Source organism: Glycine soja, chromosome 19 (genome assembly GCF_004193775.1).
Source record: "Glycine soja cultivar W05 chromosome 19, ASM419377v2, whole genome shotgun sequence".
NCBI classification, from domain to species: Eukaryota; Viridiplantae; Streptophyta; class Magnoliopsida; order Fabales; family Fabaceae; genus Glycine; species Glycine soja.
Window position 1 is genome coordinate 15,758,299 of NC_041020.1, and position 72,089 is coordinate 15,830,387.

General features: G+C 39.0%; 3 protein-coding genes across 3 annotated transcripts; all 3 read right to left on the reverse strand.

The window, feature by feature from the left end:
- Nucleotides 1-24,788: 24,788 nt before the first annotated feature.
- On the reverse strand, nt 24,789-25,996 carry LOC114399098. Its single transcript, XM_028361204.1, has 2 exons — nt 25,604-25,996; nt 24,789-25,513 (listed from the first exon to the last, which is right to left on the reverse strand). The coding sequence occupies exons 1-2, from the start codon at nt 25,871-25,873 to the stop codon at nt 24,848-24,850; spliced, it is 936 nt and encodes a 311-aa protein (XP_028217005.1). The 5' UTR covers nt 25,874-25,996; the 3' UTR covers nt 24,789-24,847.
- A 3,145-nt stretch (nt 25,997-29,141) lies between these two features.
- Nucleotides 29,142-32,590, reverse strand: LOC114398212 (protein phosphatase 2C 51-like). The gene is made up of 3 exons (XM_028360384.1): nt 31,675-32,590; nt 30,636-30,741; nt 29,142-29,603 (listed from the first exon to the last, which is right to left on the reverse strand). Exons 1-3 carry the CDS (start codon nt 32,389-32,391, stop codon nt 29,293-29,295), a joined length of 1,134 nt encoding a protein of 377 aa, XP_028216185.1. The 5' UTR covers nt 32,392-32,590; the 3' UTR covers nt 29,142-29,292.
- Nucleotides 32,591-43,474: 10,884 nt separating this feature from the next.
- LOC114398626 lies at nt 43,475-56,618 on the reverse strand (the record flags this gene model as incomplete). The annotated part of the gene is made up of 2 exons (XM_028360800.1): nt 43,475-43,591; nt 55,416-56,618. Coding segments are annotated over 2 exons (1,320 nt in total), but the record flags the coding sequence as incomplete, so codon positions are not given.
- Nucleotides 56,619-72,089: the final 15,471 nt, after the last annotated feature.

Consider the following 72,089-nt stretch of genomic DNA (forward strand, 5'->3'; position numbering starts at 1 on the left):
TAGGCCTAACTCACAAAAAAAAAAGTCCCCAGTGGAGTCGCCAACTGTCGCAACATGCCCTTTTACCTTTTGTTTTCAAACCCCCAACAAGAAAGCACCATAACTTAGGAACCAACATGAGTCTTCATTCTTCATTTAGTGTTAATGGTGAGGGTTCTACTCCTAAGGACCCCTTGTATAAGATATTAGATGAGTTGAGATCCCTTAAGTTGTGGAAAGAAAAACAAGAGAGAAAAGAAAAAGGTAAAAAAAGAGTGGAAGAAATAAGTCAAGATGAAAGAGAGGAAGAAAGAAGAAAAATAATGAAAGAAATGAAAAGAGAAAAACATGCCTCCTATAGTTGTCATGACTCTTGCAAAAGTTTAAGTGAAGAACTTAGCGACTATTATAGAGGGCGCCATAGTTCACATACTAAACATCACTCTCAAAGAAGAGAAAAGGAAAGAAGGCCTCAAGAGGTTAACATTAGCCTCCCATATTTCCATGGAAAAGATAATGTTGAGGCCTACTTAGATTGGGAAATGAAGATTGAACAACTCTTTTCTTGCCATCATATTAGCGAAGAGAGAAAAGTTTCATTGGCTACCCTTAGCTTTCAAGGGTATGCCCTTTATTGGTGGAATTCCCTTGTTAGGGAACGAAGGATTCATGGGGATCCACCAGTAGAGTATTGGAATGATCTTAAGAGTACCCTTAGGAAGAGACACATTCCCTCCTACTATGAAAGGGAGCTTATGGAGTATGAGTGTTGAAGAATATAGACAACAAATGGAACTACTCCTTTTAAGAGCTGGACTTAGGGAGGAGGAAAGAACAAGCATAACTAGGTTCCTTAGTGGGCTTAATATGGAAGTGAGGGACAAGGTTGAACTCCTTCCATATAGGGACCTAGATGAGCTAGTCCAACTTTGTATAAGAGTGGAGCAACAACTTAAAAGAAAGCCTTCTTCAAAATCTTATGGCTCTCACTCTTATTAAGCCTTCTTCAATAACTTGGTGATATTGTTGTTCATTTTAACATTCTTGATGCCATGAAACATCCATCTGTGGATCATTCTATTTTTCATGATGAGATAATTGATCAGATTGTTGATGATTATATGTTTGATTTTGATTCTGTTCTTCATGGTAGGAAACATCCATTTTTATCTTATCTGCATACTTGTCATTTCTTATGCATTGAATCTGAATCTGAGTTTGAATTTGATCTTGTATCTGATTTTTATGCTGAGAATGAATCTGAATTTGAGTCTGGGTCTGATTTTCTGGGTGTTGTACCTCTTGATGTTGATTTTTTAGAGTCAGAATGCACTAACCATGTTGCAGGAAGTACATATACTTCTGACTAGCTTTATGAGGTACAGGCTGAGGAACCTTCTTCTTCTCCTACCCTGGTTCCTCCTACTGTTCAGCCACCACCCACACCAGAGTTGAAGCCCTTACCAGCAACCCTCAAATATGCTTACTTGGAGGACAAGGAAAAATTTCCAGTGATCATCTTTGCCTCCCTTGCTACTGAGCAAGAGGAGAAGTTGTTGCTAGTTCTCAAGAAGCACAAGAAAGCCATTGGATGGACTTTAGCATACATTCCTGGTATTAGTCCATCTACCTGCATGCATAGGATACTTTTACAAGATGGAGCTAAGCCAGTGAGGCAGCCACAACGACGACTCAACCCCGTCATTCTGGATGTGGTGAAAAAGGAGGTGACCAAGCTCTTACAAGCTGGAATCATCTACCCCATTTCTGACAGCCAGTGGGTGAGTCCAGCCCAAGTGGTTCCTAAGAAGACAGGCCTCACAGTAATTAAGAATGAAAGGGATGAGCTTATCCCCACAAGGGTGCAGAACAGCTGGCGAGTCTGCATTGATTATAGGAGGCTAAACCAGGTAACCAGAAAAGATCTTTTTCCCCTACCATTCATTGATCAAATGCTTGAGTGCTTGGCAGGTAAGTCTAATTATTGTTTTCTTGATGGTTTTTCTAAGTTTTTACAAATTCATATTGCTCCTGAGGATCAAGAAAAGACCACATTCACCAGTCCCTTTGGCACTTTTGCCTATAGGAGGATGCCCTTTGGCCTATGCAACGCCCTTGGCACCTTCCAGCGGTGTATGCTTAGCATTTTCAATGACTTTTTAGAGAGTTGCATAGAGGTGTTTATGGATGATTTTACTGTTTATGGATCCTCTTTTGATACATGTTTGGATAGTCTGGATAGAGTTCTTAGTAGATGCATTGAAACTAACCTTGAGCTGAATTTTGAAAAATGTCACTTCATGGTAGAACAAGGTATAGTTTTAGGGCATATCATTTCCAGTAGGGGCATAAAGGTAGACCCTGCAAAAATAGTTGTTATTTCACAATTGCCTTACCCCTCTTGCATGCGAGAGGTTCGTTCTTTTCTTGGTCATGCAGGGTTTTATAGGTGCTTTATCAAAGATGTTAGCAAAGTGACCCTTCCACTATCCAATTTGCTGCAAAAGGAGGTGGAGTTTGATTTTGATGACCGATGCAAAGAGGCTTTTGATTGCCTCAAGCGTGCGGTGACTACCACCCCTATCATTCAGGCACCTAATTGGACAGCCCCTTTTGAGCTAATGTGTGATGCATCCAATTACGCATTGGGGGTTGTCATTGCTCAAAAGATTGATAAGCTGCCTCAGGTGATCTACTACGCTTCCAGAACTTTGGATGCTGCTCAAGCAAATTACACTACCACAGAGAAAGAGCTATTAGCAATAGTTTTTGCTCTTGAGAAATTTCGTTCATATTTACTTGGTACTCGTGTTATTGTTTATACTGACCATGCAACTCTAAAGTACCTGTTGAAGAAGGCTGAATCAAAGCCTAGATTGATCAGGTGGATGCTTTGGCTCCAAGAGTTTGATTTGGAGATCCGTGATCGGAGTGGTGCACAGAACCTCGTGGCTGACCACCTGAGTAGGATTGAGTGTGCATCTGAGGACTCACCCATTTGGGATGATTTTCCGAATGACCATTTGTACATTCTGTATAGTATTTCTGATTCCTTCCTCACTCCTTGGTTTGCTAATATTGTGAATTATTTGGTTGCTTTTGTTTTTCCTCCCTTAGCATCTAAAGCTCAAAATGATAAAATTAAGAGCAATGCTAAGCATTATATTTGGGATGACCCCTATTTGTGAAAGTTGTGCAGTGACCAGGTTATTAGAAGATGCATTCCAGACCATGAGATTGACTCAGTCCTGCAATTCTGTCATTCTTCCGCACTAGGTGGCCATCTTGACATGTGGAGGACAGCTCGCAAGGTGCTTGACTGCGGTTTCTATTGGCCCACCATCTTCAAGGATGCGTGGAGAATCTGTAGCACTTGTGAGCCTTGTCAGAGAGCAGGTGGCGCACTTTCATGGAGACAACAAATGCCTCAACAACCCATGTTATTTTGTGAGGTGTTTGATGTCTGGGGTATAGATTTTATGGGGCCTTTCCCTGTCTCTTTTGGTTTTGTTTATATTCTCCTTGCTATTGATTATGTTTCAAAATGGGTGGAAGCCAAACCAACCAGAACTAACGATGCTAAGGTTGTTGTGGATTTTGTTAGATCTGATATGTTTTGCAAGTTTGGAGTCCCTAGAGCCATCGTTAGTGATCAAGGCACCCATTTTTGTAACAAATCCATGTATGCCTTGCTCAAAAAGTATGCGGTCGTGCATAAAATTTCCACACCTTACCACCCCCAAACTAATGGGCAGGCTGAGATTTCAAACAGGGAGATAAAAAGGATCTTAGAGAAGATTGTGCAGCCAAACAGAAAGGATTGGAGCACCAGGCTGGATGATGGTCTTTGGGCGCATAGGACTGCCTACAAAGCACCCATAGGAATGTCTCCTTATTGGCTTGTCTTTGGCAAGGCATGTCATCTTCTTGTAGAGATAGAGCACAAAGCCTACTGGGCTGTAAAGACCTGCAACTTCTCTATTGATAAGGCTGGAGAGGAAAGGAAGTTGCAACTAAGTGAGCTAGATGAGATCCGTTTAGAAGCCTATGAGAATTCCAAATTCTACAAGGAGAAGACCAAGAAGTTCCATGATAGTTTGATCGCTAAGAAGGACTTCATGGTGGGACAGGAAGTTTTATTGTATAACTCTAGGCTCGGACTCATGAGTGGTAAGTTGAGGTCAAAGTGCATTGGTCCTTTTGTGGTGACTAATGTTTTTCCTTATGGTACAGTTGAGATCAAAAGTGAATCCACAGATAAGAGCTTCAAGGTCAATGGACACAGGCTGAAACCATTCCTCACAAATCCCTCCTTAGTGGATGTAGTGGTGGAGGAGACCTCCTTACTTCACCCTACTTCTCTTCTGCCATGACTTAGGGAGTTTTCTTTTTCTATCTCCTTCTTTACTTTCATTGCACTTGTCCAAATTTATTGATTTTTTTATTGCTCTTGATCTTATGATTATGCTACATTGAGGACAATGTGTTGTTTAAGTGTGAGGGGGGGAGACTGTTCTTTTTTTTTGTTCTTTATTTGGGGTTTTCTAGTTTAATTTTGTTAGGTTTTCTAGGTTAATTTTGTTATTTTGGTTTTATGTTTTGTGTACAACATTGCATGTTTCTCTTTGAATTTTGGGTTATGTACAGGTAATGGGTAATTGTTTTTGAAATAGGAGTTTCTTGGCATTTCGTGAATTGAAATCCTTGTTTTTCTCTACATGTCAAGTTAGTTTTGAATGTTCGAATTGAAAGTGATAGATTTACCCTTGGTGAGAATTTGAGCCATCATCATCTATTTTTTTCGGTGTGTTTTGCCCCATTGATTGCTTGCACAATAGCCTTGGCTTGACTCTTGTTGATACTTCTTGCTTCACATGCATGTTGGGAGATGATTTAGGCATTTTTTTCCTATAAGCCTCTAGCCAAATGAGCCTACCTTGAATTAATTCCCTTGATAGCCCCTTCGATCCTATGTTCCCCTTTCTTTGTTTTGAAGCTCATTACAAGCCTTAAGTGAAAAACCATGATCTCACCCTACCCTTAAGGAATTTTGGAGCTTTGGAATTGTTTTGGGAATAAGTGTGGGGGGGGGGGGGGGGGGGGTATGCTTCATTGGATGATATGTTTTTGTTGGCCATGCTAGATGATGTATTTTGGCCATGCTTGATGTATATACATATATTGCCTAATTTTTGCATTATTTTTCAATTGCTTTCAATTGCTACTGTTCACGTTAAAAAAACGGAAAAAAAAAATAGAAAAAGAATGAAGTTGAATACATGAGGTCTTGGTTTGAAGACTTGGATTGGTTTGAGGACTTGGTTGACTTTGTTTTGGGTTTACTTTTTATGCTTAATTTTTAATTTTGGTTTTGGGGTTTACTACTTTTTCTTAGTTCTCACTTATTCCCCATTGCTCCTCTATTCCTTTGGGTTTTAGCTACTTATCCCATACTTTCCTCTACCTTGTCCTTGGCCCCATTACAACCTTAAAAGACCATTTGATCCTTATATGCATGTGTTTGTGATGTGGTTGTCAATTTTAGAGTCTTGCCAAGTTTATGTGGTGTTTGTTTTCATGGGTGCTATGAGAGTAAACAGTAGCCTAGACACTTGAGAGATAGAGTGCATATCTTATAAGGCTTTATCACTTTTCATTCTTGAGCTGATTGACTATCTTGCCATGTTTGAGATGCTTGGATGATTTTCATGACTGCCTTGATTCTTTAACTCTCTACGTGTTGGATGTTGCCCATTCCTTTCATTCCTTGAGATTCATTGAGAAATATGTAATTGTTTTTGTGTTTGTTTGTTTCTCTTTAATGTCTCTGGATTTGTTCCTTGCTTTGCTTTTTGATTTTGCCCAGGAGTGCAAAAGGCTAAGTGTGGGGGGATTTGATGTGTCATTATATTCTCCTATTTCTTAATCCTTTTTGTCAGCATTTTAATTACTGATTAGCCTTAATTGTCAAATTAATTATGCAGTTTTATCATTTGGGCCTACTTGACTAATTTTGTGTTTTTAATTTAATTTCAAGAGAATTATAAGCAATTTGGCTTGAATACGGAATTGGACTTGGACTTGAAGAGAGCAGACAATTTTATTTTATCAAATCTTATCTTATCCAGATTTTATTCCATCCAATCTTATCTTATCTTGTCTAGATTTTATTCCATCCAATCTTATCTTATCTTGTCCAGATTTTATTTTATTTATGGGCTTGGACTTAAAACAGATTTGTAAGCTTTGGGGCTGAGGACCTATATAACAGCACTAGGGTTTTAGTTTAGGGAGTTTTTTGGAGAAGAGAATAATTCTAGGGTTTTGGCAATTCCAGCTTTTATTACTGTTCATGCACACTGTTCACTTAGAATAAAATTTTTTTTTCTACAATTTTGTTTCTGCTTCAATCTACAATTTCATTTTCTGCTGATTAATGGAAGGCTAAGTCTCCAGCGTTGTTTTCTCTTGAGGATCAAGCACAGCTCTCTTTGAGGTTTTGTTATTACTATTGAATTCTGATAAGTTTTTCCTCTTCACCAATTACTCTGTATTTGTTGCTATTAATCCATCCATGCTTAAGGATCAGTTTCGTTCATGATTAACTGGTGTATGTGTTGCTTAATCACATAATGACAACCTTATGTTAATTTTCCCTTAGTAATTTAATTTAGGGTTGGATTAAGTGGTTGAACTGATTAAGGATAAATTTCCGTAACCTAGGATAAGAGACTTGCTTGTGAATCAAGGAGAAACAACATGTTTTAATTCTATTATTTTCTTATTCAAATTTGCTTGCTATTTAATTTACAAAAACAAACAACCTCCCCCAATTCTTTACTGTTTTATCACTATTTGTTATGAACGTTTGGTTGACCATTGCTCGTTGGGAGACGACCTAGGATCACTTCCTAGATACTGCATTTTTTAATGTTTATTTGATTCGGGTACGGCCTTGATCAAATGCATCTACTAAGAACTCTATCCAAATTATCCAAACATGCATCAAAAGAGGATCCATAAACAGTAAAATCATCCATAAACACCTCTATGCAACTCTCTAAAAAGTCACTGGAAATGCTAAGCATACACCGCTGGAAGGTGCTAGGGGCATTGCATAGGCCAAAGGGCATCCTCCTATAGGCAACAGTGCCAAATTTGATTGAGGCCGTACCCAAATCAAATAAACATTAAAAATGCAGTATCTAGGAGTGAGTGTTTTGTTGGGAACCTTAAATATGGTCATCCAAACACTCTTTGGATTCGCCTAGTTTACATTTCTTGCTTACTTTCATAGCTTATTTCCTTTACCTTCCATTGTCAAACCGCCTAGATAGCTTACCTTTTACCAATTAGTTTTTACCTTATCTTTCACACCTCCTTTAGTGTTTATTTTGGCTAGTTTCAACCATAGTTTCTTTTACCTTTTGTTATCAAACCCCCAACAAGAAAGAACCATAACTTAGGAACCAACATGAGTCTTCATTCTTCATCTAGTGTTAATGGTGAGGGTTCTACTCCTAAGGACCCCTTGTATAAAATATTAGATGAGTTGAGATCCCTTAATTTGTGGAAAGAAAAACAAGAGAGAAAATAAAAAGGTAAAAGAAGAAGAAAGAACTTAGCAAGAGAAAATAAGAGAGGAAGAAAGAAGAAAAATAATGAAAGAAATGAAAAGAGAAAAACATGCCTCCTATAGTAGTCATGACTCTTGCAAGAGTTTAAGTGAAGAACTTAGCAACTATTATAGAGGGTGCCATAGTTCACATACTAAACATCACTCCCAGAGAAGAGAAAAGGATAGAAGGCCTCAAGAGGTTAACATTAGCCTCCCATATTTTCATGGAAAAGATAATGTTGAGGCCTACTTAGATTAGGAAATGAAGGTTGAACAACTCTTTTCTTGCCATCATATTAGCGAAGAGAGAAAAGTTCCATTGGCTACCCTTAGCTTTCAAGGGTATGCCCTCTATTGGTGGACTTCCCTTGTTAGGGAATGAAGGATTCAAGGGGATCCTCCAGTAGAGTATTGGAATGATCTTAAGAGTGCCCTTAGGAAGAGGCACATTCCCTCCTACTATGAAAGGGAGCTTATGGACAAGCTCCAAAGGCTTAGAAAAGGGAGTATGAGTGTTGAAGATTATAGACAACAAATGGAACTACTCTTTTTAAGAGCTGGACTGAGGGAGGAGGAAAGAACAAGCATAGCTAGGTTCCTTAGTGGGCTTAATATGGAAGTGAGGGACAAGGTTGAACTCCTTCCATATAGGGACCTAGATGAGCTAGTCCAACTTTGTATAAGAGTAGAGCAACAAATTAAAAGAAAGCCTTCTTCAAAATCTTATGGCTCTCACTCTTATCCAAGGAAGGACCAAGCCCATGGAATTTTGGGGGCTGCACCTTTAAAACCCAAGGAAGATAAGGGTAAGACCATAGAGAAATACACCCCTAAGACTAGTTCCCAAGAAAGGACTAGCAACATTAAGTGCTTCAAATGTCATGGGAGAGGTCACATTGCCTCTCAATGCCCCACAAAGAAAACCATGATCATGAGGGGTCAAGACATTTATAGTAGTCAAGAGGAGACTACTTCTTTCCCTTCCTCTAGTGGAAGTGAAGATGAAGTAAGGGGTGAAGAGTCTAGTGAGGAAGTCTACCCCCATGAAGAAGGTGACCTCTTAATGGTTAGCAGGCTCCTTGGAGGTCAATCTTGTGATCTATCTCAATCCCAAAGAGAGAACATCTCTCATACAAGATGCAAAATTTTAGATAAAATATTTTCTCTCATTGTGGATAGTGGATCTTGTTGCAATTGTTGTAGCACAAGATTAGTTTCCAAGTTGAACCTCACTATCATTCCCCACCCAAAACCTTATAAACTTCAATGGCTCAATAAGCAAGGGGAAATGATAGTTAACCAACAAGTGAAGGTACCTTTCTTTATTGGGATATATAAGGATGAAGTTAATTATGATATAGTTCCCATGGAGGCAGGGCATATTCTTTTTGGAAGGCCATGGCAATTTGATAGGAAGATCATTTGCAATGGCCTAACTAATGAGATTACCCCCACCCATCTTGGCACTAAATTTGTGTTACATCCTCAAACACCTTCACAGGTGGCCAAGGATCAACTAACTATGAAAGATAAGAGGGATGAGGAAGAAAAACTAGAAAACCAAAAGAAAAAGAAGGATAGTAAGGTCTTTTCTTCAAAGGCCAAGGGGAAGGAAAAAAAGGAAAAAGATTCCTCCAAGAAGATTGTTAAGAAGGAAAATCATTTTGCAACAAAATGTGATATCAAAAGAGCACTCCTTCTTAAACAATCTTTCTACCTTCTCCTATCAAGGGAAACATCCCTTAGCACTGCCATACCTCTTGAGCTTGAGGTTATTCCTCAAAGTAAAGGAGTTGTTGGATGAGGGTTTGGTTCGTAAAAACTTAAATCCTTGTGCTTTGTTGGTGCCCAAAATAAGTATTATGAGGCACCAAATCCCTATGATAGGTGGTATGATGAATGTGTTGAGTGGTGCAACACTCTTTTGTAAAATCACTCATGCACCCAACATCTTCATGATTTGTGTACATAGGGACTCATTAGGTAGGTTTGTTCTTATTTTTTGTTTCAATGCAAACCTAGGGGCTCATGTGGGACACCTTAGGTTTGTCGTAATTTTTTGTAGGAATAATCAACATGAAAATAAAGAAAAAGGTATATTTTATTCCATTACTTTCCTTAAATTTTTAAATAGTGATCAAGGGCTTCCCATGGACCCTAAGAGAATAAAGGTCATTCCTAAGTGGCCTACTCCACCAAGTATAAGGGAAATTTTGGGCTTCAATATCTTAACAAACTTTTACAAAAGGTTTGTCCCATATTTTTCTATACTTATAGCACCACTCATTGAGTTGGTGAGGAACAATATTCTCTCATGGGAAGATGGCCAGGAAAGGGGTTTTCAGTCCTTACCATACTCTAACATACCCAACATCACTAATACATATGTTTTTATTCTTTTTACAGGTGTTGAGGAAAGAATCCATGAGTTTCAAGAACCTCTGGATTTGAGGTCAAATCCTTTTCAAGGGAGAGGGAATGATGCAATCCTACCCCCCAAGGGCATTGGATAGAAGACTCCAAGAAGATTGGACCAAAAATGCAAGAGAAGGCCCTAGGGTTCTCATGAGCCTTAGGGTAGATTTTGGGCCCATGGGCTAAGTATGAGCCCACTTATCTTTGTACATATTAGACTAAGGTTTCATTAATTTTGGGCCTTGTATTTAGGGCTCCATAATGTAGGTAGGGTACCCTAGAAATGTAGGATTTTCCTGCCCTTGTATTTTAGGGCACCAAGACTAGTTTTTGTATTAGGGGTAGTTTTGTAATTTCACATGCATTAAGTGAATATTTGATGTGTGTGTTGAGAAATAAATTTAATTGAATTGGGAGAAGCCCAATCCAATTAAATTTTAGAGGGGGAGGTGAGCATTTACTTGCTACACCCCATTGCCACATCATATAGTCACACTTTGTGCATGTCCTTCATGCTTTACATGCCTCAAGACACCTAAGCACACTTAGTGGAGAATCTTGGACTTGATCTTGGATTAGTGGGCTAAACCATATCTGAAATTCACTAATCATAATTAGTGAAATTTTGGCTCCACAAATTCAATTTCAAATTCAAGTGAAATTTGAATAGAAATTCAAATTTCCCTCCAATTTTGTGTGAATCTTAGGCTATAAATAGAGGCTATGTATATGCATTTTTTGAACTTTGATCATTTGAAAATTAAACTTCAGATTTCAGAGCTCTTTTGGAGCACAAAATTTCATGCTCTTCTCTTCCTCTCCCTTCATTCATCTCCTTCTTCCTCCAAGCTCTTATCCATGGCCTCCTGTGGTGGTGAGCTTCTTCTAGACTCATCTTCTCCTTGAAGTGGCTTGTCCTCTGTCTCTTCCTTCTCCATTCCACTGCCATTCATCTTCCAAGAAGCAAAGGAATCCATTGATGAAGAAGATCCTAGGCCTACAAGCTCCAATGGAGCTTACATCACATTGCTTGGGATGATAATGATTCATCTGAAGATTCTGAAAAAGAAGAAATCAAAGACTAAAGCAAAAGAGTAGAATGTCTCCTAAGATATCTTCTTGACAACATTATCAGTTATATCTCAAAAGAGGTAACATCTGAACTATCTCAAAGTTTGATTATTGCATTCAGTTAAGTTTTATTATTGTGGCTAATTGAAGATAATTCCAAAATTGTCTGATTATGGAATTATTCTAGATCACATACCCATTAAGTGTGACAATACCAGTGCCATTAATCTATCCAAAAACCCAGTACTACATTCTAGAACAAAGCATATAGAGATTAGGCATCACTTTTTAAGGGATCATGTTCTTAAAGGCGATTGTGTTTCAGAATTTGTAGATACTAAAAATCAACTTGTTGACATCTTCACCAAACCTCTCCCAAAGGAAACATTCTTTGTCATTAGAAGAGAACTTGGTCTTTTAAATGCTAGTGACCTAGATAAATAGGTGTTTATTATGTTTTTGTTTTGTTGCTATGTTTGTTAGCATATGATATATGTTTTGTATGTTTCAAAATTATTTATGTATGATTTTATTTTTTTTTACGCACTTTGGCTTTTTGATGTTGCCAAAAGGGGAGAGAAAAATGGGTATTTTAGAAATCAAGATACTATATTTACTAAGTTTTTTTAAAAAAAATTAAGCATGAATTCAAAAAGAAAGGGGGAGAAAGAGATGAGTGAACGATAGAACAAAACTTGCATGTATTCTCTTGATTTTCGGTTTGTCATCATCAAAAAGGATGAGATTGTGGAAGCAAAGCTTCCAAACTTATTTTGATGATGCCAAAGACTCAAGACAAGGATCAAGACTCAAGACAAGGATCAAGATTCAAGCAAGCTTCAAGAATCAAAGAGTCATTCAATCAAGATTCAAGTAAAGATTCAAGAGAAGACTCAAGATATGCAAGAACTTCAAGAAAAGCATCAAGATAAGTATAAAAATATTTTTTTAAATAAAAGATTGAATAGCACAATTTGTCCAAAAGAAATTTTCAAAGAAAAATCTTTTACCAGAGTTTTTACTCTCTGGTAATTGATTACCATAAGGCAGTAATCGATTACCACAAGCCCAAACAGTTTTATAACTGTTTTACAAAGTAGTAATCAATTACCATGGGCATGTAATTGATTACCAATGTTTTTGAACATTGGATTTCAAATTTCAAGAGTCACAACTTGTGATATAACATTTTCAAACTTGTGTAATCAATTACACAACATTTGTAATTGATTACCAGTGTTTCTAAACATTGGTTTTCAAATCTAAACATGAAGAGTCACATCTGTTGATATGTAATCGATTACACTATAATGGTAATCGATTACCAATGACTAGTTTTGAAATAAATTGCCAAGAGTCACGATTTTTAAAGTGACTAGTTTTTGAAGAATTTGCCAAGAGTCACAACTTTTAAAGTGACTGGTTTTCAAAGAGAGTCACAACTTTTAAGTAACTAGTTTTCAAGAGAGTCACAACTTTTAAAAGTGACCAGTTTTGAAGAAATTTCCAAAAGTCACAACTTTTAACATGTTTTCTTCAAGAGCCATCAAATGGCTATAAATATATGACCTTGGCACGAATTTCATAAGATACTGATTACTGAATCATTCTCAACATCTTTCTAAAAGTTTTTGTTCAATACTTGCTTTGTCAAGAAAATTTCATTGGGCAAAAACTTGTGCTATTCTATTTTCTTCCTCTCCTCCATTCTTACAAAAAGCTTTTCAAGAGACCTACTCTTGGTGATTGTTTTTCAAGAGAAGGTTTTCTTGGTTAAACACTGGACTAAAAAGACTAACCGCTTTTGGGTTCATTGCAAGAAGCGGATTTGCTTAGGCACGGGTTGTGGCCGAACCAGGATAAATCTGGTTTTGGATTCTCTCTTCCCTTATCTCTTTTACTTTTTGTTGTCTTTACATTTTCGCAAGTTATTTTCCTTCATTTATTATTTCAGTAACTTGTTAACAAAGAAATAATTGAATCTAGGGAATAATTAAGAAAAGGAAAATTTCAATTCGGAATAGTCAACGAAATCTTAATTCAACCCCCCCCCCCCTTTTCTTAATATTTCTGATTGTCCAACACATTAGAGCATTGTAAGCTTTTGAGTTAAGCAAAAATCTTAGTGTTTGCTCTTCCGTCCACCAACTTCTAAGGATCTCGTTTAGCTCGTCATCAAATGGAATATGATTTCCATTTTCTACAATGTCCCACGTGTAATGTGCATGGATTCAAAATGTGCAATCATCCTTTCATTCCAGTGGTCATGTTTGATCCCTTTGAACAATGGAGGTTTGTTGGTGGAATATCCTTCTTCCATTTCTTTGTTTAACTTGATATTTTCCTCTATATTGTTAAATACTCAACCCAAGAAGCCAAACTTTGATACCAACTAAAACATCAAAGACCACACTAGAGGGGGGTTGAATAGTGTTAGACAACTATAGTAATTTTCCGCTAAAAGAAAGTTTTTTCTTATCAAAAAAATTAAAATATAAACACTGATTGTGTCATCTAATAATTAAAAAAAAAATTAGTGAAAACAAAAGATTGTCATCTAAAGAAAGGTAGATAAGAGTTTTCACAAAAGTTTTTTAAATAAACACTTGATAATTAGGTGTATTAAAGTAAGCTTAAAGAGAATACTAATCAAATAGTTGAGAACATCGGCCACCTAGTTTACTTCTCTTATAGTGTGTTTGGATGAAGCAATTTAGCAAGGGAATTCATTTTTAAGGAATTTAAAATGGTTCATGAAAAAATAGCTTGATTAGGGCTATTTTATAGCCAATGTTGGCTAGGGTTTTTTGTCCGACATTGATTAGGGCTATTTTTTAGCAATCTTAGACTAGGGATTTTTCGACCAACATTGACCAATGATGTTTTTCAGCCGAGGTCGGATAGGTTCTATTGGTCGACATCAACCAAACTATTTTTTAGCCGATGTTGGGTAGGTTTTTTTGTCAACGTCTGCTAGGGATTTTAAGGTCGATGCTGGTTAGTAAGGGCTATTTATCGACTGAAAAATCCCCAGAAGACATCGACCAAAAAAATCCCAAGCCAATGTTGGCTAAAAATAGCCTTAGTCAATGTAGTTCGAAAAGACCTTAGACGGTGTTGGCCAAACAAACCCTAGGTGACGTTGGTAAAAAACATAGCCAACATCAGCAGAAAAATAGACTCAACCAACGCTAGCTGAAAAATAGCCTCAGCTAACGTCCGCTGACAAATAAATATTCCCGGCATACTTTGACAAAATAAATCCTATTTGATGTCAACCAAAAAATAACCTTGGTTGATGTCAGTTGAAAAACATCACTAGTTGTGGTCAGGCAAAACAACCTGATGGAAGCTTGCTTGTGGGGCTTCTATGGAGGCTGGATCTTTGAGCTTCAATGAGGTCCTTCAATGGTGATTTTCCACCATGTAGATGCAGTGGAAGACAAAGGAGAAGAGGTGAGAGGATGCATCATCCACTAGGTAATAAGCCATGGAAGAAGGAGCTTCACCACCAAGATGAGTCTTGGATAAGAAGCTTGGAGAGGATGCTTCAATGGAGGAAAAGAAAGAGGGAGAGAAAGAGAGAGGGGGGAGCACGAAATTCAAGGAAGAAAAAGGGAGAGAAGTTGAACTTTGAGTTGTGTCTCACAAGACTCTCATTCATCAAAGTTACAACAAGTGTTACACATGCTTCTATTTATAGACTAGGTAGCTTCCTTGAGAAGCTTTCTTGAAAAAACTTCCTTGAGAAGCTTCTTTGAGAAAACTTCCTTGAGAAGCTAGAGCTTAGCTACACACACCCATCTAAAAACTAAGCTCACCTCCTTGAGAAGCTTCCTTGAGAAGCTAGAGCTTAGCTACACACACCCATCTAAAAACTAAACTCACCTCCTTGACAAAATACATGAAAATACAAAAAAAAAAAAAGTCCCTACTACAAAGACTACTCAAAATGCCCTGAAATACAAGGCTAAAATCCTATACTACTAGAATGGCCAAAATACAAGGGCCAAAAGAAGGAAAAACCTATTCTAATATTTACAAAAAAGAGTGGATCCAACCTTGACCCATGGGCTCAAAAATCTACCCTAAGGTTCATGAGAATCCTAGGGCATTTTTTAGTAGATCTAGCCCAATCCTCTTGTAGTTTTCTATCCAATACCCTTGGGGGGTAGGATTGCATCATCCCCTCCACCTTGGAAAGGATTTGACCTCAAATCCCGAGGTTCTTCATATTCTGGGCTACTTCCCTCGACACCTGTAAAAAGAATAAAAACATATGTATTAGTGGTGTTGGGTATGTTAGAGTAGGGTAAGGTCTGAAAACCCCATTCATGGACATCTTCCCATGAGGGAACATTGTTCCTCACCAACTCAATGAGTGGTGCTACAAGTATAGAAAAATATGGGACAAACCTTTTGTAAAAGTTTGTTAAGTCATGGAAGCCCCAAATTTTTCTTATACTTGGTGGAGTGGGCCACTCAGGAATGACCTTTATTCTCTTAGGGTTCATGGGAACCCCTTGATCACTATTTGAAAAATTAAGAAAAGTAACGCAATAAAACATACCTTTTTCTGTATTTTCATATTGATTATTCCTACCAAAAAGTATAACAAACCTAAGGTGTCCCATATGAGTACCTAAGTTTGTATTGAAACTAAAAATAAGAACAAACCTACCTAGTGGGTCCCTATGTACACACACCATGAAGATGTTAGGTGTACGAGTAATTTTACAAAAGAGGGTTGCACCACTCAAAATATTCATCATACCACCTATTTTAGGGACTTGGTGTAACACCCTGATATATATCTATATATTATTAGTAATTATGTTTGATGTTTGATTATATTCGTTGTGTTATTTTTATCCGTAATTATTTTCAAGGAGGTTAATTTAGTTAATAGAGGGGTGTGGGTAGATAAGGATCTAGCTTCTCAAAGAAGCCTCTTGAGAAAACTTCTCAAAGAAGCCACGAGGAAGCTTTTTGAGGAAGCCTCTTAATGAAGCTTGTTGAGGAAGCTACATGAAGCTGCCTCGGTAAAAACACTGTGCAGCCTTCGTTAACCGTTGGATTGTCTTTAAATTTTGTTTGCAGCTTCACAAGACACTTGTCCACGATCTGACCGTTGGGATCTTGGAGAAGATGTCTGGAGTATGCACGAAGCTTCCGTTCCCAAGAGCATTTCTCATTTAAGCATTTCAGCCTTTGCTTTCGTGTAGCTTAGGAAAAATGCCATTTCTTCTCCTTTCTTTCTTCCAAAGTCATTTCTAAAGTCCCAAGCACTTTCTCCATCACCCACAGGCACCATTAGCCACCACAAACCGTCGTTGTTCTCCGTTGAAACCCCACACCGAGAGGAACCCTTCAACCGAAACGGAATCTTCCAACTTGCCTTGTGGTTTCGGTAGAGAACGAAACCCTAGTCTGACCTTTCATTTTCCTTCGAGGTAACCATGGTTCTACGCTTGTTTCTTGTTAGTTTCAGCTTGTCTTTGCATCTTTTCTGACTTTGGAACCGTCATTGCATGTCTTATGCTTCCTTTGAAAAACCCTAGAGAAAGAGACTTTGTAAACGTTATCATTTCATGAAATGCATGTTATTTCCGTAACCTACACTGAACCCCGGTCAAACTGGCATGGTCAGAATTTCCAAATGATATCCCTTTGTAAAACCTGAAATGCTCTCAGCTCTTTCATGACGTAACGTGGGTGTTTGACCCAGAGCATTGTTGTTAGCTTTGTTTTCTGAAATTCATATTAAGTCTCCTTTGCTTTGGTATGGTAGAGGCTTGCATGGAATCGACGAGCAAGGACGAAAAGGAATCTTCAAGTGACGCGACGAGGAACCCACGGGGTAGCTCACAATAGGTGAGGGGAGTTTATTATAAAATTTATCGTTTTAACACCATAGTTAGGGTCAGGGAACCTAGCTATGAGGATATATGTCTGTCCCTGTTGCATGCTGATTTTTTTTCTTTCAAGAAAATTATGTTTTTAACTAATGGGATGCGATAAAATTGCTATTGATATGCATGCTGGTTTTTTTCAGGAGAAATTATGTTTTGACGAATGGGATGCGATATATATATGTATTGTGATGAATGATATTGTTGTGTTTGTTTGATTTGTGTTGTTTGAAGACCTGTGACTATGAATGCATGAAAGAAATATATATATATATATATATATATATATATATATATATATATATATGCAAAATGCGATTTGTTGTTAATGTCGCTATTGAGGATTTTAATTGATATGTGATGAGGATGATAATTATGATGATATTGATTTGAGATGACGTTGTTAATAAAGACCATGTCAATATGAATTTTTGTTACTATTGATGAATATGTGAATATAAAATGAGGTTGTTGTTGTTGTTGATAACGTCATTGAGACGAAATGATATTTATGTTGACAATGACATGGAAATGGAATGTTGATTGATGTTGGAAATGCATTGGCATGTGCATGTTGTGTATGTTCGTGGGGGGCACTGTGCACTGACCTTCCAGGGTCTTTGGCATTAGCTTTTGGCCACGTTCATACGTTGGATGTTGTGTATGTTCGTGGGGGGCACTGTGCACAGACCTTCCAGGGTCTTTGGCACTAGCTTTTGGCCACGTTCATACGTTGGATGTTGTGTATGTTCATCAGGGGCACTGTACATTGACCTTCCAGGGTCTTTGGCACTAGCTTTGGCCACGTTCATACGTCATATGGAGTGTATGTCATGGGGGGTAGAGTGCACTGACCTTGTCGGATGGCCCAGACATGGGTAACTAGCGTGGTTAGAGAATCTAAGCATTTTTGAAGGGATGCTTAGGCGCTTTAATTGGTCCATGGTCTTTGGCACTTACTTTTGGCCATGATCATAGCTCATACGACACAAGAAATAGAGTAATTGTGGCCAAGTGTACTTTGTACTAGGGGGCTGTCACCTGGTAGGGAACACCTTTGGGCTCCCAAGCTGATCACCTATGGGAGGGAGGCTGTTACATGCACAATCGGGTGGTCTAGACAAACTTAGCACAGTTCCCTAAGTGAGAGTGTCGTGTGGACACACTTAGGATATTTCCTGAGATTTGGTTGTTTTGGTACGTACCACATTGCATCTGAGTGTTGAGTCAGGTTCATGCATCATTTTGTGCAGTCTTGATTGGGTCCATGGATGGATGATGAGTAATTGTTGGATGTGGATGATGAATATTTGTTGGATATGAGTGTTGAATAATGATTGTTGTGTATGCTCATCATGTTTGCCTATGTTCCTTGCTAATTATGGTTATTTGGAATTGGTATTGGTTCTTTTTATAATGAACTCACCCTTGCAATTTTGTATCGTGTGGTTGATACATGTGATGATCACGAACCTTATTCGTGGGAGCAGAATGACAGTGGCAGGGTGCAGGGAGTAAGATTCTGGTGAGGAGCCGCCGAGTCGACATGATGAAGTTGGCGTTGTTTTGGGAGAGAGTTGTGTTTTGCAATCAACTCCTCCGTAGTTGGTTTTTAAATTTTATTTTGTTTAGTTAAAGATGTAAAACTGAGATTTTAATTATATCTATGAACATATTTAATTTTCGTTATGTGTATGACGTGTACCAAATTATTGTTTCTATATAATTATGCATATTCACTTAAGTAATGGCGTGTTGTTGGATGAATTTATGTTGTGACAAAATCACTTCTATTTTCATAAGAAAATTAAGGGAGTTATTTTTATAAAAATTAAAATTATCGGGTATTAGAGTGTTGATATCGTAGCGACGAGGCGGGTCATTACACTTGGTGCCTAATAATACCTATTTTGGGCACCAACAAAGCACAAGGATTTAAGCTCTTGTGAACCAAACCCTCATCTAACAACTTCTTTACTTGAGGAATAAACTCAAGCCCAAGAGGTGTGGCAATGCTAGCAAGTGTCTTTTTACAAAAGAGAAAATGTGGAGGTTGTCTAAGAGGGAAAGTTTCTTTAATGTTTGTCTTTATTATAAAACGAGTTTCCTTCTTAGCTAACCTCTTGGAGGAGACACTTACCTCCTTACACTTCTCTTTAACCACTAATGGTTGTCCATCTTCTTGGGGGTAGATTTCTTCACTAGATTCTTCCCCTTTCGCTTCTTCACTTTCACTAGAGGAAGGTGAAGTAGTAGCCTCATCTTTACTACTATAAATGTCTTGGCCCCTCATAATCATGGTTTTTGTGGTGGGGCATTGAGAAGTAATGTGTCCTCTTCCAAGACATTTAAAGCATTTTATAGAGCTAGTTTTCTCTTGCATACTAGCCTTAGGGGCTTGCTTTTCTATTGTCTTCCCCTTATCATCTTTGGGCTTAGAAGGTGTCACCCCAAAGATGCCTTGACCTTGGTCTTTCTTTGGATAAGAGTGAGAGCCATAAGATTTTGAAGTAGACTTCTTTTTAAGTTGTTGCTCTACCCTTATTTCCCAATCTAAGTTAGCCTCTACATTTTCCTTCCCATGGAAGTATGGGAGGTTAATGTTAGCCTCTTGAGGCTTTCTTTCCTTTTCTCTTCTATGGGAATGAGGTCTAAGATGTGACCTATGTCTTTCTTCGTAATAGTCACGAAGTTCTTCACTTAGGCTCTTGCAAGAGTTATGACTATTATAGGAGGCATGTTTTTTCTCTTTTCATTTCTTTCATTATTTTTCTTCTTTCTTCCTCTCTTATTTTCTTTCTTTCATCTTGACTTATTTCTTCCACTTTTTTTCCTTTTTCTTTTCTCTCTTGTTTTTCTTTCCATAACTTGAGGGAACTCAACTCATCAAAGATTCTAGATAAAAGGTCTTTATGACTAGTACTATCGCCATTAACACTAGATGAATGATGACTCATGTTGGTTCCTAAGTTGTGGTTCTTTCTTGTTGGAGGTTTGAAAAGAAAAGGTAAAAGAAACTATGGTTGAAACTAGCCAAAATAAACACTAAAAGAGGTGTGAAAGATAAGGTAAAAAACTAACTGGTAAAAGGAAAGCTATCTAGGCGGTTTGACAATGAATGGTAAAGGAAATAAGCTATGAAAGTAAGCAAGAAATGTAAACTAGGCGAATCTTAAGAGTGTTTGGATGACCACATTCAAGGTTCCCAACAAAACACTCACTATCCTAAGGAAAAATTGCCTAAAATTATTACACACAAATGAAAGTTTGGTAACCTATTGGAGGCTCCCAACACACTTCCAATGAAAGGCCTTTTTGTTACAAAACTTGAAAGCAATGAAGGTATTGCAAATTACAAAATTACAAAACGGTCCTCAATTTTGGTGGTTGTTATCTCTTTGGTGATTCACTCAATTTGGAGTGCTTCTTAGTCCAATAGCTCTTAAGGTGGTTGGCCCCTTTCTTCTTGACTCAAATTCTTCAAGGGATGGCACCAATCCTCCTTCCAATTCCCTATATGGCAACCTACAAACAAGGAAACAAAGAGACAAGCAATAACCAAGACCAAAAAAAAATGAAATGAAAGCTCAACCAATGGAGTTTTAACAAGACAATTTTTCAAGGATTACTCAACAATTAAAGCAATGAAAAGGACATAGAAACAAGCTAGGACTCAAAGAGAAACTTAGAATGACTCTAGAGTAGAGTAAAAAGACTATAAAAAAAAAGACTCAACAAAGCCCTAGCTTTGGCACTTGTTTCCACAGTAATTTTCAATTGAAATTTTGGAACTAAGATTGGTATAACATAGACACCAATTATAGAATAAATTTTGAGCCAAAACAACAAGCACACTTCCCTTTCACTTTTTTTTTCCTGGATACTGATTTTTATGCCAACTTGTGTGATTTTTAGTATTTTTTCCTTTTATCCAAATCATTTGGTTCTTTTTTTATAACTTTTTTTCCAGATTTCTAGCAAATTAAGTAAAAATTCAGTTCAAAATTCGAAGTAACCAATTCTCAGTAATTTTTACAAGTTTGTATGTCCAAGCTGCCAGCACCAGCGATTTTTTTTTTAAGCATGCTATATTGATTGCCTTGGGCTTACTTTCAACCTTCCTATGTATGTTGAACTCACTAGGATTGTTTACCACAGTTTTAGGAGTTCAATATTCACTTAGGATCAACATTTCAACCAGCAATTCAATCACCAAAACTTAAATTCACAATAGACACAATCATAAGGAAACCTAAAAGTTCAAGAAAAGGTTCACAATCAAAGACTCTCTAAGAATTTTGCATGAACATGTTAAGGACTAATTAACATGAAAGATTTGACTCCAATCAAATAATAGGCTAAAATAACTTCATACACTCATGAACAAATGAGTTAGACAAAGAAACAAGAAAATAAAATTCAGCACAACATAAGAAATCTTATGTGACAAGTTTCATGACTAGACATGACTTCTATGACAAAACTATAATAGGTGAACAAGTCACTCTAGATTTTTGAGGTTTTCCTCTACTTTAATATTTTTGTAAGAATTTTATGGTTTAGGTTTCAGCCACAAAAAATAACAAGACAAAACTCAAAGGAACCTAAACTCAACACAATTCATGGATCAAGAACAAGAACAAGAAATTTGAACCATAGAAAATCAAATCTAGCTTCTATAGCAAGTTTAATCGGTGGAAACTCTAAAGAATCATGTTAAAAACATTTAGCACAAGACATGTGAGGAGATACATGGAGAAAAATGAAGAAACAACAATAGAAGAGAAGGTAAAGCAAAAAATTAATGGAGGTTTAAGGATCACCTACTTGAAGATCTTGTGCTCTGATTACCACTTGATAGAAGCTTGCTTGTGGGGCTTCTATGGAGGCTGGATCTTTGAGCTTCAATGGTGATTTTCCACCATGGAGATGCAACGGTAGACAAAGGAGAAGAGGTGAGAGGAGGCGTCATCCACTAGGGAATAAGCCATGGAAGAAGGAGCTTCACCACCAAGATGAGCCTTGGATAAGAAGCTTGGAGAGGATGCTTCAATGGAGAAAAAGAAAGAGGGAGAGAAAGAGAGAGGGGGGAGCACGAAATTCAAGGAAGAAAAAGGGAGAGAAGTTGAACTTTGAGTTGTGTCTCACAAGACTCTCATTCATCAAAGTTACAACAAGTGTTACACATACTTCTATTTATAGACTAGGTAGCTTCCTTAAGAAGCTTTCTTGAAAAAACTTCCTAGAGAAGCTTCTTTGAGAAAACTTCCTTGAGAAGCTAGAGCTTAGCTACACACACCCATCTGAAAACTAAGCTCACCTCCTTGAGAAGCTTCCTTGAGAAGCTAAAGCTTAGCTACACACACCCATCTAAAAACTAAGCTCACCTCCTTGACAAAATACATGAAAATACAAAAAAAAAAAGTCCCTACTACAAAGACTACACAAAATGTCCTGAAATACAAGGCTAAAATCCTATACGACTAGAATGACCAAAATACAAGGCCCAAAAGAAGGAAAAACCTATTCTAATATTTACAAAAAAGAGTGGATTCAACCTTGACCCATGGGCTCAAAAATCTACCCTAAGGTTCATGAGAACCCTAGGGCATTCTTTAGTAGCTCTAGCCCAATCCTCTTGTAGTCTTCTATCCAATACCCTTGGGGGGTAGGATTGCATCATCTAAGAAAACTTCCTTGAGAAGCTAGAGCTTAGCTACACACACCCATCTAAAAACTAAGCCCACCTCCTTGAGAAGCTTCCTAGAGAAGCTAGAGCTTAGCTACACACACATCTAAAAACTAAGCTCACCTCCTTGAAAAAATACATGAAAATACAAAAAAAAGTCCCTACTACAAAGACTACTCAAAATGCCCTGAAATACAAGGCTAAAATCCTATACTACTAGAATGGCCAAAATACAAGGCCCAGAAAAACCTATTCTAATATTTACAAAAAAGAGTGGATCCAACCTTGATCCATGGGCTCAAAAATCTACCCTAAGGTTCATGAGAACCCTAGGACATTCTTTAGTAGCTCTAGCCCAATCCTCTTATAGCCTTCTATCCAATACCCTTGGGGGTTAGGATTGCATCACAACCTTAGTTAAAATTATCAATATTTTGTATTTCTAAATTATTAAAAGTTGAAAATTATTTTTTAATTAATATTTTTAAATTAGATTGTGTTTGTTTTCTATAAAGTTTTATATTGAAATTTCATCTATTTAAAATATAAAATTAAAATTTTGCATATGGAAAAAATTGAATTGACTTATCCAAACAACGAATTTAAAATTAAAAAAAATTGAATTGATTTATTCAAACAAAGTATTTGAAAAATGAAAAAAATTAAAATCAAAACAATTCAAATTCCAAACATTTGAAATTTCCTGAAATTTTAAAATTTTTGATCCAAACACAAGTTTAGTGTATGACTCAAGTGAAGGCTCCCTCCTCAGCGCTAATAAACAAAATACTTTTGAGAGGAGTATAACACGGATGAGACTTGCAGCACCCTTGCTTAAGCAACCTCATGGCTACCTCAAAATTCAATTCAACAACGAAATTCCTGAAACCTTTGCTTCACTCAATGCGCATTCCCAATAGAATAACCAAAGCTCTGCGTGAATGACATTACACACATCCAAATTGGAGGCATAAGAGAACAAAACCCTCCATCGTGGTTCCGAAAAACGCCACCCGCAGTAGCACAATTATCATGATCCATAACAGACCCATCATAATTCAACTTCCGGCAAAATCACCAAATAGGGTCCCTTTTAGAAATTTATTACCAAATAGGGTCCCTTTTGTAATTATTTACCTAGGGGCTCTCTTTTTTTATTACAAAGTGGTACCCCTGAAAGCGCTTCCAGTGACACAGCGACACGTGGCACTGCACGATTGGAAGCGTTGCGCACGAGGGCGCCTTGGTTCTCGCCCCTGACACGAGCGCCTCTGCACGCGCCCAGGGACCTGGCGCCCCTGCTGCAGGCGCGACTACTAGCGCAGGGCAGCCAGGCGCCTACCCCCCCCCCCCCCCCAACCTCTTCCCACACCCCCCAGTCTCTTCTTCTCACACCCCCCAGCCTCTTCTCACACCCCTTAGTCTCTTCTTCTCACACCCCCCCAGCCTCTTCCCACACCCCCCCCCCACCCCAAAATTTCAATAACATTATTTTTTATAGACTCTAAATTGTATATTTTTTAATTTGTTTGTTATTTGTTTATCCAAAATTTTAATTTTTTTTTCATTTTTATTATTAGTATTATTTTTTATTTTCTTATATTCCCACACCCCTCCCCCACCCCAAAATTTCAATAACATTATTTTTTATAGACTCTAAATTGTATATTTTTTAATTTGTTTATTATTTGTTTATCAAAAATTTTATTTTTTTCATTTTTATTATTAGTATTATTTGTTATTTTTTTATATTTTATTATTCTCTCTTTTTGAAGTATATATAAGTACATTTTCAATAAAATACATTTTCACCTAAAATACATTTTGAAATCCTAAAATGTTTTAAAATGCTTTTTGATTTGGCCATTAAATTACGTTAGAGATCACTTTTGTTTTATGTTTGCATTATAGGCCACCAACTTTTTTGTAACTTAATAATTTAATATTTGGTTATAATTATGTGTCATTGACATTATCGTTATTTATTTTTATTTATTTTCAAAGCATTGCAGAATAAGATTGAAACGTTAAAGTGGAAATAATATGAAATTAACATGAAAAAAACCATACAAAGTACATGACAATATTAAACACATGGAAAAAAACAATACAAAGTACATGAAAATGTTAAAACATGCGGAAAAAATGTAAACTCATTATTAATCAATCATCACTATGTCTGTGATGCCGCGACGAAGTCCCACATGTCCGGTCCCAATTTCTAGCTGCCATATCAGGATTTCTTCTTCTACGATTCGCCCTTTCATCCACTTGGTTAGTCTCGGCAGAGAAATCATGACATAAATCGACCCCTAATAAGTCGTCCATGTCGGGTATATCTCCAGGTACATTCCACGGACCAGCAAGTGGGGCATTTGGGGTCGATAGTTGACCACTTTGGGTAAATGAAGGAGTTCCTGTTGAAGGAGGAGAGGACCCAAATATGCCTGCAAAACTATACCCTGGTTGAAAATCATGTAGGTATGAATACATCGGCGGCATCTGCGACGGTTCTTGGGTGAATGCCGACGGTGAGTAATACATTCCATGTTGTCGTTCTGGCATCGGAGGCAAACTGTACATTGCTGCATCAACAGTTTCCTGACGTCGCGCTAAGCCTTGAGTCTCCACACTTTGCTGTAGTATATTAAACTGTTGATGTTCAAATTGTGGCTGAGAAGGGGGAGCATCTTCATGTGCCTCAAGTATCCTATCCTCTTCGTCAGACAAAAGAGTGATCTTCTCAATACATGGCAGTAAATCGTCAAAAGTACAAACCCTTCTCCCAACAGGCGACACCATAAAATGTAGTGTTTCGGCGATTTCACCCTGCATAAAAAATAAAGGAATAGTTATTAAAATAATCTTCAATAAGGGCAACATTCTTTTCTATTCTAAATTATAATGAACAATGTATACCAATAGTCCTCTTCTTGCATGTTTTGGGTCGACATAAACTTTTGTTTTACGCCTGTACCACCTCATATATCCAGAGTTCAGACTAAGGGTCCTTGTTTGTGGCGGCGTTTGCTCTACCCTCCTTTCATAGCGACTATTCCATTCATTAAGCGCGGGTTGCATTAGTCGCATCCAATTTTTTCCTTCCTTTCCCTTTAATGTCAAGTCATGTATGTTGTTGGGTTGCATTACTGGGCCCGGAATAGGTTGTTGCATTCCAAATTGTCTCATGACTCTATCCGGCTGGTGTCATTCCACTTTTTGAAAACAAATAAGTGGTATGATACATGTCCATAATACAGACCCAAAAAAACAAACTTGACTCAAATTCATTTCCACATGTCCAGAATAAGGGACCCAGACAAACTGCATATAAAAGTTAAATTTAATAAATTAATTAAGAATTACAACATCATTTAAAAACAAACGTCAAAATTGTTACCTCGTCGCGTTTCATGACATCTAATTTACGACGAAACTCAAGTAAATTGTCATTGCCTATGTGATGCAATTACCTCCCAACCATCTTCACAAAAAATTAAATAACAAAATAAAATGTTACATAGAATAATGATTAACATCAACCAAGCATGTTTATTAATTATCCATTCAAAATAGTAAAAGAAAGTATACCTGTAGGCAAGTGGCGCGTTTTGTTGTTGTGGAGGAATAACTAACGGGGCTAACGTTGGGCATCGTTCTCATGCCCATAATTGAATCAAGAGAGTGAAACCGCCTATTGATTTAGCATTATAGTCTGTTGCGATGCACATCTCTCTATAAAGGTTACCCAAAACAGCAGCTCCCCATGCATAACTGCTACACTCTCTAAGGTCTCTTAAAAATTGCAAATATCTCATTGGCACCCTTTTGCTGCTTTTATCAACAAACATTACCCCTCCTATGAATCTTAAGATCCAAGCACGAGCAAATATTTCAAGCCCTTCTTGGTTGCCTGTAAAATCATGAATATTTGCTAAATGAGAAGCCAGCCAACTCAATAAAAGTGAGTTCCCATCAACTACAGCATCGTCAGGCATGACACCCAATCATTCATGACACAACTCAAACCAGTCAATATTTGTATTTCCAATTAAAGGTCTTCCATCCACATGAATACCAAGAAGCACAGAAACATCTTGAAGTGTAATAGTTGCCTCCCCACACTTCAAATGAAATGTATGCGTTTCTGGCCTCCACCTTTCAATAAAAGCATTAACTAATGCTCCATCTACTTTCAACTGCACCAATTTTATTATCGGGTACAAACCCGAAACTTGTAATAGAGGAATAATTTTGTCGGGCGGTGCTTCTCTATGATTGTACAGTGGTGTGGCTCGTTGGATTTTTAACATCCTATCATTAGCACTATTCTAAATATGTTGCGATATATGATTTTTTTGCATTCACAATAAATCATCCTCTAATGGTCCAGATGCCACATCATAATGATTAGAAGATGACGAACTAGCCATATTAAAACTCTTGTATAGAAAGAAAAAAATTAATAATCACACATATTATAAATAATAAATAAAGTCTAAGTACATACGCAAACAATATTGTAAAAAAATACATAATTTAAATTTTAGAAACGAACATGTAATTTAAGTAAATGAATTATAATGACAGTAAATTGAAATAATTTCTTCAAAATTATTTTGTTAATATATAATGTTGAATGTAGGTTAAATTTTTAAAGAAATTTGATTTTATGAAATGTACGAAATAATAAAAACGCACGCACGCACGCACGCACGCACACACACACAAATATTACAGGAATATTTATTATCAATCTTAATTAAAATTATATTCTAAAAATTAAACAACCGTAAAAAAAATAAACAATTTGTTACATAATTAATAAAAAATAACTAAAATGATAAACAAATTAAACTAACAACAAAAATATATAAGGATAAATAAAATAAACTTGTTGTGAGTGAATACAATTTTGTTGTACACAAGATGACTACCTGCAAAAAAAACATACAAATAGTAAAATATAACAATTTATAAAAAAAAAAAAAAATTTGAAACAATACAAAAAATTAACATACCAAGTCACAAAGAATACTGTTGGGGAAGGGGAACAAACAATGGAGTGGCTGGAGGGGGGGAACAAGGCTCGGGGACCAGCTAGGGAACAAGTGGGGAGCAGGTGGGCTTGGGGGAGAAGGAGGGAGTGGGGAGGGGGGGTGGGACCAGCTGCCCTTTAATGGAGCTGGACGCGCCTGGCTGCCCTGCGCTAGCAGTCGCGCCTACAGCAGGGGCGCTAGCCAAGGCGCCAGGTCCCTAAGCGCGTACAGAGGCGCCAATGTCAGGGGCGCGAACCAAGGTGCCCTCGTGCGCAGCGCTTCCAATCGTGCAGTGCCATGTGTCATTATGTCGCGGGAAGCGCCTTCAGAGGTACCACTTTGTAATAGAAAAAGAGACCACCTAGATAAATAATTACGAAAGGGACCCTATTTGGTAATAAATTTCTAAAAGGGACCCTATTTGATGTTTTTGCCCTCAACTTCCACCTCTCAGGAGCAGGAGCCTTCCAACAGATAGCGTTATTGTACTGAACTAAACCATTCTCAGAGGTCAACATTGAATTGTGCAAAAGGCTAATAGCTATAGCATCCACTTGTCTCAAGATTCGCTATATGATGCTAGAGGGATGCTAGGAAACATTCTCGAACACCAACAAATTTCTGCAATACCAAAGAGTATAAGGAGTCACGACAAAAATGATATTCCAGCTTCTGCTCTCAACCACAACACCAGAAGCCACATGATTTTCTATCCACCCATCAAAGTCTTGAGTGCAGAAGTTTTGTTGGAGTGTATTCGGAACCATCAAACCTCAAACCGCTTTAGCAAAACCACTGACGGAAGATGTGATTTGTATCCTCCATATCCAAATGGCAGCGAACAGCCGAACTCAGGATGCATCTTCAGTCAACCCAAATTTTATTGTCTTATCCTAATCCTAATTTTATATACGAAACATTTATTTTATTGTTTAAATTTGTATTTATTTTTAAATGTATTTTTTTTAATTTTAATTTTAAACTCAATTTGGTTCAACAACCAATGCCAAAAGTTTTTTTTTTCGACCATCTCGAAGCACTTTTTCTTATATGTATTCATATACTTTATTTCCTTAATCAACATATATTTTCCAATATAACATTTCCAATTTTATTTTTAAATTAAATTTCCATAATTTTTATCAGAAATTATCGATAATTAAAAATAACATTTTATTACAATATATTTTTATAAAGTGATACAATATAAGTTATTTACTGTAAATTAAAATATAATTTATATGTTAAAAATATTTATTTATATATTATAAATTTTAGTTAAATAAAGTAAACAATTATCTATTAATTATCCAAACTAAAATAGTAGTTTCGCAATTAATGTATCGACTTATTGTAGTCTTTGTAGATATTTAAAGAATTAATTGGAGGTCTTTTTTATTTTACAAAAAGCACTAATGTGAGTAAGGAAGTACTCATTATTATCAAGTAGATATAATCTCTTGTGGCAATGAGGAGGCACAACCTGAGTGTATATTAGTCCAAAGCAGCAAGGCAAGAATTAGAGAAGAAAATAAAAATAAAAATACATGTTTTGACAGAAACGAGGCCTCAATCAGTTGTTACTGTTCCTCTTAGCTCAACTACAATGACACTGGTGTTATCTCTACTTCCCTTTGCCAATGCTATCTCAGCCAAGAGGTCTGCAGCATCGGTAGCACGGTTTTGATGATTCCCAACTCCATCGCACACTCTCCTAATCTGCCCCTGGAAGCATTTCCTTACAACTTGGCACGCAACTTCACTTGACATCACATCCCACAATCCATCACTTGCTAGTATGAGAAATTCATCCTTGCTGCTTCGCTGGGTCACTGTCACTTCTGGTTTTGATATTACATAAGGTCTAAGGTACTGATCTCCTGCATCAGTCAAATTACACAGTCAGAACGGACAGGAGAGAAATTGGAGCAGTAATGGTATGATGTCATGGAATTAAATGTAACTACAAAAAAAAAAAAAAAAAACAGATGGGTTATCTTCAAGCAAATAAAAATAGCCGAGTAATGCATTTGTAGGAAATGGAATGTATTTGGAACAATATTCAAATACAGCCAAGTCTTGCTAAAGATGATGGTTTATATTAGTCCTTTCTAGATCTGTTTCATCAATAATACGCATATTCAATATTACCATTTTATTAACGATGCAAAAATTTAAATATTCAAGTTTGACTATTTAAGCATGTGGGGATTAAAGTTTCCATGCAATTTGATAGATCGAGATTCCTTAATCTTGTGGTAAACCGGATCCATACCACAAAATTCTCTCCATTTATTATTTAAGAGTTCGACGTGTTTGACCATACAAGAGAAGCAATTGTTAGGAGAAAAAGCATGTGGAAGCTTGGGGACAATTGTCCAAGGTTTTGAATCATCAATATACTGTCCAACCTTCAAGTTTAACACTTCAAATAACAGATACTTTACCAAAAACTCTTAAATTTAAAACCAGTTCTGCGATATGCATAAAAACAACTAAGACAAACTTGTTTTACATAGAAAAATCATTGTTAATTACATTCTGTTGGATTCCTTTCAGATGGGCGGATCTAAGCAACAGTGTGTCATCTTGTTTGGTTCAACATTTAAAAGGTAATAATTGTAGATAATCAAATTTAAAGTCAGAGGATGCCGATAATAATAGTACTCATTCTTTTTTTGTCAATGTTGCTCTGCTATACTCTAAATAAGCCAGAGGGTGCTGAGATTCTTCTGCTTTTACAGTGCTGAGCTGATAAAAACGATATGTTAAAAAAATGGCAAACCAAAAGGATAAACACAACACACATAACACCGAAGAAACACCATTAAAAGGTCTTAGTTAACGATTAATAATTTAATATTAGCAACCAGCAGTATAGTGAATATGAAGAATTGAATGTTCAAACTAACCTATGGATCGTGAAGTGGCAAGAACACCAAGCACGCGCTGGCCATTCCAGTTAATGACCCTTCCACCAGCCTCTTCGATTCTCATCAACTCATCGGGCCTGTGGGGCTGTGCACACAATAGGAAACCATAATGCCATTTATTTTCTTACAATAAATTGCTTCGCTACGAAAAAATCTGACAGAAATAATTAAGAGAATAAGGATTATGCATTAATAATTGTAAAAAAATTTACACAATCATCTAATCACAATCATGAATGATAAGGTTGTTAATTTTTAAAATAATTATCTTAAAATAATTCAAATAATTATTTGTGATTGAATGCCAAGTTTTAAGGTGCATACGTCTTAAATTCAATAATTAACACTATAAAAGCTTTGATGCACCCATTACAAAGATGATCTCAATTCTCTACGATACGACCAAAAGACATCTTTCTCTTTTGGAAGCTACACATCAAATACACACCCCCAGAGTCCAGACATTCACTGCCAGCAACAATTTTTGCTGAATAACCATTTTCATCATCAAATTGAAGAGCATTGACTTGCATTACATGTTCACATATGTATGGATATTTTTAAGAAAATGTCAAAATTGTCAATCAAAATAGTGCTGCGCCCGCTTTTAACATAGTGAAAACATAAATATACATGAAATCAAAACTTGAAAAATGGCAGCAAATTTTATGCAAGGAAAATTCAAAAATGTACTTTTTTTTATAGAATTTAATTTCTATACACCTTTAATATTTAAAATAAATGACAATTTACTTTATAGTGCAAAAATATTTTACTTTTTATATTCTTATAAATAAAACTAGAAAATCAATCAAAGTTTACAATAATAATTATGGTAAAGTTAACAAATTTAAAGAATACGACGTTTTTTTTTCCTATGATTAATAAAGAATATGACGTTATTTCAAGTACTCTAAAAATTAACAATAACAATTCTAAAATGAGCTGTCCAAGGAATATAAAAAATAGAGTAGAAATTTGAGAAATTAAATAATTAAGAAAATGGAAACAAATATACCTTATGATCACTAGACAAGTCCACGGCCTCACCTCCTCTTCCCAACACGGCCCTAGAATCACCGCAATTAGCAACGATAACCTCCTCCAGCGCCACGACGGCGACAACCGCTGTGGAACCCACCATCCTGACGGCCGCGTTACCGGCGACCTCGCTGTCCATTTTCCGAAAACACCCTTCCATCACTCCCCGCCAGTCCCATTCCACGTGACTCTCACTACTCCCCACCACTTCCTCCGCCACCAGCCGGTGCAGCCTCTCCTTGCACGCCTCCGCCACCTGAGCTCCGCCGTGGCCGTCGTACACCGCAAAGAAGTCGCACTTCGCTGCAAACCCTATCTCCGAGCTCACCGCGTCCTCCATCTCCGTCCTGCTCCCTATCACCGACGCCGAACCGTACGACAAAACGCCGTCGCTTTGCTTCGACGACAATCGCTCTTCCTCTTCCGACGACGAGGAAGCCAGCGACAGCGATATCTCCACGTGCTCGTCAATCTCTCTCTTCTCTCCTTCAGAATCCACCGCCGGCGGTTGAGACACGCCGCCAGCGCCGGCGTCATTCCTGACGCGGATCTTCGTCTGGCAAGTGTACTTCATTCGCTTGATTTTGATCCTTCTCCGGCCACCGTTCTTGAACCTCGTGACGATCTCGCCGGAATCAGACTCCACTGGTCGAGCAGCGTTTGCCGGCGACGATTGGCGTTTTGGCGTCTTCATAGTCGTTTTTGCATGTAACGAAGGAAAGAACTGAACACAACACAACAACACAAAACAGGACAACACGAAACTCAGAACATGACGACATAAAAAAAACGGCAATAAAAGAGAAACGGCGTGTAGTGAGGAAGGAGGGAGTTTAAAGTGTTTGATTGCGAGATCTGAGAGGCGTGGAATGTGGACCGTTGATTTGAAAGGGAGGGTGTGATGGGGGTAACAGGTGGATATTTAAGGACCAGTGGGTTGGATTCTAGTGAGGGAGACGTGGACGGCTGAGATTGGAGGAGTAGGTACGTGGAGCGTCGATGTTGTGAGAAGCGATACGGTTGTGTGAAAGATGAGGTGAGGGTGGGGGCCATTGGTGAAAGGAAATGATAAAAAGAGAGAAGGGTCAGAGTCATAGGTTAGTTTACGTGGCATGATAGAGGTTGCTTTCCGTAATTTTTGCTTTTGTTGAGTTGCGCGAGATCGGAGGACAGTGTTCTCTCAAGCTGGGTTGCGTCTCTGATTTGGGCCATAGATACGATTTGCTCTCTTTCCAACTTTTTTTATAAGATTTTTTTAAAATTTTAAATGTATTGATTATTTTTTCACATATTTTAATTAATTATTTTTTAAAAAATATTAAAAAAATTAAATAGATAAAAAGATAAAATAATAATAATTTTGAAATCATAATATAAATAATTGATATATTTAATATGATTAATTAAATTAATTAATTTTTATAAAAAAATATAAATTAATTAAAAATGTCTTAAAATTAAGAACAAGGAGAGTATTACGCAGGGCAGAGACATATCGCAGTCACTCTCTTCTTTTCCTTTCTTTCTCTGTCCATGCTGATATTATTTCGTGTGGCCTAACCTTGTGCGCCTTGTTTTCTTTTGTATTTTACTATGTTCGTTCATCTCCGAAGCCTATATCATTATTTGAAAAGGAAGCCAAACGTTTGGTGTTTGAACATTTTGTTTTTATATTATTATTATTTATTTGTATATTTTATTCTTGAAATCTTATTTATAGGGTTTTAATGTTTTGTAACTGGTATGATTGTTTGTCTTTCGTGGTGATTTTTTTTTTTTTTGCTTTTTAAAAATAATAATATTAGGTACATTCTGTTCGGTGAATTATTATAGTCGTAGACTAGTGGCCCGAAGTTATGGGAAAATATCTTAGTGCCAGCTGCGGGTTTCTCCTCCCTGCGCCGAGTTTCCATAAAAAAGACATACGTAACTGGCAATCAGTGATTTGCCTGCACTTCTTTCAATAAACACGTGTGACAAATTTTCATGCTGTGTCGCAAACATAATTATAAAAAGGTTAAAATATATGTTTAGTTTTTCAAAATATAAAAATGTTTAGAATTTATTTTTGTAAGATTTTTAGTATATTTTTTATTTTCATAAAATTAAAATGTGTTATTTTTTTTGTGCGGCATAGAATAAGGTTTGAACATTCGAACTTATGTGCATGACTTTTAATATCAATTATATATATAATCGATGTAAAAAATATCATATTTTACATTGATTATACACACAATCTGAACCTACTTACACGCCAAAAAAATGTTGTGTTTTAATTTTGTAAGGACGAAAAATGTATTGAAAATTTTGCAGGAACGGATTCCAAATATTTTCATATTTATGAGGACAAAAAAACATATTTTGCTCTTATGAAAAATCGACCTAGTCATCGATTCAATTGTAGCACTAGGTCAATGTGTTTGAGGTCGAACTAGTGGGTCAGTTATTAGCCTGGTTGATTCAGTATTTATATTAAAAAATTAAAAATATATATAATATAGCTAACAATATGTGATCAATCCATACTCCATATTTCAATATTACATAATTATTTATTGGAGAATGCTAATATCCATCCTAGTTGGAGTATAAAAATTTCGGACTATAAAAATCATTGGTTGTTTTGTTTTCCAAAATTTAATTCAAGGATATTATGGTATTTTCCATTGGTTGTGAAATCCAATGGTTGTGAAATCCAATGGTTGTTGGTCCAGTTGTAAACTAATTGTGTTAGTGAAAATATCATCTTGAAGAGTGAGGATTGGATGTAGTCCTATATTAAGGTGAACTAATATAAAAATATTTGTGCACTCTTCCTCCCCATCTCTTTTATGTTGCTCTTGCATAGATCTCAAATATGGTTTTTATTAAAAACACTAAATTTGTTATTTTACTTCTTAACAATAGGACCAAACTTGTTTTGATCAAAAGGCTTTGAAAGAAAAGCTTTTATCTTTAAAAGAACTATTTTTTCTAGAATGGTTATATTTCCATGTTGAGCAAGAGGCAAGGAACTATTCCAACTACCCTTTTATTCTAGTGCACAAGCTCTAAGAAGGTCCTCTAAGGATTGGATGATTCTCTCGATCTAGCCAGCAATTTGAGGATGATAAGCTAAACTCAACCTATGCTTGGTTCCCCAAGCTTTATGTAAACTTTCCCAAAACTCTATCAGATTACAAAAGATTAGATGACCAATATAGAAGAAAAGAGTACTTAACTAGATGACCAATGTTGTTGTATGTCCTATCTCTATCGTCCATCGTCCAACAATCAACAATCTCCACCTTGGTTCAATAACATTTTTGAATTACAAGTAACTTTGTTCATCTCTAGCAATCTACATTAAGTACATCCAGGCAGTGCATAAACTTACTTCTTGGAACATGCTTCATGAACATATCAGTTGTATTCTCCCTCGTATTAACTTTCTGGACTTTGACCCTATTCTTAGTACGAATAAGTTGTATTTGATGTTAATGTGTTTAGTCCTTTCATGATGGAATTGATCCTTGGCTAAATAGATTGCACTTAGACTGTTGTAGAAAATGACAACCTTTTCTTGTGAAAATCAAAGATTTCTAATCGGACCCTTCAGTCAAATCCCTTCATTTGTTGCCTCTTCCAAAGCCATGTGCTCTTCCTATATAGTGGATTCACTATTAGAGATAGGGGGAACAACATGAGCAACATGGTACAACCTAAGGCTAAAGCTTGAAGAAGTTTTTTTGGAGAAGTTTTGGCTTTTACATGCCTAACTCCCTTGAGTGGCATTTGTATTGGTTGTTATTTTTGTTGTTGCATCTTAGTACATTTGATATATGTTTTGCATTGTGCATTATCATAGTGCGTGTGAAGAAAATTTTCTAAGTTAAAAAAATTTCTTTAGAGGCAAAAACTCTCTATGTTAATTGATTGCAACCTCATTGTAATCGATTACAACAAATTGTTTGAAGCTTGTAGAGTTAAGTCTCGTATCGGTTTAATCGATTACCGATATCTCATAATTGATTACACTGCTGTTTGAGACAATGATTGATTTAGTCAGGAGTCTCCACTTTAATCGATTACCAAGTGGATTAATCGATTACTTCTCTCTCGTTCATGTGTTCAGAGGTGAAAAAGAACACTTTAATCGATTACATAGGTCATCTACTCGATTATATTGTCCTTGAGTTGTTTTCTAGATGTTGGATGAACACTTTAATTCATTACTTAGATAATCTAATCGATTACTTTGTTAAAATAATCGATTACCTTATAGATTTAATCGATTACTGACAATTATAATTGTTTTCTCTATAAATAACCTTATGTTAGACCTTGTGGCCTCAATAATCTTAAGAGGGATAGACTTAGAATGCTGAAGAAGCAGCAACAATCAATTTAATAATGTTCTTTAAACATGCAAGGAAAAATTGATTGCAATAACATAAATGAGATAAGGGAAGAGAGAATGCAAACACAGTTTTATACTGGTTCGGCCACAACCCATGCCTATGTCCAGTACTCAAGCAACCCACTTGAGATTTCCACTATCTTTGTAAAATCCTTTACAACTTCTGAACCACATAGGGACAACCCATCCCTTGTGTTCAGGAATCCTTACAACTCAAGAGACCCTCGGTCCCTTAATTAATTTCATTGAGTAAGAAGAATGGAAGAAGAAATCTCTCTTCAAGAGAAGAATATTACAATGAAGATCATGTAAGAATCCTTATAGATTTGGCAAGTGTTTGGCCAAGGATTTCTTTTGAGAGAGTATTTGGCAATGAAGTTCTTTTGGAATCTCTCTCATTGTCTTTTGAGAGGATAAGACATTTTTGCCAAGCAAAACTCTCTTAATCTTTTGAGAGGATAAAACATTTTTAATCAATCAAAATTCTCTCTCTGTAAAATTCGTGCCCAAGTCACCTATTTATAGGCCTTTGATGGCCATTCACAAATCTAATGAAAAGATGTGACTGTTGGCAGATTTTCTGAAAACTTTCCACTGGTAATCAATTACAATGTTTGTGTAATCGATTACACAGTTATAATTTGAAGGGTTATGACTTTTGAATTTGAATTTTCAAAGTTCCGTTGCTGGTAATCGATTACAGACATATGGTAATCGATTACATGTTGAAAATTCAAATTCAAAACCTTTTTCAACAGCTATTTCTCAACCCTGTCTTCTGGTAATCGATTACACTTCCTGGTAATCGATTACCAGAGCCTTGCATGTCTTGAAAGCACTTTGTTTTAAGGCAAGGCTTGGTCTTTAGTGAATCTTGAAACAAGGCTTTGTTTGTTGAAGCAATCTTGAATTATTCTTGAAGCAAATGCTTATCATTTGAAGCAGCCTTGTTTGATTCTTCTTTGGCATCATCAAAATCATGTATACATACATTCACACCTTATAGCATCTACATATCAAGAGATCATTAGATAATGCTCAATACATCTTGAAAATAACATCTTAGTCTCAGAATGAGCAAGACTTTGTGCTTTCATTAGTGGATAAGAGAATGGAAGAAAAGAGCTATATAGTAACTCACAACTTCTTAATCGTTTGGTTATGAAGATCTTTTCTTGAAAGTGAGTTGTGTCTTTTGACTAGAAGAAGATCACTTTCTCAATCCAACAAGGTTTTTGTGGAAAGATTGGTCAGATTCTATCCCTCCTACTTGGTTTTTCTTGTGTATGGTTTTTACACGGTGTTTGTGTTTTATGCATGAATTGCTTACAATATGCTAGAATAGGGTTTTCTAGTTTGGGCTAAGAGTAGGTTCTCTTAGGCTTGTATTCACAAAGGATCCTAGTGTTGGGTGCCTTAGTCTCTTTTTCCGGGGTGGGAATTGTATATTGGTTGTGATTGCTTGTAAGGATTAATGTAGCTCCATGTGGAGCTTGTGGGCTTTGGATCTTCTTCATCAATAGAGTCTTTTGCTTCTTGAAGATCAATGGTAGCATAATGGAGAAGGAGGAAAGGTTATTGGAGACACCACTTCAAAGAGAAGGTGAGTCAAGAACAACCTCACCACCATAGGAAGCCATGGATAAGAGCTTGAAGGTAGGAGAATATGAGTGGAGGGAGAGGGAGAGAGGGGAACAAAATTTTGAGAGAAAGAAGAGGGAGAATGAGGTCTTAACTTTGAAGTCTAATTTATCAAATGATCAAAGTTGCAAAATGCACACACAAGGCTTCTATTTATAGCCTAAGTGTCACACAAAATTGGAGGAAAATTTGAATTTTTATTTAAATTTCACTTGAATTTGAATTTGAATTTGTGGAGCCAAATTTGGAGCTGTTAGACCCTAATTTCATCTGTGTATAATGTTTTTATCATTCGGATATGATTTTTTTATCATTGCTAATTGAATTACGGTGTTTGGCATCGGTTACAACACAAGGCCAAGGGGTTGCGCAGGGTTTTGATGGTTGTTTGTTAGTTCCAGAAACAAAAGCCACAAGGAAAGGGCAAAATGGTCATTTTCTAGATTTTTCTGGACCTAAACTCGCCCAGGCAAGCATGTGGCTAGCTTGGGCCATGAAATTTCTTCATCCCTAAGCAAACCATTCGCCAAGGCGAGCTGATACCTTCAGCTTTAAGCAACCAACTCACCTAGGCGAGCTTCCCTTGCACCAAATGGCCTTTTCCTATAAATAGCCATGCAGGGGAAGGGTTTAAGGGTTCAGAGAACTAAAGAAAGAGAGAAAAAATGCAGAAAGGAGAAAGAGAAGAAGAAAAAAAGAAAAACCAAGGTGTTGCCGAATCGAACCGTGGATTGATTCCTACATCATTTCTCTTGCAAGCCTTGTACCCTGTGCAACAGTCGGTTAGTTTTTCTTAAGATTTTGATGTAATCTTTGTACCCTTATGTATGCCTCTTGATATTATATATGTAATCTTTTCTACTCAAATATCACTTGAGATCGTTTCAAGGTCTAATGCCTTAACAACTCCCTCCGCTTTTTAAAATCTAAAACTGTCGTTTCAAGGTCCAATGCCTTAACGACTCTTTGTTTGCAATTAAAATAAATCTTTAAAAAAAACATAAAATCAATTCAACACACAAACATTTAGACTTAAAGAATTACGTAAGTCTGATTTCTTCAATGCACCTGAGAATACATAGGTGTAAGGGCAACATGCTTGTCGATTCAAAAAAAAAAATTAAATAAAAAAATAATATAGTAAAAGAAAAGAAATTAACCACTCTTGGAAAAATAATTAATTTTGTAGTCACACTATTTTTATTGCACACTCGATTAAAGGCCGTCGTTCTTTGTGACGGGCGCATGGGGTGCTAATACCTTCCCTATGCGTAAACAACTCTCGAACCCTTCTTTTTAAAATTCACAGACCTCTTTTGGTTTTTCTAACGTTTTCCTTGTTAGACAAGTGGCCTCAGTATCTTAAGAAGGAGGGTTGAATTAAGATACCAAACTATCCCAATTAAAATTTAACTCTCTTTTTAACTAATAATGAAACCCTAATTATGAATTATTTCAAGAACAATTCAAAATAAACTTCTTTAAAATGAAATATAAACTGCAATAAATAAAATAAATTTAAGGGAAAAGAGAATGCAAACTCAGTTTTTATACTGGTTCGGTCATGCCCTATGCCTACGTCCAGTCCCCAAGCAACCCGCTTGAGATTTCCACTATCTTGTAAAATCCTTTTACAAAATTTTGAACCACATAGGGACAACTCTTCCCTTGTGTTCAGATAACCTTACAACTTAAGAGACCCTTGGTCCCTTAATCAATCTCTTTGAATAATAATAAGAAGAAGAATTCTCTCTTTAAGAGAAAAATATTACAATTGAAGATCACTCAAGATTCCTTATTGAATTTGCAAGTGTTTTGGCCAAGGAATTCTTTTTGAGAGTTATAAGACAATTTGGTATTGAGAGGATAAGACAATTTGTTCAAGCAAACTCTCTTGAAAATTTCATGTCCCAAGTCACCTATTTATAGGCCTTTGATAGCCATTCAAAAACTTCTTGAACAATTGTGACTCTTGGGAGTTATTTTCAAAAATTCCTTACTGGTAATCGATTACATAATTGTTGTAATCGATTACACAATTAGTTTCTGAAGAGTTGTGACTCTTCAGATTTGAAATTTGAATTTTCATGTCTGGTAATCGATTACACACAAGTTGTAATCGATTACAAGCTTTAAAATTAAATTCAAATTTCTAAAGACTGTTATAAAACGTTTAAAACTTCTGGTAATCAATTACAAGCCTTGTGTAATTGATTACAGGCTTAAAATTTAAATTCAAATTTTGTAAGAGCATTTCCGAAATTATTTTGGCCATTGGTAATCGATTACAGCCTCTGGTAATCGATTACCAGAGAGTAAATATCATATTTAAGAAATCTTAGAAATTTTTTTGGAAAATATCATTTGGCCAAACCTGTGCATCATCAATTAAGAAACTCTTTCTTAGATTCTAGGAACTAAGTTCATCAATTATCTTGAATTTCTGGATTCTTGACTTGAATTAAACTTGAGAAGCGCTTATCTTTGGCATCATCAAAACTTCATAGCATACATGCTACTACATTCCTCGAATAAACGTTGGTGGCGCCTCCCACTCATTTTCTCCCTAGGAGGCGAACGTGCTTTTATTTATTTTCTTTTGTCGTCCCGTCGTAAGGTAGGTTGCGACAGATGGCAACTCCACTGGGGACTTGTTAGAGAGTTAAGTCATTTGATCGAGTGTGCAATTTTATCGTGACCTTTTATTTATTTATTTTTCCTTTCTTTTTAATCTCTGTGTTGTACTCATGTTCGTTAAAGTTTCATTCTGTTACCGTTTGTTTTGCAGTTTAGCTTTGAACTCACTTTCTTTATTCGTTGTTGCTCATGTTTGTATATAACCTTTGCTATGTTGTTACTTCTTGGTGTGTATCTTTGTAGCTATTAACTTTGTAGTTAGAAATAAATTGTGCCATTGAATCCTAGGATTGATGACATGTGCTATAATTCTTGTATCTGCCTGGGAAATTTTTGGTTGTTTTGCAGGTGGGGTTGGGTAATTCTTAGGTTGCTCCATTCACACATGACACCCATACTTTTTGCACACACTTTGAGATGTTGGGCCCTATACCCAGGTCTGTGTTAGCCATAGGGAGTGTAGGTCGATCTGTGGTCACGCTGGGTCCCTAACTCGCTTGATAACAGTGAAGTCTCATCTAGAGTTTTCCTCTTTTTGTTGACGCATTATCGTTGATAGTCCGTATCGCCATAGTGTATTACCTAAGAGGATGATATCTCTAGAGGCCGGTAAGGTTACATGAAAATACCCTTGGGAGTTGTCACTAGATAATGGACTTTTGGATCCTTTCATTTAGGTTCCTGAATTAAGGACATGGAGCAAACTCACCATGTCTGATTTCCTTGATCGCATCATGCATATCTTCATGGCATCATAATGGACACATCATTCCTGCATTTATCATTTATCATATTCATGCATTGCATTTGCGTAAGTCATTGCATTGTCATACATATTCATTTAGCATGTTTTTGTTCAGCCAATTGCATACATTCTATTATCATTGTTCGCATGTTATGCATAATCCTGCCGTATAGTTGTTCACACCTTGCATGCCCTTCTTCGTCGCCAAAAGTGACAATGAAGTGTGAAAGTTTACACCACGTTTTTAGTTTCATGTGTTAGGTACCATGGTAATAGCTATGAACAAACCATGTTGGGGTTATACAATCCTTTCTCCTGAAAATGATTGAAGTCACATGAACATGGTACCCAATGCATTGTTAACAAGAAAGAGTTGTCTTTCGGGCGTCTTGGGTCGGTTTGATAAATACATTTGTCATGCATAGCATAACTATGCCCTGATCATTCATCATATCTCTTCTATGATAGATTGTTGAAATATTGGCGATCAAAATTTTTATTCCTGTGAACATAGGGTCGAACCAAGTGCAATCTTTTAAGAAAAGGATTTTCTCAAGTCAAGGTCAAAGTATGGAAGTAACCAGCTTGTGAAAGTTGGGGCAAAAGATGGGTCGAGTTTACATAGCTTCTTTGACTACTGCCAACACATTATTGAGCTAATAACTTACAAAATTAGGAACCTTTGATGTGTCCATGTTTTATTTCCAGTTGCACTTTGACTCTAATGAGATTTAATGAAAATTAGAGTTGATTCGACCCTATGTTCTACTGAGTGTCCTGTGTAAAATTCGCAATACTTCATCAACGTATCATTCACATGCATTCATGCTTGTTTGTCTTTCCACATTGGTTGCATTGCTCATTGCATTCTTTCCTTGAAATCAGAATCATAATCATTGTAACCCAAGAGAAAGATTGCGCTTTACGACACCCTTACCAGATGCGTGCCAAGGCCAGAGTAATGAGTGAAATCAAAGAAGTACAGGAACAAATGAAGGTCGATATGGAGGCCATGAAGGAAAAAATGACAACGATGATGGAATAAATGATGAGCATGAGGAAAATGATGGAGAATAACACTACTACAGTTGTTACTGCGAGTACTGCTACTGAGATGGACCCGATTCACTCAGCCAGTTTCAATCAAGTGAATCTTCTAGTCTCAGATGTAGTAGGTCAAGGAGGCGAGTCAACGAAAAATGCATGTGAGCCTCATCATGTTTAGGTTCAGAGCAAGCATTCCTTCCCACCATGTGGGTTGCCTCCTAATTATACACCGCCCACTGTTGTATACGCTTCTGGTGAGAATATCAACAATTTGGCACTCGTACTCATTCAGAATCAAAAACCCTAATCTGATCATGCATATGTCTCTCAACCCATGGGGGAAACACATGAAGTTCCCCAAGACCACACTTTGGCTAAGTTCAGGGTCTATCCAGGATATACCACTGAAGGGTAGGCATTTTCTGGCATCCCTATGTCAAACGCTCCCGAATATCTCAATGTCGCCCGTTATCACAACCCTTGCATTTTGTGAGGGGAGAGGGGCCTTCCACAGTACTTGAAAAGGAAGGGATTAAGCATATGGAGGATAGGCTACGTGCCATTAAAGGATGAGGAAATTATGCCTTTGCTGGCATGGCAGAGTTGTGCTTGGTACCCGACATGGTTATTCCTCCAAAGTTCAAAGTGCCAGATTTTAATAAGTACAAGGGAGCCACTGGCCCAAAGAATCACTTGAAAATGTATTGTAGGAAGATGGGGGCGTATGCGAAAGATGAAAAGTTATTGATGCATTTCTTCCAGGAGAGTCTTGTTGGGGAAACTATTACCTGGTATACTAACCCGGAACTTTCCCAGGTCCATTCCTAGAAGGACCTAATGGCTTCTTTCATTAGGCAGTATCAGTATAACTCTAATATGGCTCCAGATAGAATGCAACTACAAAATATGTGCAAGAAAGACAATGAATCTTTCAAATAATACGCTCAATGGTGGAGAGATCTGGCAGCTCAAGTAGCACCCCCAATGATGGAGAGAGAGATGATAACAATGATAAGGACACATTGCCGGTGTTTTACTATGAGAAGATGGTAGGTTACATGCCTTCAAGTTTTGCAAATTTAGTGTTTGCTGGCGAGAGGGTCGAAGTGGGTCTAAGAAGAGGGAAATTTGATTATGCTGCTACTGCGAGTTCTAGTAATAGAAGACCTGGGATGAGTGGAGGGAATTAGAAGGAGGGAGAAACCCATACTTTGACTGTCATTCCTACATGACCAAATTTCCCACTAGCCCTTTTAAATCCCATGTGCCAATATCCTCCCTAACAATATCAATACTTAGCCAATATCAGTCCTTCCTATTACTCACCACCCTACCAACCAAGAACGCCCAATCATCCACAAAGGCCACCCCTAAATCAGCCATAAAATCCACCTGCTGCACATCCAAGACCAAACACCACCCCTAATACCAATCAAAACACCAACCAAGGAAGGAACTTTTACAAAAAAGAAGCATGTAGAATTCACCCCAATTCCAATGTCGTATGCTGACTTACTCCCGTATCTGCTCGATAATGCAATGGTAGTCGTAAGCCTATCAAAGATTCCTCAACCTCCATTTCCTAGAGGATACAACTCTAACGTGACATGTGCTTATCATGGGGGAGTTCTAGGGCATTCCATTAAGCATTGTATGACCTTGAAACATAAGGTGCAAAGTCTGATTGATGCAGGCTGGCTGAGATTTAAGGAGGAGAATCGCTTGTGAATTCTGATGTCATCAAGCAATACTATTCATGATGCTTAGGGCAATTTGAAGGTTGTTGTTAGATGTTTCCAATGACTTATTAGGATTTTCAGGTTTATGCTATTACTGTAAACAACACTCACAATGTTAATAATATGGATGAATTTGATGTTGTTGTCTCTCATTCTCTCACAATTACATCTTTGCTTATTTAACCTTCACTGGAATGTGAATGTACGTCGTTGGTTTGTTTGCTCAAGTGACTTGCACTCCTGAGTTGATCTCCAAGTCCGCCTAATCAGAAATTGCACGTTCTACACGTTTGGTGGGGGTGTCATAAGTGACGAGTAAAGTTGAATAAACATTTGATTGACTGTGTTTCCAAATAAAAAATAGGAAGTATAGACATTCATCTGACCTCATCTTATCATTCTTAAAAAGTTGTCTTTCTCGAGAAAAAAAGTAAGTTGTGAAGAACAAGAGTCATTTGACTTAATTTGTCAATTGAAAATCCTTTAAATATTTCTTGTCCTTGAAAATTATTTTTCGAGAACCTGCACAGTTTCTTTCATTTCTTCTTGCTACAAGGTTGTCGCAACGTGCCCTTTTGCGGGCGAGCGAGGACGAGGCTCACGGGTGCGCTTTCCAAAGGAGGAAAGATGCACGGAGTCGCCACCAATGTTTATTTGTGGAAAACGTCGGAAAAACCGAAGGAAACCGGTCAAAATGAAAATTCTAAGTTCGGGAGTTGTATTTACGCTTGAGGAAGGTATTAGCACCTCTCACGTTTGTCTCAAAGGACAACAACCTATTTTTTAGAATTGTGGAAATTGTGTTACCTTAACATTTATTTCTTTTTATTTTTTGAGGTCGACAAAAGCGGGGCTTTTGCTCCTACGTACCCTCCATCGAAGAGGAAATCAGACCTACGTAGTTCTTTCTTATGCGTGAATCAAGTGATTCTTATTACTTGAAGGGTGATCATTTTAAGGCGTTGGACCTTAAAAATGATCCATTTTACTTAGTAAGAAACTGAAATGATAAACTTTCAAAAAACCTATTTTTGTGGACGAGCTTGACTAGGCGAGTTGATTTTAGCCTTAGTTTCACTTTAGTTATTAGTCAATTCAATTAAGAATGAGAAATCCCAAAGAGAAAAACGTCCGATTGATTTTTCGCTTTACTTTACTAAAAGGTATTTTTTTGATTATTATATTATTATTTTACCTCTTTTTTTTTTATTTCCAACGTGGTTACGGCACGACCGAATGGTCGGAATTTATTTTAACCGAAATTAACGGATGATACAATTCAAACGATCGGTGGAAATTTATTTTATTTTTAGATTAGGCGAGAAATGACTTAAATAAATGACTTAAGCACGTCAAAAGGGGGTATAAAAAGGCGAATGAAAACGAGAATAAAAATACATGAAACAGAATGTGGACCACCACGGGTACATAGAATGAATTGAAAAGCTCGGGTACATAGCAGACTCACAACTCACTGGCCGAAAGGTTCGACCTGCTCTGATACCACTAAATGTAACGACCCGCCTCGTCGCTACGGTATCCACACTCTAATATTAGATAATTTCAATTTTTATAAAAAGAACTCCCTTAATTTTTGATTATGAAAATAGAAGTGATTTTGTGACAACATAAATTCATCCAACAACATGCCATTACTTAAGTGAATATGCATAATTACATAGAAACAATAATTCAGTACATGTCATACACATAACGAAAATTAAATATGTTCATATATATATAATTAAAATTCTAGTTTTTACATCTTTAACTCAACAAAATAAAACTTAAAAACCAACTACGGAGGAGTTGATTACAAAACACAACTCTCTCTCAAAATAACGCCAACGTCATCACGTCGGCTCGGCGGCTCCTCACCAGAATCTTACTCCCTACACCCTGCCACTGTCATTCTGCTCCCACGAACAAGGTTCGTGATCATCACAGGTATCAACCACACGATACAAAATTGCAAGGGTGAGTTTATTATAAAAGAACCAATACCAATTCCAAATAACCACAATTAGCAAGGAACATAGGCAAACATGATAAGCATACACAACAATCATTATTCAACACTCATATCCAACAAATATTCATCATTCACATCCAACAATTACTCATCATCCATCCATGGACCCAATCAAGACTGCACAGAATGATGCATGCACCTAACTCAACACTCAGATGCAATGTGGTACGTACCAACAACAACCAAATATCAGGAAATAGCCTAAGCGTGTCCACACGACACTCTCACTTAGGGAACTGTGCTGAGTTTGTCGAGACCACCCGGTTGTGCACGTAACAGCCCCCCTCCCATAGGTGATCAGCCTGGGAGCCCAAAGGTGTTCCCTACCAGGTGACAGCCCCCTAGTACAAAGTACACTTGGCCACAGTTACTCTATTTCCTGTGTCGTATGAGCTATGATCACGGCCAAAAGTAAATGCCAAAGACCATGGACCAATTAAAGCACCTAAGCATCCCCTCAGGAATGCTTAGATTCTCTAACCACGCTAGTTACCCACGTCTGGGCCATCCGACAAGGTCAGTGCACTCTACCCCCCATGACATACACTTCATACGACGTATGATCGTGGCCAAAAGCTAGTGCCAAAGACCCTGGAAGGTCAGTGCACAGTGCCCCCCACGATCATACACAACATGCAACGTATGAACGTGGCCAAAAGCTAGTGCCAAAGACCCTGAAAGGTCAGTGCACAGTGCCCCCCACGAACATACACAACATGCACATGCCAATGCATTTCCAACATCAATGAACAAATCGTATTTCCATGTCATTCACAACATAAATATCATCTCATCTCAATGACGTTATCAACAACAACAACCTCATTTCATATTCACATATTCATCAAAAGTAACAATTCATGTTGACATGGTCTTTATTAACAATGTCATCTCAAATCAATATCATCATAATCATCATTATCATCACATATCAATTAAAATCCTCAATAGCAACATCAACAACAATTCAAACAAACACAACAATATCATTTCCACACGCACAGTCTTCAAACAGCCAAAACAATATCATTCATCACAATACATATATATATCGCATCCCATTAGTTAAAACGTAATTTTCTTTGAAGAAAAATCAGCATGCAACAAGGACAGGCAGATATCCTCATAGCTAGGTTCCCTGACCCTAACTATGGTGTTAAAATGGTAAATTTTATAATAAACTCCCCTTACATATTCACTTGAAGATTCCTTTTTGTCCTTGCTTGTCGATTCCACACAAGCCTCTACCATGCCAAAACGAAGGAGACTTAGTATGGATTTTAGAAAACAAAGCTAGTAACAGTGCTCTGGGTCAAACACCACATCACTACATGAAAGAGTTGAGAGTATTTCGGGTTTTACAAAGGAACGTAATTTGGAAATTCCGACCACGCCAATGTGACCGGGGTTCAGTGTAGGTTACGAAAATAACATGCATTTCATGAAAGGATAATGTTTACAAAGTCTCTTTCTCTAAGGTTTTTCAAAGGAAGCATAAGACATGCAATGGCGGTTGCAAAGTTAGAAAAGATGCAAAGACTAGATGAAACTAACAAGAAACAAGCATAGAACCATGGTTACCTCGAAAGAAAACGAAAGATCAGATTAGGGTTTTCGTTCTCTACCGAAACCGCAAGCCAAGTTGGAAATTCTGCTTCGGTTGAAGGGTTCCTCTCGGTGTGGGTTTTCAATGGAGAACAATGATGGTTTGTGGTGGCTAATGGTGGATGTGGGTGATGGAAAAAGTACTTGGAACTTTAGAAATGGATTTGGAAGAAAGAAAGAAGAAGAAATGGCATTTTTCCTAAGCTACAAGAAAGCAAAGGCTGAAATGCTTAAGTAAGAGATACTCTCGGGAACGGAAGCTTCTAGCACACTCCAGATATTTTCTCAAAGATCCCAACGGTTAAATCATGGTAAATTGTCTTGTAAAGTTGCAAACCAAATTTTGAGAAGATCCAACGGTTAAGGAAGGCTGGGAAGCGTTTCTACCGAGGCAGCTTCATGTAGTTTTCTCTAGAAGCTTCATTAAGAGGCTTCCTCCAGAAGCTTCATTAAGAGGCTTATAGAACACTCCGGATATCTTCTCAAAGATCCCAACGGTTAGATAATGGAAAAGTGTCTTGTGAAGTTGCAGACCAAATTTTGAGAAGATCCAACGGTTAACAAACGCTGGGCATCGTTTTTACCGAGGCAGCTCCATGTAGCTTTCTCTAGAAGCTTAATTAAGAGGCTTCCTCCAGAAGCTTCCTCGTGGCTTCTTTGAGAAGCTTTCTCAACAAGCTTCTTTGAGAAGCTAGATCCTTATCTATCCACACCCTTCTATTAACTAAATTAACTTCCTTAAAAATAATTACGGATGAAAATAACGCAACAAATAATCAAACATCAAACATAATTACTAATAATATATAGATATATATATCAGGGTGTTACAGTCCGCACTTAGACAATCATGAAACAGCTCCAAACTCGAAAGTGGAGGACACATGAACAGCGTTAGGCAATAACATTCATGGGGCTCCAAAAAAGGGGAGAATGGAGGATTTCCTTGAGGGTCCGCACTTAGGCAATCATGAAACACAGCTCCAAACTCGAAAGTGGAGGACACATGAACAGCGTTAGGTAATAACATTCATGGGGCTCCGAAAAAAGGGGAGAATGGAGGATTGCCTTGAGGGTCCGCACTTAGGCAATCATGAAACACAGCTCCAAACTCGAAAGTGGAGGACACATGAACAGCGCTAGGCAATAACATTCATGGGGCTCCGAAAAAGGGTGAGAATGGAGCATTGCCTTGAGGGTCCGCACTTAGGCAATCATGAAACACAGCTCCAAACTCGAAAATGGAGGACACATGAACAGCGCTAGGCAATAACATTCATGGGGCTCCGAAAAAGGGTGAGAATGGAGGATTTCCTTGAGGGTCCGCACTTAGGCAATCATGAAACACAACTCCAAACTCGAAAGTGGAGGACACATGAACAGCCCTAGGCAATAACATTCATGAGGCTCCGAAAAAGGGTGAGAATGGAGGATTGCCTTGAGGGTCCGCACTTAGGCAATCATGAAACACAGCTCCAAACTCGAAAGTGGAGGACACATGAACGAAAACGCAATTCATGGAGCTCCGAAAAAAGGGGGAGAATGGAGGATTGCCTTGAGGGTCCGCACTTAGGCAATCATGAAACACAGCTCCAAACTCGAAAGTGGAGGACACATGAACAGCGCTAAGCAATAACATTCATGGGGCTCCGAAAAAAGGGGGAGAATGGAGGATTGCCTTGAGGGTCTGCACTTAGGCAATCATGAAACACAGCTCCAAACTCGAAAGTGGAGGACACATGAACGAAAACACAATTCATGGAGCTCCGAAAAAAGGGGTTGGCGGGACCGAACGGTCCACCGGGTTTTTCCACCTGAAAGGCAAACATGCTTTTTGTAAAGAAAAATAAATCATTCACGAGAGCATCATATCTTAGAGAAACAATATACTTGTGCCAAGGGTAATCTTCCTTGTAACCGAGAATGAAGGGCAGGACGTCAACTTTTAGCTTTCAAATGAACATGCAGGGGAAACATCGGGCTAAGCTGAAAATAAATCACTCATAGTGTATAAAACTCACAAGGCAAGTGTTTTATCCTATTCCCAAATCATAACTGCACCATGACTTTATTTTGCAAACGGCTTCCTATCGAATCAAAGATCAAACGTACGATCATGGACCAATAGGATTTTCTCGAGGATAGTGTTTTTGGAGAGAAAGCTGGGTGTTTCGGTCTTTTCCTCTTTGTTCATGTGGGGTGGGATATTGCCAGTCAAGAATGATTCTAAGTGGCAATCTGGCTTTGAAGAATTTCCGTCCTCTTTCTTTCATTGATCGAGAATTGCTTCTTTTCCCTTTTCACTTCTTTTCGATCCTTGATCAGGAATCCTTCTTTCCTTTCTTCTGTTCTTTTCTTTATTTTCATTTTTCTTTTTTTTTTCCTTTCTTTCCATTTCTTCCTTTTCTTTCTTCTCACTTTTCCTTCCCCATCCCTTTCTTTGGGAAATCGGGTTTTAGCTTTCTATTTGCTCTCCCTTGAGGAGATTCCGCTGTCCTTTGCTTTGGGGAAGGAATGAGGATTCCTTTTTTATAGGCCAAGGTTCAAAAAAGGTCTAAGGTTGTGTTTCAATGGGGTCTTTTATCGTGGGAACCCAATCTTGATATCTGGGGCGAAAAAAATTTGGGTGTCAAGGTGTCGCTCTCGGCCCGAACTTCCGTATTTTTCCATAAGGCACGCGTGACAATGATGATTTGAAAACAACGTGCAAAATCAGTCATGGCTACAGCCAGGTGGGCACTCAAGCATCCCGTTTATGGCATTGTGATACTACGGTTGGGAATTTATACAGACAGACCCAACGTTTCCAAATTATGTTCTTTCATCAGTTCAATGCATTCATCCATCCTTATCTCGGTTCATTCCGGAAAATAAACTCTTGGCATCAGTCCCTTGTTTCCAGAAGATACGTTTGCTCTTTACGAATGATTTATACTTCTTAACTATAACATGTCGACCTTCGCGGTCTTTCTTTCTTTTTACCTTTTGTTTTATTTTTATATATATTCACTAAAATTATACACCTATGGTCCTTTATGAGGAAAACCTTCCTTTGCACATATATATTTTTATACATGACTAACTTTTTCTGTACACGCATTAGAACTCTTCTCTTTACGTCACACGGTCTATATACAAACCCTATTTATATTCAAAGATTTTTCATTTTTCCCAACACAAACTTATGGTTCACACAAAAGTTTCTTCATATACACTTGTTACTCACACACACAAGAATTCCTTTCCACGCATCATTTACACAAAAACCTTCTATACACATTTTCCTTTTACATACATGTATAAATAAAAACCTTTTTCTTTTCTTTATGAACATGAATTTTATTCACAACGCTTCTCTCTTTTTATTAGGATTTTTGGTTCATTTTATTTTTAGGACGACGTTCCTAAAATGAAAAACTCTACACGGTTCCGGAATTTCAACAAACACTATTGACAACAACGAAACAAGTACCGACGTAACAACTCCAACGATATGTATGTACAAAACAAAAGTCAAAACATGAAACAAACGTTAGTCCCTTAGTCAAACAAAAATAAGATGATATGTAACAGAAAAACAAATGGAAACAAAAAGAAATATAGATCAAGAGATCTCCCAATCATGTGGCTCCGCTCCCTCCTAAGAAATCAAGTAAATCAGTAATCTCCTCGTCCTCGCGGGCCTCATCTGCCCCGTCGGGAGCCTCTGCTGGCGCCTCTCCTGCCCGGGCCTCAGGCCAATCTCCAGGTCATGCGACCTCTGCCCTGAACTGGTCCGGAGTAGGGCACGGAAAAGAAGTAAAACCCTAGCTCTGCAGGCTGAGGCTCATCTGGTAAAGACAATCATGGGTCTGTACATGAGCCCGGTGGTTGGCCGCCTGCTGGCGAACCAAATGCCGCAAATACTGCTCCGTATCAAACGATCTGGCTAGACCAGCCTAATGAGGTGGCGGCGCGTCTGCGGCCTGCGGAGCATCCCCCTGGGCTTGTCTCTGCGTGCAATATTTCTCAATAAAAGCTCGGGTGATGGGCGGCCGAATCACCTTGCTAGGTGCGACAGGGACTCCGAACGACTGGCAGAGTCCTGTGATCAAGGCGGGAAAACCCAGGGCCCTGTTGGACTTATCCGGGTCCAGAGGGTGCCTGGTAGGCGCCATACCTGCAAATATATAGATGGCATCAGCGATTAACTAAGCCACGTGAATGCTCATCCGCGTCAGGATGGCGTACACCAGCTGACACTTCGGCAGGGGGAGGTCGGAATTATGGTCGCTGAGCTGGATGTTGCTGAGCAGCAAAGTCATCCAGATCTGAGTCAGGGTGGTCATGTTGGTACGCATGATCCGCACCCGTCTCCCGACAGCAGTCCGGGCAAAATCCTGCCCCGGTATACATAGCAACTAGGCGATGGCCTCCTCATCGAACCCATCGGACCGGTTCCTCCTCTGGCCATATTCGCACTCTTGACCCTCTTCCAGCACTAAAGGATATCCCAGGAGCTGGCCGATAGCATCTGCATCAAACGGGATCCACTGACCCCTTACCCAAGACCTCATATCTCGCACGCCCTCCTCTGTAGGCCAAGCATTGGCATAAGATTCGAGGACTATGTCTGGATCGAACTTGGCCATGGGGGTGACCAGTGATGCCCACCACCGACGAACTATCTCTTCCTGGAAATCGGTATACTCATCGTCCCTGAGCTGGACGCGTCGCTCCCGGAGAAATGACCATCCCTTAATGGCCTCGAAGCGCTGCTGGTGTTCAGCGCTCCTAAAGCGGTGACTATCATACTCGGGAGCGGAACTAGTTCCTTCGGCCGCTTTATCTTTCCTGGATCTCTTTGAGGCAAGTTTCCTCGGGGCCATTTCCTGCAAGAACAAACATTTAGAAGTTAGCTTTACAAGATAACGCTTATCTTAACGCAAAAAGGTCGTGCTAATCCCTCTGATTTAGACCAAACTCATGTAATCCATTTATGCACACGCGCATGTGTAGAAAATATCCTATTACTCATGTCAACATGCAAGAACATCCAACATATTGTAACTGCCATACACCTATATACATTCTGAAAAAGAAAACACACTTTCATGCTCAAAGTGTTGCATCAAACTTTACACCTAATTTATATCCTAAGCATCTGTTATCACAAATTACTTACATACATTCAAAGTACGCCATACAAATTTTTACTGTTTCACTCATATTTATTTATATGCAGATCGGAAAGCTAATTACATCCTGCACATATTTGCATTCAAAAAAGCATTCCACACTATCATACAATCATTCACACTTTGCTAGGAATTTCATACTCCTTATATTTACACATATATCTACACACCATTGAAAAGCATTTCCCACATTACTTAGGTGCAAACTACCAATCATGGGGCAGCCCAAATTCTTACAAACAAGTCCCTATTTTCATGCTTTTCTAATTCTAAAACCAAATTTTGGGTCCCTAGTCATGAGTATGTTTTCTTGCATTGAAGCTTAAAAAGTTTGGGTTCCTAAGCTTGGGATTGCATTTGGGCATCTATTTTGACTTTCCTATGCCGCCTCTACATACATAAAACAGCCCCACCATCTCAATTTTGCAAAAATCATATTCATATATCATTGGGGCATTTCACCGAGCACTTGGTGGGCGCACGTTTGGACATAAATTGCAAGAGAATGGGGACAATGTGGCATGCCCCATTGCTTCAGAATACAACCTAGGCCTAAGGCCTTCTCATTCACATCCTCAACTCAAGAAAACAAGCATAAAAATAAACCAAAACTGCCCCACAAATACAAGCATATTCCCACAACTTGAAGCATCAAAAGATGAAGAAAATATACCAATGGGAAGCTGAAAACATCAAGGATTGAATACTTACTTGTTGGAGTGAACAATAACACCAAAAATGAAAGCAAAAGGCAACCAAAAGTGGCTTGAGGGAGCAAGAACCGCAAGCCTTTGTAAGTCCTCTCTTTTGAATGAGGGGGGGGGGGGGGGGAGTTTTTGGATGCAAAAACGTTCCCCTCCCTCGTTTTTATATTTTGAATGCAGGGGTTGCTCGCCCAGGCGAGCTAACCTGCCACATTTTTTTTTGAGGGGAACATTAACCATGTCCCCTCCTTCCTTATGGGTTAGCGTTTTCCCACTTGAACCTACTTAAATTAGAATTAGGTGTCGATTATTTATTTAAAACAAACAATAGTAAAAGAAACTGCGAACGCAAAGGATACTAGGCTGCCTTGCAGCGACGTTCTCTGCTTGTTTAGCGTCGGGAAGGGGTGGCGCTTGGTCGGTCGCGATCCTATCCTCTATTCGCTTCCATCCCTAAGTACCTGCAAGTAAGAGCCAAATGATATGCGACCAATCGTGACCGGTCATCGTCTTACCTTGGTTGATTTCTACCATTGACTTGTCTTGACTTCTAACCGTGGCCTGAGACGATTCTGCTCCTTGCTATCACAAGATATGCATGTGCACGTGCATGTATGAATGTTTCTAATGCGATGATTTTATTTTAGTGAAGTCTGGTTAGATTCAATTTTAAATAAGCGTTTGGGGCACCCCATACACCGAGCGAAGAGGGCTCAAGTTATAACAAATCTAAAACACAAAGTTTGAAACCAAAGGGAGGACTAAAACCTCGCCTATCTTTTCTTCTTTTAAAGGAACGGGATAAATACAGAGGAAGGGAATCCCGGGAGGAAACCAAGAAGAACAAAAACTCAGAATTAAAAGAACATGCAACGGTCCTCTCGATCGCCCCAGACTTCAAGCGTAATATCGTTTAACTACATTGGAGTTCACGGGCGAGGGAAAATCCTCGCCATCCATGTGGGTGAGTATCAGAGCACCCCCAGAAAAAGCTCTTTTCACCACGAAAGGTCCTTCATAATTCGGGGCCCACTTGCCTCGATTATCTTTAACAGCGTGGGACATCTTCTTCAGCACGAGGTCCCCCTCGTTGAACTTGCATGGGCGTACCTTCTTGTCGAACGTGTTCTTTATCCTTCGTTGATACAAACGCCCATGGCTCATGGCGGCCAAACGCTTACCTTCAATAAGGTTAAGTTGGTTGTAGCGTGCTTGAGCCCATTTTGACTCTTCTAGGCCTGACTCCGCCATTATCCTCTGAGAAGGAACCTCTACCTCAAATGGGAGTACTACCTCCATCCCATAAACCAAGGAATACGGCGTTGCCCCAGTAGAAGTTCGCACCGAGGTTCTGTATCCGTGTAGGGCGAAAGGCAACATCTCATGCCAATCTTTGTATGACACTGTCATCTTTTGAACAATCTTCTTAATATTCTTATTCGCAGCCTCTACAGCCCCATTCATCTTTGGCCGATAAGGGGTAGAGTTATGATGCTGGATCTTGAAGTCTTCGCACATCTCCTGCATCATCTTATTGTTCAGATTGGTTCCATTGTCAGTAATGATCTTCCTGGGGAGTCCGTATCGACAAATCAGCTCCTTCTTTATGAATCTAACTACCACATTCTTTGTGACATTAGTATAAGAAGCTGCTTCGACCCATTTGGTGAAGTAATCTATCGCCACAAGAATGAAGCGGTGACCATTCGACGCTTTGGGTTCGATGGCCCCAATGACATCTATTCCCCACATAGAAAAAGGCCAAGGGGCAGACATAACATTCAGAGGATGTGGCGGAACATTGACATTGTCCGCGTATGCCTGACATTTATGACATTTCCTGACATGAGCGCAACAATCGCTTTCCATGGTGAGCCAATAATAACCGGCCCTAAGGATCTTTCTGGCCATAGCATGCCCATTGGCATGTGTCCCAAAGGAACCTTCGTGGATCTCCTCAATCATGAAGTTCGCCTCTTTGGCATCTACGCATCGTAGGAGGGTCATGTCGTGGTTTCGTTTGTATAGGATAGTACCACTTACAAAGAAACCAGTAGCCAATCTTCTCAACGTCCTTTTGTCATTGTCAGAAATCCCTGGTGGGTATTCTTTGTTCTCGACATACTGCTTGATGTCGAAATACCACGGTTTCCCATCCCGTTCTTCCTCTATTGCATAACAATATGCTGGCCTGCCTTGAGATTTGAATTCGATGTACGGCAGATCCCCGTGTGGGGCAAGTTGAAACATGGATGCCAGGGTGGCTAGTGCATCAGCCATTTGATTCTCTTCCCGAGGTAGGTGGTGGAAGGAAATGTCGTCAAAGTACTTGGCTAACCTCAAGATGTGAGTTTGATAGGGTATCAACTTCGAATCCCTAGTTTCCCATTCTCCTTTCAACTGGCGTATCACCAAAGCTGAGTCTCCATACACCTTGAGTAGTTTTACATCAAAATCAATGGCCGCCTGAACCCCAAGGGCGCATGCTTCGTACTCGGCCATATTGTTGGTACAATCAAAACCTAGCCTAGCCGTGAAAGGAATACACTGATCATCTGGGGATACAAGGACTGCCCCTACTCCGTGGCCCAAAGCATTAGATGCCCCATCGAAGCAAACAATCCATTTGTCTATGTCCTCGTGTGTCCGCTTCTCTTCAAACAGGGCCATGATATCTTCATCTGGGAACTCGGGGTGCATCGGCCGATAATCCTGGAGGGGTTGCTGGGCCAAATAATCTGCTAAGGCACTTCCCTTTACTGCTTTTTGGGTGACGTAAACGATATCGAATTCAGATAATAGTACCTGCCACCTAGCAATTTGTCCCGTGAGGGCCGGTTTTTCAAAGATGTATTTCACTGGATCCATTTTGGAAATAAGCCACGTGGTATGGCTGAGCATGTACTGCCTAAGCCGATGTGATGCCCATACCAGAGCACAACACGTCCTTTCCAACATTGAGTAATTCATCTCCCATGCGGTAAACTTCTTGCTCAGATAGTAGATGGCTTGCTCCTTTTTCCCAGAATCATCATGCTGACCCAATACGCACCCCATAGACTCGTCCAACACGGTCATGTATAGGAAAAGAGGTCTTCCTGTTACAGGTGGCATGAGCACCGGGGGATTCATGAGACTCTGTTTGATATTCTCGAAGGCCTCTTGGCAGTCACTGTTCCATAGGACCGCTTGGTTCTTACGTAACAGCTTAAAAATGGGCTCACAGGTAGGGGTGAGTTGCGAGATAAATCTCGCGATATAATTCAACCTGCCTAAAAACCCCCGAACCTGCTTCTCCGTGCGTGGTTCTGGCATTTCAAGGATGGCCTTTACTTTCTCGGGATCTATCTCTATCCCTTTCTGACTTACGATAAATCCTAGCAGCTTCCCCGACTTCACCCCAAAGGTGCATTTGGTTGGGTTTAGTTTTAATTGGTATTTCTGCAACCTTCCAAATAGCTTACGCAGATTGACAAGGTGTTCGTCCTCAGTCCGAGACTTGGCAATCATGTCATCTACGTAGACCTCTATTTCCTTATGCATCATATCATGGAACAATGCCACCATGGCACGCTGATAGGTTGCCCCAGCGTTTTTCAACCCGAAGGCCATCACTTTATAGCAGAATGTCCTCCATAGGGTGACGAAAGTGGTCTTCTCTACATCCTCGGGTGCCATCTTTATTTGATTATACCCCGAGAAACCATCCATAAATGAGAAAAGGGCGAATTTGGCTGTATTATCTACCAATATGTCAATGTGTGGCAGGGGAAAATTGTCTTTAGGACTGGCTCGGTTCAAGTCCCGGTAGTCTACACACATTCGAACCTTGCCGTCCTTTTTTGGGACTGGGACAATGTTGGCCACCCACTCTGGGTACCGCGCCACAGCTAAGAAACCTGCATCAAACTGCTTCCTTACTTCTTCTTTAATTTTTAAGGACATCTCGGGTTTCATTCTTCACAACTTTTGCTTAACCGGGGAAGACCCAGGATTCAAAGGCAACTTATGCTGCACAATGTCGGAATCCAGACCGGGCATGTCTTGATATGACCACACAAAGACATCTTGATACTCTTGAAGAAGGGTTATCAAGCCTTGATGGATAGGCGCGATCACACCGGTTCCTACCTTTACTTCTTTCTTTTCCTCCGTGGTCCCCAAGTTTACCAATTCGGTTTCTTCTTGGTGAGGCTTCATTTCACGTTCTCCCTGAGCGACCAACCTCTCCAACTCTGGTGACAGGACGTCCTCTTCCTCTTCCTCGTTTATCGTTTGGCTTATATCTCGATCAAAATCGATTGTCAAACCCTCGTTGTTAGGATCCTCAAAGAATCGACCCTCATATCTATACCAAACAATACAGAAGAAACGAAAAACATGCAAAATGATATGAGAAAAGGTGGGACCGCAAGAACAGATGAAACAAGATCTCTTTGTTTATTTAATAAGGTAGGTTTCACAAAACAAAAGAGAAAGGAAATCTATAGGCTCTAATTACATTGAATCAGCGGTATAGACTTCTGACTGGCTTATCACGTGCCAGTTCCCCACTTGGGAATCGGGGTGGCATGGTTGCACAAAACTTGGTGGGTCTTGAGGGAACTCCTCTTCTATTGCGGCCACCTCCTCCTCGGACACCATTCCAGCGCTGGTGAAACACTGGCTAATACGGCCGGGCCATACCCTATCCGCCCGAAATCTTGACGGCACATTCCTCCTCCCCGGCATCCTGGGTTCATACCCTAATCCATATTTGTATGGATTTCCCTTGATATTGACCACGTCGGCATTCCCGAGGCAGTCTTTGCCTAGACCCATTCCGGGCTCAAATCCGTTCCTGAGCATAACACGCGCCACCATTATGGCCGCGTTTTAGAAAGAAGGTAGCGACGGACTTGGTTCCACCGAGGCGCAGCTCACCACCTCAAAGGATTGGAAAGCCGTTTCCAATGATTCTTCCGCCGCTTCTACGTACGGTGCGGAGGAGGGGCAGCTCACTAACATATCCTCTTCACCCGACACTATCACTAAAAGTCCACCCACTGCTAACTTCAATTTCTGGTGAAGCGTTGAAGGGACCACTCCCAGGGCATGAATCCAAGGTCTTCCCAAGAGGCAGCTATAGGCGGGATTTATATCCATTACTTGAAACACCACATTGCAAGTGTGGGGGCCTATCTGAATGGGAATGTCGATTTCCCCCATCACTTCCCGCCGAGTACCATCAAAGGCTCGCACCACCATCGAGCTCGATTTTAAATGTGACGCACTAAAAGGAAGCTTTTCCAAAGTTGTCTTCGGCATTACATTTAAACTCGATCCATTGTCGATAAGTACCTTTGCGACAACGTGGTCCATACATCTCACCGACACATGTAGAGCCTTGTTGTGTCCTCTTCCTTCAACGGGAATCTCTTCTTCTGCAAACGCGATATAATTGTTGGTGGTTATATGATTAACGATGCCTTCGAACCCCTCCACTGAGATATCATGTGCTACATGGGCATCGTTAAGGACCTTCATCAACAGTGCACGATGAGGCTCGGAGTTTATGAGTAGTTCAAGCAAAGAGATCCTTGCTGGAGTTTTATTCAATTGCTCGACTACCTTAAACTCGCTTTGTTGGATGAGGCGGAGGAACTCATAGGCCTCTTCCAAAGTCAATGTTTTTGCTTGAAGTCCTTCTTTCTTTTCGGCCCCTCTTACCACTGGAGGATCTACTTCTTTCGAGGGGGTGGCTATATCTGTGGGCTCTTGGACCATGGGCGCTTTCCCTTTGGAGGGCAATTCCGCCGGGTGAGGGGAAGCGAACACCCGACCACTGTGGGTTACGCCACTAAGGCCGGTGATGTTGGTTACCTTAGCTGATAGGGAGTCAACTTCAGTTGCAACTCTTTCGCTGGATGCGGGAGGGGTATACTTCCACGGAACGGCCTTATTACTTTGATATGCAAATGGTGTTGATTTGGGCGCCGCCCGGGGGTATATGGGTGTGGAGCCGGTCCCTTTCCTAGTAAAACATATCACTAGGGCCTTGGGGGTTAAAGGAACCTTCTTCTCTTCCGACTGCATGCAAATTTGTGGTTCTTCCCCCCCTCCTATGGACACTTCAAGCTGTCCGCAATCCATGAGCCGCTGAAGCAATTCTTCCACCGCGGGACAGGTTTCCATGTCATGCGACTCCCCGAGGTGAAACAAACATTCATCCCTTTCGCCTCCACCACGGGAGACCATGCACGCCGCTTGCAGTGATTGATAGATGAAGCGTCTAGAAGTAGCCACCTCTCCTAATCTCTTTGCCCACGATGGCCCATCCTCTTTGACGGTGTTCACGCTAGCCCCTCCATGACTAGCTAGCGGGTTGGTTTTAACATTTGGGCCTTCCTCCTGAAACGATAGCCAGCCGACACTAATCAGGTGCTGCACCTTATAATTGAACGGGATGCAGGAGTCAATATTGTGTCTGGGAACTCCACTATGGTACACACACTTGGCACCCGGGTCATACCACTTGGGGTAGGGTGGCTGGAGAACCTTCCCGGGTATGGCCACCACCAAATGATTCTCCAATAATGAAGGCCATAACTCGGAGTATGCCATGGGAATAGGAGGGAAGTTGTCTTTCGGGGGCGGGTGCTGTGCATATTTATAGGTCGCGCCGGGGGCTGTATTATTAACTGGCCGGGGTGCGGCTGGAGCTGTGCGTTGGGCCGGTGCTCTTTCTGCTGCGGGTGGTCCTTTTACTTGAGTCGGGAGGGAATTCCCGGCTCGGATTAAAAAATTTGGGGGATTGGGCTGGTATGAGCTTTGGATATTTTGGGGTGCTTTCATCCATGTTGGGGCGGTGGTGACCGCGTGGGCATCTCCTTCCTTTTGTCTCGCGGCCACTACTGGGGCTCTTCTGTTGTTGTTGGGGGCCATATTGGCAGCATATTCGAACTTGCCTTTTCGTAGTCCGGATTCAATCCTTTCTCCAACGAAGACGAGATCTGCAAAGTTAGCTGGCATGTAGCCTATCAGCTTTTCATAGTAGAACGTGGGTAACGTATCTACCATAATTGTGATCATCTCCCTCTCCGTCATGGGCGGTACGACTTGGGCTGCGAGATCTCTTCATCTTTGGGCATATTCCTTAATGGACTCATGCTCTCATTTAGTCATACCCTGAAGCTGGTTCCGATCGGGAGCCATGTCCGTATTGTACTGGTATTGCCTAATGAAGGCAGTTGCCAAGTCCTTCCATGATCGGATTTGGGAAGCTTCCAGATTGGTATACCATGCCACTGCTGCTCCGGCCAAGTTGTCTTGAAAGAAATGGACCAACAACTTTTTGTCCGCGGAATACGCCCCCATCTTTCAGCAATACATCCGGAGATGCCCTTTTGGGCATGTCGTCCCTTTATACTTATCAAAGTCTGGTACTTTGAACTTGGGAGGGATGACGATGTCGGGCACAAGACATAAATCCGCCAAATCCGAGAACGGGTAATTGCCAAGGCCCTCGACTGCTCTTAATCTCTCTTCAAGCGCCTCCATCTTCCCCTTATCTTCCGCGAAGGGAACAGATTCTTTTACAGGTGTGGGTGAAGCCGGGATATGGCGGACTATGTTTGGTTGGGGTAGTTCCTGGGGGGACAGATCTTTGAGGTGGAGCAGGGGGCCAAGATGGGTATCTCCTTCCTCATTGTCTTGCCCGAGATAGTCTTCATAAGGTGGGAGTTGCCCCTCGAAAGTAGGGGCTTGGCTTAAATCTTCCGGGGTGGCACGGGGGGTGAAGTCCGGAGGCAGGCCATAAGGATAAGCTTGCGGACTATACCTTCGACCGAACACGGCCGTGTTTCTGTCTAGGCCCGGATTCAAGGCGGGCTGCAGCACCGGCTCCGCTTCCCTAACTGTACTGGAGGCGTTTGCCGTGGCTTTATCCTCTATGGTTTTCTGGAGTTTTAACATGACCTCCGAGATGGAAACCATTTGATCTTTTAAGGCCGATAGATCGGCCTTCATCTGTTCCTGCACGCCCTCTTCATTATCCATTTTTCTGGATCGAGTGTTATAGGGGTGCCTTGGTGTTTTCTTAGTTATGATGAAATTCCTAAAGAAATAAACAACGGTGAGTATGCCACCAAAACATGAGTATGCAAATGGATGATTGGAGCACTTGGATCCACCCCAAGGTTTTTTAGATAACATGATGAGTTCAGAAGTTCTCATTTTATAAAAGAACAAAGCTTTCATCTAGCCAAGATTATACAAAAGGTGTTACAAGAGAACCTAACGATTCCTAATTATATGGGCCATCAAATCTATCATGTGTTGACAGTAATTGATTAGCCCATGAATCTCCTCGGGGGCAGCACACACTTCGGCCATGGCTTTTGCTTTGGCTAATAGACGCGGGAGGTCTTGACTTCCATTCAAGGTCAAGGAGAACCTATCCATCCACATAGTCACTTCTTGATGCAGCATCAATCACCCTCCCCCTTGCTTCTTTTTCGGCGTACACTTGTGCAAAATCTTCCACTAGCTTTTGTTCATGGGCCACAAACTGGTTCAACTCTTCCTTGTATTGCCCTATGATAGCTAGCATGCTTTGCTCCGTGGCTTCCAAGTGTTGAGCCAAATCCTTTTAGACCTCGCGCAAGCAACTAACTCCTCTTTTAAGATCATGCCATGCACCCGTGACCGATCTCTCTCCTCTCTTCGGAGCTTGAGCTCATTGTTGCTACCCCACAATGCTCCTCAGAATTTCTCTCGGCCATATTCCTCCTTGCGGGCCCTTTTGGTTTCTTGTTCAAGGGCTCTTGCAGTGGCCGCGTTTTCCTCTTGTAACTCGGTGCACTCCTTCCGGATGTGTGTAGCAGCGGATTTGAACTTCTCCTTGGCGAGTCTTGCCTTCCCTAGCTCTAATTTTAGAGCTTGGACTTCTTCATCTTCCTCTGGAGCTTCAAAGTTCTCCTCATTGACAACTTTCAATTTGGAGAGCCAATCTAACCCTCGCGCATGAATTCTTAGCCATCCATGATAACCTCCGATGACGCCATTACGGATGCCCCTAAGCTCCTTGTCTTTCTTCAACGGACTCTTCCACGCCTTGTGGATTCTTTGTATAACCTTGAGACCTTGCGCGCCTAAATCTTTCACAAGGAAAGGCGAGAGACTTTCTTCGGTTGGCGCTCCCCTCATGGGATACCCTAGCTGTCTTATGGCGAGTGTGGGATTATAATTAATACAACCCCTAGTCCCTATCAGTGGAACATTAGGGTAGTCCCCACACGAGAAAAGAACTCATTCCTTGCCTTCCTTCCAACGAGGAAACCAATTGATTGCGCTGCCCCCTATCTCCGCCAAATGTTGGTCCCAATTGACTCTTCCTTTTTCGGCGCATGAGCGATAACTTTGAAGCGGACACGGGTGTCTTGTGTCTTGTTGGAATAGGTGTGAAATCAACCACACACAGAGAGCGGGTAAACAACAGACAATCCGTGCACTGTTTTTCTCACACCTCCGATCAAAGGTGTCAAACAAATCTGCCAAGATAGCCACCACTGGACTTTCCTTGCTATGGTGATATGCGAGGAAAGCATCAATGGCGGCTAAGTCTACCAAACCGTCAATGTTCGGAAAGAGGACAACCCCAAAAATCAGCAAAGCTAACATATCCGCAAACGGGCCCCACTTCTCTTGGCTCGCCATATCCCTTGCCTTGCCTTCCAAGTATTTCCGTGGCAGGCCCACTATTCCATTGCGAGTTTGTTTCATGCGATCCAACTCTTTTGCTGAATCTCCAATCACAGCTGTAATCTTGCTCAAGGAAGGAAGAAAGCCGGAGAAAAGATACGGTTTTCTCCCCCCAAGAGGGCATCCTAATATCTCCTCAAACTCTTCAATAGTTGGTACCATTTGGAAGTCCCCAAACGTGAAACACCTCAACGGCTGGTCATAATATTGGGCGAGGGATACGACAGCTTCCGTAAATACCTCCGCTGCGGCCAAATCTAGAATCTTCCCGTACACTTTGCGGAAGGCTTGCCTTTGGAGAGGTCCCATCAATTGTCCCAATTCCTTGAGGCTAGTGACATCTAGACTTTTAACCTTGACCTGATAAAACCTTTTGCCGTTTTGATTTGTCCCCATCATTTACCTAAAAAAGGGGTGGATCAAGACTCCGACATGAATGATGCAATGCGTATGCATGAAACAGAAAGAAAACAACACAAAGGGGTAATTCACACATACGAGACCGCATAGAGCCAATTTTAATGCTACGTTTGGGCATGATGGCGCCTCGACGTAGCATTAAACAGGTTACGTATTACTCTAAAGAAACCAAACACCACTAGCAAAAAACTATAAACTAGTGCTATTTATCAAAAGATGCATGAGAACAAATGGCACGGAGCGTGTTTGCTCTTTGCCCCTACTTATAGGATAATATCTAGGGGTCTCTAATAACTACTTCCCAACAATTTATAACTTACACGGTCGTTCTCTAGAGGTATCATCACTCAAGATAATAATATTGTGGCGGTATGGAATACCAGCGACAACACATTATAAAGAGAGAAAGCTCTAGACGAGGTTTCACTATTATCAAGCAAGTCGGAGACCTAGCATGATGATAGATTCACCTCCACTCCTTAAATTCCCATGAACCCGGGTGTAGGGCCCCTTTTTTTTTACTCAAACCCGTGGGTGCTTTGAATGCAGTGTAAAGAATGTGAAATAGACAACAATTATTTACATTTTACACAGTTCAACAAATGCACACCCAAAGTTTCACAAATCCACAATTCCTCAAAATAGGCCTAACTCACAAAAATATTCCCCAGTGGAGTCGCCAACTGTCGCAACGTGCCCTTTTGCGGGCAAGCGAGGGCGAGGCTCACGGGTGCGCTTTCCAAAGGAGGAAAGATGCGCGGAGTCGCCACCAACGTTTATTTGTGGAAAACATCGGAAAAACCGAAGGAAACCGGTCAAAATGAAAATTCTAAGTTCGGGAGTTGTATTTACGCTTGAGGAAGGTATTAGCACCTCTCACGTTTGTCTCAAACGACAACAACCTATTTTTTAGAATTGTGGAAATTGTGTTACCTTAACTTTTATTTCTTTTTATTTTTTGAGGTCGACAAAAGCGGGGCTTTTGCTCCTACGTACCCTCCATCGAAGAGGAAATCAGACCTACGTAGTTCTTTCTTATGCATGAATCAAGTGATTCTTTTTACTTGAAGGGTGATCATTTTAAGGCGTTGGACCTTAAAAATGATCCATTTTACTTAGTAAGAAACTGAAATGATAAACTTTCAAAAAACCTATTTTTGTGGACGAGCTTGACTAGGCGAGTTGATTTTAGCCTTAGTTTCACTTTAGTTATTAGTCAATTCAATTAAGAATGAGAAATCCCAAAGAGAAAAACCTCCGATTGATTTTTCGCTTTACTTTACTAAAAGGTATTTTTTTGATTATTATATTATTATTTTACCTCTTTTTTTTTATTTCCAACGTGGTTACGGCACGTCAAATGACTTAAATAAATGATACAATTTATTTTATCGGATGGAAATTTATTTTATTTTTAGATTAGGCGAGAAATGACTTAAATAAATGACTTAAGCACGTCAAAAGGGGTTATAAAAAGCGAATGAAAACGAGAATAAAAATACATGAAACAAAATGTGGACCACCATGGGTACATAGAATGAATTGAAAAGCTCGGTTTGAGGTACTTACCCGTTGAAGACTGAAGAAAACGAAGAACGAACGATGAATGTTGAAGAACGGTCGAGAATCTTCGCGTAATTACTCACGTAAACGTTACAGAAGCGCCTCGGCTTGGATTTTCTTCACGGAAATAATTTTCCTCATCAATTTCGAGAGAGAGAGAAGTGCCAAGAAGGCTGAACCCCTTCTCCCTTCACTCCTCCCCCTATTTATAGCAAAATAGGGGAGGAGCTTGCCACCCAGCTCGCCCAGGTGAGCAAGGTTGCTTCCTCCAGAAGCAACAGCCTTCTGGAGGAAGGATCTGGAAGGCCCAAGTGGGCTAGATTACTATTTGTACCCCCCTTTTTACTAAATGCACCCCCTTTCTATTTTTTGGTAATTCTTTTTCCGTAAAGTTACGAAACTTTACGAATTTCGTAACGATACTTATTTTCCTTCCGCAAGGTTACGAATCCTTACGGATTATGTATTTACTCTTTTTTAGCTTTCGAAGAAGTTACGGAAACTCACGAATTTCGCAAAAACACCTCTTTTCGATTTCCGCCACATTACGGAATTTCACGGATCGCGCAAGCCTGCTTCCTTTTGATTTCTGACACGCCTCGGGACTTCATTTTTTGTGCAACAAAGGATGCCAAGTATCTCAAAGTGGCTAACCAAAGGTTGTATGTCATCAAGTAATAATCCCCAGACGAAATTAGGGTATGACAAAGGTCATGAAAAACGACAGCAACATATACCTCTGAAACCTACACTGGGGCAATGATAGGCACCGTGCATGAGCTTCAAGCAAACCTAGAGGCAGACAAGAAGTCCTTACCCGATAGGTTGAAAACCCAAAAGGGTGGCCTAGGAAAAAGTTAGGGAAATAAAAAAGGAAAAAAAACCAGGGGTGTGTTATCAAAGGTTTTGTCCCAAAATCCAAACTGCAAAAGTCTCTAGTCAAGATTTGAAATGACACATGACCGTGTTTTATCATCCCAAACACTAATTTATCCCTTGTTACCCCTTCCGAGCCAAAGCATATTTGTTTTCTTTTTTTTTTTTTTATAAAAAACAACTAAAAACCCTAAGTAGGAACCACCACTAAACTAGTGGAAAAAGCAATGCAAACAACACATGCATGAGGTTTACCAAGCTCTAGGTTGGGCAACAATGATGTTAAGGAAAAAAAAGTAGAAAGGAAATTCGGCAAAGGCGAGTGGAAAAAAAAGAGACAAAAGATCTCCAAAATTTACAAGGAAGGCACAAAAGTGCAATAAAGATTAATGAATAAGACAAAAGGAGTAGAGCCCAACCCAAAAAAATTGAAATGAATAAAAGTACAAGCAAGACTCTCAAGGTTCTTACTCAATATAACCCTTAAACACTCTTTGAGCCTCTCTGATCCTTTCTTTCATAGCCTTCTTGTCCCTAACCACGTTACAAGCCCAATAAAGCCCATGTGGATCAAGGAATGGCTAATTTTTCTTTTAAGTTTGGATTCTAGAATGGAACTCGCACACGCTTGTATTTGTTGAAAAAATATATAAAAATAATAGTAAAAAAGAGAATCCTTGAGGTTTGCACTTGCACATCTAAGAAGAAAAATCATTCGACTAGGAGCTCGAGGAAAATGCCCAAAGACAATTGTGATAGTAGGGTACATCTGATGTTAATTGCTCATGCAAACTCTTTAGGATTCCTTTCGAATCCAAGGGTAGCCTTCGTTATATAAATTCTTTCGTGATCAACCCATGTCATCAAGTTTCAGCAGGATCGACAGACCCTTGGCATCACTCTATGACCTTAAATCAGGAAAGTTTCACTTGGTCATATACCAAAGTGTAACAATCCATTGCCATCCTTCAATGGTGCATGTGATCGGTCCTAAAGCCTTATATTTTCTTATTGTGCAAAATAATCAAAGTTCTTAAACAAAAAGAAAGGGACGAACCCTAGGATCAATATTTCAGTTGATTGATTAAATATCAAATGGCTCCACTGCTGTCACTCCAAAATTGTCAAGTGACTAAATCAATTAAAACATACACTTTGAGGGAGTCCCTGAAGAGATTTGCAAAATATAGGATGAGTTCGCATGAGTTATCACATCTTTCAGAAAAGGACAATCAATCTGTGTTTTTTGAGATAAAAAAAAAATCAAAATCGCAAAAAGAGGAAAGAATGTCATGAGCATTGCATAGTTTTCATGATTCAAAACTTTTTGCATTGCTAGATACAAAGTCCACATTTATTGCATTTTAAGATGAAGGTCGCATGCCTCTGCATTCCAAAACTCATGTTTCACATCAGGCTATAAGTGCATAGATTTCCCTTTATATACCAATTTCCAAAATCCAATGTCCTATCTTTTGAGTTTAGGATGAGAGGATCTCTTAAAGATTCAAACTTTTGCTTTCTTATAAGGTTGAGCCTTGGGGTATTAGTACATACTGGCATGATTCATAGGACTCAACGTCCTTTGTTTTTGTTTCATAGGATTCAACGTCCTTTGTCTTTACTTTTCATAGTACTCAACGCCCTCGCCTTTATTTTTCATAGGGCTCAATGTCCTCTGTTCTTATGTTTCCGTAGGACTCAACGTCCTCACCTTTATTTTTTATAGGACTCAATGTCCTCTATCTTTATGTTTTCATAAGACTCAATGTCCTCGTCTTTATTTTTCATAGGACTCAATGTCCTTTGTCTTTATGTTTCCATAGGACTCAACGTCCTCCGTCTTTATTTTTCATAGGACTCAATGTCCTCGCCTTTATTTTTCATAGGACTTAATGTCCTCTGTCTTTATGTTTCCATAGGACTCAACGTCGTCACCTTTGTTTTTCATAGGACTCAATGTCCTCTGTCTTTATGTTTCTGTAGGACTCAATGTCCTCGCCTTTATTTTTCATAGGACTCAACGTCCTTTGTCTTTATTTTTTGCAGGACTCAACGTCCTCTGTCTTTATGCTTTAATAGGACTCAATGTCCTCGCCTTTTATGTTTCCATAGGACTCAACATCCTCGCCTTTATTTTTTCATAGGACTTAACGTCCTCTGTCTTTATTTTTTGTAGGACTCAACATCCTCTGTCTTTATGTTTCCATAGGAGTCAACGTCCTCACCTTTATGTTTCCATAGGACTCAATGTCCTCTGTCTTTATGTTTTCATAAGACTTCAATGTCTTCTATTTTATGCTTTACAAGACTTCAATGTATTCTACTTTTATGCTTTTCAAAGTCTTCAATGTCTTTTATTTTTACGCTTTACAAGACTTCAATGTCAATGTCCTTTGCTTTTATGCCCTATAAGACTCTAATGTACTCCATTTTATGTTTTATAGGACTTCAAGGTCCTCTGTTTGGTGTTATATGACTTCAATGCCCTTTTGTTTTTTGGGTTTCATTTTTTTGTTTTCTCTGGCATCCAATTTTGAATAGTCAGATTGCTAGAATGAAATTAGTGTCATTATCTTATCTTTTATTTTCAATAAAAGATAAGTAAAGAGGGACAATTGTCAGACCCTAATTTCATCCGGGTATAATATTTTTATCATTCGGATATGATGCTTTGATCATTGCTAATCGAATTATGGTGTTTGGCACCGGTTATAGCACAAGCCCAAGGAGTCGCACAGGGTTTTGATGGTTGTTTGTCAGTTCCAGAAACAAAAGCCACAAGGAAGGGGCAAAATGGTTATTTCCTAAATTTTTCTGAACCTAAACTCGCCCAGGCTAGCATATGGCTCGCCTGAGCCATTAAATTTCTTCAGCCCTAAGCAAGCCACATGCTTGGGCGAGCTCCAGCTCGCCTAGGCAAGCTTCCCTTTCACCAAATGGCCTTTTCCTATAAATAGCCATGTAGGGAAAGGGTTTAAGGGTTTGAAGAACTGAAGAAAGAGAGGAAAAACATAGAAAGGAGAAAGAGAAGCAGCAAAAAAGAAAAGCTGAGGCGCTATTGAATCGAACTGTGGATCGTTTCCTACATCATTTCTCTTGCAAGCTTTGTACCTTGTGCAACAGTCGGTTAGTTTTTCTTAAGATTTTGATGTAATCTTTGTACCCTTATGTATCCCTCTTGATATTATATATGTAATCTTTTCTACTCAAATATCACTTGAGATCATTTCAAGTGTTGGATCGAGTGGCCTCAGAATAATTCAGAAGGGGGGGGGGGGGGAGGGTTGAATTAATTATTAATGTGTCTTGACTAATTAAAAATTATCCTTCTTAATATTACTAGATTCAATTGGGCTTTACTACTAAGTTATGAGAAAGTAAGGAATCGAAACAATAACTTAGACAAAAGTAAAGCGTAAATAAAAAGTGCGCAGTGGAAATTAAAGAGTGTAGGGAAGAAGGAAACAAGCACAAGTTTTTATACTAGTTCGGCAACAACCCGTGCCTACATCCAGTCCCCAAGCAACCACCGGTTCTTGAGATTTCCTTTAACCTTGTAAAATCATTTACAAGCAAAGAGCCACAAAAGAGTTACCCTCCCTTGTTCTCTTTGAAACACCAAGGTGATGTACGCTTCACTTGAACTGATCCACAAGAGATATACCCTCTCTTGTTCTCAGTATTACAACCCAAGTAGATGTACGCTCTACTTGTACCACAAAGGATGTACGCTCCAATGTGTTCAGACAAAGAATTCTTTGGAGGTTAGTCCCTTGAATCTTTGTAAGGGGAAACAAAAGATATCTCAGGCGGTTAGTCCTTTGAAATCTTTTGTTTAGGGGGAGGAGGAAGAATCAAAAGGATTCTTAGGCGGTTAGTCCTTTGAATTCTTTTGGCAAGAGGGAGAAGGAAGAAAAGATAGCACACTTTTGTTTTCTGCAAAATTTCCACTTGTAGAAAAACAAAGTTTTGAAACCGAAGTTTAGAAATATTTTTGGCAAGAGTTTTTGCAAAGAAAAACAATGGGCAATGGTCATAAAAGATTTGAAAGAGATATGTGGTTTTTTTTGGATGCTTGTAAAATGCGTGCCAAGGTCTTGCTTTTATAGACTCTTCATGTCTGGTCAAAAAACCATTGGAAGAGTTATGACTTTTGAGAATATCGTGTTAAGAGTTATAACTCTTAACTTTTTCTTCAAAACTATTCACTGTTAATTGATTACCATAATGGTGTAATCGATTACACAATGTATTTTATGAAAAGTTGTGATTCTTCACAATAGGATTTGAATTCCAACGTTCAGATTCACTTGTAATCGATTGCTAATATAGTGTAATCGATTACACTATTTAAAAGTCATTTTGGAACGTTACAAATCATTTGAAATCATTTTGAAAACCAATCTGGTCATTGGTAATCGATTACTGCCAACTGGTAATAGATTACTAGAGAGTAATCACTCTGGTAACTTTAGAAAATTTGAGAAAATTCTTTTGTAAAACAAAACTGTGCTATTTGGTTTTTGAAAAAATCTTTTTATACTTATCTTGATGCTTTTCTTGAAGTTCTTGTACATCTTGAGTCTTCTTTTGAATCTTTACTTTAATCTTGATTCTTGATTGAATGACTCTTTGATTCTTGATACTTGCTTGACTCTTGATTCTTGACTTGAGTCTTTGGTATCATCAAAATAAACTTGGAAAGCTTTGCTTCCACAATCTCCCCCTTTTTGATGATGACAATCCTGAAATCAAGAGAATACGTGCAAGTTTTGTTCTATCGTTCACTCATCTCTTTCTCCCCCTTTCTTTTTGAATTCATTCTTAATTTTAAAACTTTGAAAATATAATATCTTGATTTCTAAAATACCCATTTTCTCTCCCCTTTTGGCAACATCAAAAAGCCAAAGTGCGTAAAATAAAATCATACATAAATGGATAAACATACAAGAAAAAAGGAGAAACTTATAAAAATCAAACAAGATAATAAATTATCCACAAATCATAAAAGCATATGTATCAAATAAGTCATAAGACATCATAACATAAAACAAATCATTTGTCTAAGTCACTAGCATCTAGAAGTCCTAATTCTCTTATAATGGTGTAGAAAGAATCTTTGGGTAGTGGTTTTGTGAAGATGTCTGCGAGTTGGTTTTTGGTATCTACAAATTCTAGAACACAGTCACCTTTTACGACATGATCTCAAAGAAAATGATGCCTAATTTCTATGTGCTTGGTTCTAGAGTGGAGGACTAGGTTCTTAGATAGATTTATGGTGCTTGTGTTGTCACATTTTATGGGAATATGGTCTAATACAATCCCATAATTAGATAGTTGTTGTTTCATCCACAAGATCTGTGCACAACAACTACCAGCAGAGATGTACTCTGCTTCGGCTGCGGATAATGCTACACTATTTTGCTTCTTGCTATGACAAGAGACAAGAGCAGACCCTATGAACTAACATGTGCCTCTAGTGCTCTTCCTATCTGTTTTGGATCCAGCAAAATCTGAATCTGAGTATCCTATTAAATTGCATAAAGAATTTTTAGGGTACCATAATCCTAAGTTAACTGTTCCTAAGAGATATCTTATGATTCTTTTTATAGTAGTTAGATGTGAAAACATTGGATTTGATTGGAATCTTGCACACATGCACACACTAAACATAATATCTGGCCTACTTGCAGATAAGTAAAGTAGAGATCCAATCATACCTCTATATTGCTTTTCATCAACGGGTTGACTGGACTCATCCTTGTCAAGGTAGCAACCAGTGCTCATAGGAGTAGCCAAGTGTTTTGAGTTTTCCATTCCGAATCTCTTGATGAGTTCCTTACAATATTTTGCTTGGTTTAAAAAGATCCCATCATTTGTTTGTTTGATTTGTAGTCCAAGAAAGTAATTCATGGACATCTCAAACTCACTTTGCATGTCAATAGAAAATTCCTTGCACAAAGATTCATTAGTAGATCCAAAGATTATATCATCAACAAAAATTTGTAGCAATAAGATATCATTATCCTTCTTCTTTATGAATAAGGTGGTATCTACCTT

Coding starts and splice junctions, on each gene's coding strand:
- LOC114399098 (XM_028361204.1), bottom strand. CDS start 25,873: ATGAGACAATTTGGAATGCAACAACCTATTCCGGGCCCAGTAATGCAA. Junction 25,514..25,603: donor ATGCAAGAAGAGGACTATTG/GTATACATTGTT, acceptor TTTTTTATGCAG/GGTGAAATCGCCGAAACACT.
- LOC114398212 (XM_028360384.1), bottom strand. CDS start 32,391: ATGAAGACGCCAAAACGCCAATCGTCGCCGGCAAACGCTGCTCGACCA. Junction 30,742..31,674: donor ACTTGTCTAGTGATCATAAG/GTATATTTGTTT, acceptor TTGTGTGCACAG/CCCCACAGGCCCGATGAGTT. Junction 29,604..30,635: donor TGCCACTTCACGATCCATAG/GTTAGTTTGAAC, acceptor TGACTGATGCAG/GAGATCAGTACCTTAGACCT.